At 45.0% G+C, this 72089-nt stretch overlaps 3 protein-coding genes across 3 annotated transcripts; 2 read left to right on the top strand and 1 right to left on the bottom strand.

The window, feature by feature from the left end:
• Positions 1–1226: 1226 nt before the first annotated feature.
• Positions 1227–6700, top strand: LOC149434965 (uncharacterized). The gene is made up of 3 exons (XM_089663171.1): positions 1227–1289; positions 4070–4211; positions 5754–6700. Exons 1-3 carry the CDS (start codon positions 1227–1229, stop codon positions 6578–6580), a joined length of 1032 nt encoding a protein of 343 aa, XP_089519297.1. The 3' UTR covers positions 6581–6700.
• A 30442-nt stretch (positions 6701–37142) lies between these two features.
• LOC149434964 (uncharacterized) lies at positions 37143–58130 on the bottom strand. The gene is made up of 4 exons (XM_089663170.1): positions 58104–58130; positions 53552–53758; positions 53295–53436; positions 37143–37264 (listed from the first exon to the last, which is right to left on the bottom strand). Exons 1-4 carry the CDS (start codon positions 58128–58130, stop codon positions 37143–37145), a joined length of 498 nt encoding a protein of 165 aa, XP_089519296.1.
• Positions 58131–59363: 1233 nt separating this feature from the next.
• Positions 59364–70749, top strand: LOC149434963 (uncharacterized). Its single transcript, XM_089663169.1, has 3 exons — positions 59364–59528; positions 65177–65318; positions 68145–70749. The coding sequence occupies exons 1-3, from the start codon at positions 59364–59366 to the stop codon at positions 69137–69139; spliced, it is 1302 nt and encodes a 433-aa protein (XP_089519295.1). The 3' UTR covers positions 69140–70749.
• The last annotated feature ends 1340 nt before the right edge of the window (positions 70750–72089 follow it).

Here is a 72089-nt window from a genome sequence, read left to right as displayed (position 1 = left end):
ACAGTGTCTATATATGCTCGGTCTAAGTTCATTGCCAATCTGTATGCAATTGCACTGTGTGTTGACAGATTGCATGCAGATTGTAAAGTAGCAGATCTGCCAGACGGAGATCTGTGTGTGTGGTGGCCCAGCAGACCAGTCTGCCGACAAACTGTTGGATGGTGGCAAGCTACCGTTTGTTGTGTGACTGGTGTGGGGGTGTGTGGACAGTGGAATCGTCATTCACACCGGGGTTCTAGCTTGTAGGATAGCTGGAGGAATGCTAGAAGTGTGTGCCAATTGCTAGACTGCTCCCCAACCCTTAGATTGCACCAGATTGTATATAAGATTTGTATCTGCCTGTGTGTGGTCAGCCAGCTGGATTGGAGTGGAGTCTCCCTCTAGTAGTGGCCAGATGCAGTGCGGGCTGTGAATGCGTATCATGGCCAGTCTTATATGCTCAAAGTAAGACCCCCTCATTCCCTCTTTACCTCAAGTCACGGCTGGACGTGCATGCCTCGGTTAGCTAGGCGCCGTGGGCATGTGTGTGCGGTGTGGATCCATGACAGCCCCGCAGTAAAGGCATAGGTTGCCTTGCCGTCTGCGTAATCTTTCCTCTGGAGATAAGGCAGGTTAGAGAAGGCCAATTAGCATGGGTTCTACTTCAGGAGTGCTGATAGGCGGAGAAATAGGGACAGAATCCACTGGTCTTGGATCCCTTGGCAAAACCCTTGGCAAAGGGTCTGGGTACGTTCAGAATGTCTCTCCTGTAGCCGTTGATCCAATTAGGTAGCGAGTTGAATTAGATTCTCCAAGGAGGAGGGAGCCTCCACCCTAGCTAATTCGTCCTTAAGGGACTCAGACAGACCTAGATGGAACTGGTATTTTAGGGCTGCGTCACTCCACCCGGTATTGGCGGACCATTTGCGGAATTCCACAGTGTAGTCCTCCACATGCCGTCGACCTTGTTGTAGAGCATGAAGGGTGGATTCAGCAGTAGAGGTCCTCTGGGGGTCATCATAAAGAGCTGCCATGGCTTCAAAGAATGTGATCACTGAGTTTAGCGCTGTTTCTTTTTGTTCCAGTAAGCTGTGTGCCCATGATTGAGGTTCGTCAGATATGAGAGAAATGATGAACCCCACTTTAACTGTCTCAAGTGAGAAGGTCCTGGGTTGCAGTGCAAAATACAACTCACAAGCATTCTTGAAGGCTCGGAATTTACGTCGGTCCCCAGGAAGCGTTCCGGAATGGTAACCCTGAGTAGTACCACAGCGGGTGTAACAGTGGAAAGCGAACTAGCTGGTGCCACTGTAGGGATAGGACTAGTCAATGGATTCTGGTCTGCAGAAGTCGCAGCAGTAGTGAGCGAATGAAGACGTCCCTCCAGCTGAAAATATTCCTCCTGCAGATCCTTGACCACTTGCATAAGTGCCATCATCTGTTGGCACAGGGCCTCTAATGCGGAAGCACCTCTCTCGGCCTCAGACATAATGGCTGATTGATACTATCACGTACCTGGTGAGAGACGCCAATGGAGAGAGGGCTTCCCTTGCAGCTAAGTTCCAGACTCCCCTGAGAGTGGGACAGCAGGAATCAGGACCAAAGTGGCACAGGTCACCTGTAGGAGTGCTTATTGGTGGTCCACCCAGGAGCACAGCTGATGCACTGAGATGAGGTCTGCAGACAGGTGGTGCCTGTGTGAGGTATGGAAGCCCTTCCAGGGAACAGGATTACTGGATAGCCGGTTCAAAGCCAAGGTCTGGTACTGGATGGAGATCAGAACAGACATAGTCAGATGGGATAGCCGAGGACATATACAGAGGAGCAAGAGAGAATATCTGTTAGCCAAGCCGAGGTCATGCACAGAGGAGCAAGAGAGAATATCCGTTAGCCAGCCGAGGTCAGGTCAGGGTTTAAGCAGAGAAGACAGGTCCAGGAGCAAGCCGAGTCGGTAACAGGAAATCACAGATCACAGTAGCACAGGAACAGGAAATCACAGTTCACAGTAGAACAGGAACAAGGTACTGGGGAGCCAAAGATCAACCAGCACTTGAGAGTAGTGCAGGGCTTCCTTATAAAGGCCGTTTGCCACCAAATTTGAGCCAATGTGAACTTCTGCGGCCATGCAAGGTACTGGCAGGGTTGCCAGGTCTCCTAACACCTCTGCCAAGGACAGAGCCCTGACATCTGTCCCCTCTACCCTCTGGCACCCGTTGAACTGTGCCCACAGATGGGCAAGCAGAGCCGGGGAAGCATAGTAGGTACAGGAGAGGTTCACACACACGGGGTTGCAGAAGTTGGCACCTGAAAGGAGAGCCCTGCAGCTTGCCCTCAGCAGGGATAAAGATTAAAAACAATACTTGCCCGGCCCCCAGAACTACATGTCCCGGGCGTCGGGTGATGCAAAGTGACCATCCCTGCATGATGAGCTGACATTGACCTCACAGCACTGCCTCAGAGCAAACTAGTCATAGGAAGGATCAGATTTATCATTCCTTGTCTGCAGATCTAAAACTCATCAAAACCAGTTCAGAGACCAAACAAACCCAACAGAGAAAAGGGGCCCCGGACCTCAAAATTGTAGTAAACACTAAACAGTCCAAACAAAATGTCTTCCCATGGGGGGAGTAGTTCTTCAATGTCCAGCAACCCTCCTATTCCCCCCTCACATCCACATCCTATTATTGTGTGACCAATACCATCCAAATCATTCTTACTTTCATTTCCCAAAGTTATCCGTCTACAAGGAGACCTGTATAGATCACATGATGGCACCAATGAGGATGGAGGAGGACCGGAGTCACATGACTGAGAAGATACTAAACCTCACCCTGGAGATCATCTACCTGCTGACCGGAGAGGTGAGGAGGATTCTGGGAGGTCACATGACATCACTCTCATCTCTATTATTAAAACACAGACCTGACCAGAGAGGTGAGGAGGATTCTGGGAAGTCACATGACATCACTCTCATCTCTATTAATAAAACACAGACCTGACCGGAGAGGTGAGGAGGATTCTGGGAGGTCACATGACATCACTCTTATCTCTATTATTAAAACACAGACCTGACCGGAGAGGTGAGGAGCATTCTGGGAGGTCACATGACATCACTCTCATCTCTATTAATAAACCACAGAGCTGACTGGACAGGTGAGGAGGATTCTGGGAGTCTAACATGATATTCCTATTGGTTCCTCAATGCAGAGATTTCCTCTTCTGAAGTCAGGTGATCATATGACCATCACAGTGCCTCCATGTGACTCCCTAAACCCTGAGAGACACAACATGCAGAAGATTCTAGAAGTCACCAAGAAGATGATGGAGCTGTTGACAGGAGTGGTGAGCAATGCTGGGAATTCTGGGACATTCTCCAATCACTGATCATTATCAGTATCATTAGGATCTGTACATTCTCTGCATTGTTACCATTGATGTCAGTTTTATTATATATTCAGAGTGGAAACCTGAGAGATCCTAAAGTTGAGGTTAAAGAAGAGATAAAAGAGGAGGAGGATGAGGATGGGGGGATGGAGGAGTCAGAGCTTCTAAGAGAACACAAAGATCTGTACCAGGACACCATGGTGGAGTCATCCAGCTACAGGAACCCACCAGAGAGATGTCCCCGTCCTCTGTATTCCCGGGATTCCACACAGGAAGGTCACACCATCCCTCACCATCATCAGGTAGATGAGGAGCAATCACTGACAGTATCATTAGGATCTGTACATTATCTGCATTGTTACCATTGATGGGTTTTGTATTTTGCATTTAGAGTGGAATCCTCGGGGATGATAATATTGATGTTAAAGAAGAGTATAAAGAGGAGGATGAGGAGTATGGAGTGATGGAGGAGTTTTCAGAAGGACACAAGGATATGATGGAGCCACCTAATACCAGGAACCCACCAGAGAGATGTCCCCGTCCTCTGTATTCCCGGGATTCCACACAGGAAGGTCACACCATCCCTCACCATTACAAGGTTGGTGGGATGGAGCATCTAGAACATGGACTTGTAAAGATGATGTGTGGATGTTTATGTGAGCTTATATTTATATATTATGTGAAATTTCTAATTTTCTTGGTTTAGGGTGAAGATCTGATAGATATAAAAGTTGAGATTAAAGCAGAAGAAGAAGAGGCGTATGTGAGGGATGATCAGCAGTCTATGGAGGAGGATGGAATAACGGGGACATTTATAGAGGAGGACACTCCTACAGAGATCAGCACAGGTGGGTCATGAACACTAAATACACTATATACTCTTTGTTGTACATTACATACTCCTGACCCCTGCACTATATACTCTATGTTGTACATTACATGCTCCTGACCCCTGCACTATATACTCTGTTGTACATTACATACTCCTGACCCCTGCACTATATACTCTATGTTGTACATTACATACTCCTGACCCCTGCACTATATACTCTATGTTGTACATTACATGCTCCTGACCCCTGCACTATATACTCTGTTGTACATTACATACTCCTGACCCCTGCACTATATACTCTATGTTGTACATTACATACTCCTGACCCCTGCACTATATACTCTATGTTGTACATTACATACTCCTGACCCCTGCACTATATACTCTATGTTGTACATTACATACTCCTGACCCCTGCACTATATACTCTGTTGTACATTACATACTCCTGACCCCTGCACTATATACTCTGTTATACATTACATACTCCTGACCCCTGCACTATATACTCTATGTTGTACATTACATACTCCTGACCCCTGCACTATATACTCTATGTTGTACATTCCATACTCCTGACCCCTGCACTATATACTCTATGTTGTACATTACATACTCCTGACCCCTGCACTATATACTCTGTTATACATTACATACTCCTGACCCCTGCACTGTATACTCTGTTGTACATTACATACTCCTGACTCCTGCATTATATACTCTATGTTGTACATTACATACTCCTGACCCCTGCACTATATACTCTATGTTGTACATTACATACTCCTGACCCCTGCACTATATACTCTATGTTGTACATTACATACTCCTGACCCCTGCACTATATACTCTATGTTGTACATTACATACTCCTGACCCATGCACTATATACTCTATGGTGTACATTCCACAGTCCTGACTTCTGCTCTCCCCCCTCCCCCACTGCTATATATACACATAATATGGATTCTCTTTTGTTACACCCATTTCCTCCCAGCTGGACATTTTATATCGGATGATGTGATTGGAGCACAGACTTTTACATGCTGATAATAATGTGATAACATCCTCCAACTTTGGACCCTTAAACAGAAAGTGATAATGAGGGAGGAGTCAATACCCCAATGATGGTGGTCTTCAGGATCAGTCCAGTCTTCATCTTGGTTGTTCTACCCCCATCCTCACTCCCTGACCTCTGGTGGGGCTCAGCCCCGCTGTTCTTCATGACTAAATCATGGACTAAATAAGGAAGTGCAGTACTTCTTGTGTTGGGAAGATGGTGATGAGTGATAGAGGGGGTGGGGACCCTCGTCCTATAATCCCCTCATCACTGTCCCTCCTATAAAAGACAGTTCTGGTTGTTTCCTCACTCTCTGACTAAGGTCCATGAATAAAGAAATGACCTGGTAGGAGATCAGAGGAGCCATTTCCTAGTTCTCTTGAGGGTGGAATTGGTAAGCTCCTCAGAGACCAAGCTGCCTGATGTGGGCGGAGTCCTGGTTTGGGGGAACCAATCAGCTCCTGTCTAGTAATCCTCTTTGTCTTTGTATTTTAGTCCATGGCCGGGAGATGAGGAAAACCTCTGAGGATTGTCTCACTTTGTCTCCAGACTGGAAAGTAGAAGATGAGGACATCATACAGTATAGTCCAGGAGAAAACCCGGCTCCCTCCAATGTCCATCCGGCACCACCCAGTGTAGATGGACCATCGGATTCCTCGTATCCTGAGGAACCTCAGACTGTGCGGGACCGGGCTGGCCTTCCAACAGGGAAGAGCTTCTCCTGTACTGAGTGCGGGAAATGTTTCCAATCTAAATCTGATCTTAATGTGCATAAAAGATCTCACACGGGGGAAAAGCCATATTCCTGTCCTGAGTGTGGGAAATGTTTTTCACGGAAGTCCAATCTTCACACACATCAGAGATCTCACACGGGGGAAAAGTCATATTCCTGTCCGGAGTGTTGGAAATGTTTTTCAGTGAAGTCCAATCTTTACACACATCAAAGATCTCACACGGGCGAGAAGCCGTATTCCTGTCCTGAGTGCGGGAAATGTTTTTCAGAGAAGTCTGGTCTTCATAAACATCAGAGATCTCACACGGGGGAGAAGCCATATTCCTGTCTTGAGTGCGGACAATGTTTTTCAGAGAAGTCCAGTCTTCATAAACATCAGAGATCTCACACGGGGGAGAAGCCGTATTCTTGTCCTGAGTGCGGGAAATGTTTTTCACAGAAGTCCAGTCTTCCTAAACATCAGAGATCTCACACGGGGGAGAAGCCGTATTCCTGTCCTGAGTGTGGAAAATGTTTTTCAGATAAGTCCAATCTTCACAGACATGAGAGATTACACATGGGGGAGAAGCCATTTTCCTGTCCTGAGTGAGGGAAATGTTCCTCACTGAAGTCCTGTCTTCCTGTACATCAGGGGTCCCACAAAACCCTGGAGGTATATTAGTGCCTTGAGTGCGGGAAATGTCTTCTAGATGAATGTTGCTGGACATCCCAGCTCTCATGTGGGGAAGAAGCACACCCTGATATACACCTCAGATATACTCCATGGCTGATCTTCATCATGGAAGAAACAGTTCATAAGGAGATCAGAGGTCCCCAAAGACATGGATGAAGTGTGGGACCGGGTTGGCTATTGATGGCAGGAGAAGAATAAAAATGGAGTCCTGACCTAGAGCACTGGGCTGACTTTTCATTGGGGTGCAGCCTACAGTGAAGGAAATGTGTATTTGCTCCCCTGCTGATGTTGAATGTTCGCCCCTCACACAGAAACGATCGGTCTAACAATGGAATGTTCGCCCCTCACACAGAAATGATCGGTCTAACAATGGAATGTTCGGTGTAACACTGAGAGACAGAATACAACAACAAATTCAGCAGAAATGCGTCTAACAAATGATGACTGATCTGCATGTTCATGAGGGAAAGAAGGATTTGATCCCCTATCATTCAGCAGGATTTCTGGCTACCAGGTGTCTTTCATACAGGTAACAAGCTGAGATTAGAAGCAGTCTCTTAAAGGGAGTGCTGCTAATCTCATTGTGTTACCTGTATAAAAGACACCTGTCCACAGGAGCAATCAAACCATCAGATTCCAAACTCTTCACCATGGCAAGGACCAAAGAGCTGTCCAAGGATGTCAGGGACAAGATGGTAGACCTACACAAGGCTGGACTGGGCTACCAAACTATGGCCAAGCAGCTTGGTGAGAAGGTGACAACAGTTGGTGCAATCATTCACAAATGGAAGAAACACAAAACAAGTGTCAGTCTCCCTAGGTCTGGTGCACCATGCAAGATCTCACCTCGTGGAGTGTCAATGATCATGAGAACAGTGAGGAATCATCCCAGAACTACACGTGAGGATCTTGTCAATGATCTCCAGGCAGCTGGGACCACAGTCACCAAGAAAACAATTGGTAACACACTACGCCGACAAGGACTGAAATCCTGCAGTGCCCGCAAGGTCCCTCTGCTCAAGAAAGCACATGTCCAGGCCCGTCTGAAGTCTGCCACTGAACATCTGAATGATGCAGAGGAGGACTGGTGGGAAGTGTTGTGGTCAGATGAGACCAAAATCGAGCTCTTTGGCATTAACACAACTCGCCGTGTTTGGAGGAGGAGGAATGCTGCCTATGACCCCAAGAACACCATCCCAACTGTGAAACATGGTGGTGGAAACATTCTGCTTTGGGGGTATTTTTCTGCTAAGAGGACAGGACAACTGCACCACATCAAAGGGACGATGGACGGGGCAATGTACCATCAAATCTTGGGTGAGAACCTTCTTCCCTCATTCAAGGCATTGAAAATGGGTGTTCCAGCATGACAATGACCAAAAACACACGGCCAAGGCAACAAAGGAGCGGCTCAAGAAGAAGCACATTAAGGTCCTGGAGTGGCCTAGTCAGTCTCCAGACCTTAATCCCATTGAAAAATCCGTGGAGGGAGCTGAAAGTTTGAGTTGCCAAACGTCAGCCACCAAACCTTAATGACTTGGAGAGGATCTGCCAAGAGGAGTGGGCCAAAATCCCTTCTGAGATGTGTGCGAACCTGGGGGCCAACTCCAGGATACATCTGACCTGATTGCCAACAAGGGATTGGCCACCAAGTACTAAGTCATGTTTTGTGAAGGGGATCAAATCCTTCTTTCCCTCATGAACATGCAGATCAGTCATCATTTGTTAGACGCATTTCTGCTGAATTTGTTGTTGTATTCTGTCTCTCAGTGTTACACCGAACATTCCATTGTTAGACCGATCATTTCTGTGTGAGGGGCGAACATTCCATTGTTAGACCGATCATTTCTGTGTGAGGGGCGAACATTCAACATCAGCCGGGGAGCAAATACACATTTCCTTCACTGTATATGCTAGAGATGGTCTGCACATAAATGGAAGGGGGTCTGCTGTGCTGGGGGAGGGGTTTATGGGAAGGCTGGAGGAGTATATAAACTAGGATGGAGGGGGGAGGGAGAATTCAGTTTTAACAGGGTAGACCGATCAGACAGGGGTCAGTACTTGTTGGTGTTACAACCAGTGGAATTGGTACCATTTGTATGAAAATAAAAAATACACAAAATCCGTGTGAACAAGGTGTCAGTGAATGAAGGAGGTGTCGGTGAATGTACAAAGGTGTAAGTGAATGGACAAGGTGTCGGTGAATGAACAAGGTGTCAATGAATGGACAAGGTGTCAGTGAATGAAAGTGTTTGTTCCCCAATGCCAGAAGTGTGCCCAGCACAATAGGTGAGTTGGAAGGTTTGGTGCATGAAGAGAACTAGGATTGAATTGGTATTGCTGAATCTTGGCTTCATTCCTCACATGACTAGGCCATTCATATTCCTGGCTAGGTTCTCTTTCGGAGAGACGGGGGAAATAGGAAAGGTGGTGGAGTCTTTCTCTATGTGAGAAGTGATCTCAGAGCGAGTGTGAAAGAGGATCTAGTTGATGGAGAGTGTGATGAGGCTGAAGGATTATGGGTGGAACTGCACATGGGGGGCGGTACTACAAAGGTCATCATTGGAGTTTGTTATAGGCCTCCCAGTGTTAATGAGGAGGTGGAGACTCAGCTCCTCGCACAGATGGAAAGGGCTGGGACAGTGATAATAATGGGGGATGGTAACGACCCGGAAAGTGACTGGAGTAATGGTACTGCGGGTGTAAACACAAAACAACCCCTCCTGCCCTCTATGGCCCAGAACAAGGGTGGATAGATGGACCCGGAACTTGAAGAACTTCCCCACCAAGGCATCAAAGGTTGTGCGGCTCTAAACAAGGCTGGGGAAGCCCCACCAATACTGTAAAGCGAAACAAAAAGCGCACCAACCTTGCGCATTACCTCAGTAAAATGTGATTTTATTGGATGTGAAAATATCCTCACAAACAGAGAAGTATAAGAAGCGTGTAAAGTCCTTAGTGAGACTTGACCAATCAGAGACCAGCCGAGTCTAAACACAAGGGAAGGTTCTCAGACTCAGGCTGACGCGTTTCGAAGGCAGTCCCTTCTTCATCAGAGCTGACTTGGCAATGAGAGCCCTCTTCAATATATACCCTGGGACAGAGGTTGGACCCTCCCACTTGGGTTGGGCAGTCCCGGGAAAGGAGGCGGGACAAAGGTGACATCACAACATGCTCACACAAGCAACAATACATTACACATCAAGAGGTATAGTAAGAGACATTAGAAACATTCACCGGCATTAAAAGCTGTAAGAAACGCAGGGCAGTGTAATATATACATGAGGAGGTCATATAGTCTGTGTATATATATATATCCCCATATAATAAATAATGACATATTGGGAATGCTGCATTGGGGTTCATGGGGATAATATTGTTGGATCAGCAGAATGTATAAAAAGTAAAAATGAATGAATTGAATCCATAATTCCTTTGGATAAAGCCTGCTGGTCCTCAATTGTTGGCTTCTTTCCATGGAGATAAATGTGAACACAAAGTAGGTATACACATACATTTCAATGGCAGCCAGAATGTCCTTGCTTTGTGTGGGCTGTCAGTGGGGTCATTGGGCAGATCTTTGTCTTTAGATGTATGGAGTATTCATGAGTAGTGTTACTATACTGGCAGCAGAGGGAGATCAAGTGCTGCCATTGCCAAATATAGCTTCTGGAGGTGAATTGGAATGCACGCCAAAAGGTGCGTGGCTGTGGGGGCGCATGTGCAATGAGGCGGTGGCACGCTGGAGTAGTCATGGAGATGGGCCTCCAATGGGCTGTCGCACATGCGCAGTGAGGCGACGGCACACTGGAGTAGTCATGGAGATGGGCCTCCGACGGGCTATCGCACATGCGCAGTGAGGAGGAAGCGCACTGGAGTAGTCATGGAGATGGGCCTCCGACGGGCTATCGCACATGCGCAGTGAGGCGACGGCACGCTGGAGTAGTCATGGAGATGGGCCTCCGACGGGCTATCACACATGCGCAGTGAGGCGGCGGCACGCTGGAGTACTCATGGAGATGGGCCTCCGACAGGCTATCGCACATGCGCAGTGAGGCGGCGGCACGCTGGAGTACTCATGGAGATGGGCCTCCGACGGGCTATCGCACATGCGCAGTGAGGCGACGGCACGCTGGAGTAGTCATGGAGATGGGCCTCCGACGGGCTATCGCACATGCGCAGTGAGGCGACGGCACGCTGGAGTAGTCATGGAGATGGGCCTCCGACGGGCTATCGCACATGCAAGCCAAAGTCAGCTTATCATTTACCTAGTGGAGCGCACTCCGGACATCCCGGAAGGATGGCTGTGAGATGTGTTCCAGCCGTGGCTGTAAAGTTGGACATCTCCCTACAACTTGGGACAATTAGCCTGCATGTGACCCCGCTGTCCCCATCTACAGCATCAAGTCTGGGGTGTTCTTCCATAAATGTCTCCACCTGTTTTCCAAACCAAGAGATCCTCCCCTAAATCTTGAGGTGTTGGTGGGATTGACCTGAACCTTTACATAGTTAACAGGGTAGATCCTTGATGAATTTGCATCTTGCATCACGCCTGTCCCAGACTTGTGTTCTACTCCTAGCGCTCTGGGTCACACTCCTTAGAAACAGACTATTAAATTCTCACAGGTCATTCCCTTGGAGAATGTCAACAGAAAGTCCTGCCATTACCCCAACTGAAGTAATTCCCTGTAGAATTCACCTCACAGGGATCAATGATGGTCAGGAAAGCACCTGTATCACAGAATCCAATGACTTTTTGTACATCTATGCAGACCTCCTGTAACAGCTGCTGCCTTATCTTGGGGTAAGTGGCTGGACTCCATAAACTCCTAGAAGGGCACCAGTTGTTGTTGGAAGCATCAATTCACTTTAAGATGGTGAAAGGCTCTTTCCTTCTGGCACCAGCACTACACTGGGATCAGGGCAGGTGTTTTGATTCCGGGGAGGGTGAAGTTCCTTGGGCATCTAGCCTGGAGATGCCTGGGTTGTCCACATCTGTAGCATGGGTGGTCCAAGGGTGACCAGAGGGCTGGGGTTGGAGTGGCATTTCTTCAGAAGCTTGGTACATATCCACATAGTGCACCAGCTTGGGAGAGGTGGACCTCAGAGTCTTTTTCTAACAGGGCAGCTGGCCTGGCAGTGACCGGTTTGTCCGCAGCCAAAGCAGAGTCTCTCTGTAGAGATAATGTTAGTGGATCAAATTATCCTCCCAGCACTTCAAGTGTGTCCCTAAGCCAACCGCTTCCATACCCCAAAGTGATGTCCTGCTGGAAAGAGCTTTAATAACCATGTGGACCTCAGATGAAAAGCCATCACATGGATACTTTTGTAGTTTTGCTGCTGAACTGGGACATGTACCTTGCAGAGGCATGTTGAGGCCTCTTGCTGGTACATGTTTGGAAGGGGCAGGGGTTGTAACAAAGGGCAGAAGTATTTTTTTGTGTTGTTTGTTGAAGCACAGACAGCATTGTGTCCTGTAGCTGGATAAAGCCAGATGGGCCGGCAGCAGGTTTGGATGCTTAAGGCTTGGCTGAACTCAAAGGACAATATAATAACCCTATGCTGGCAGAAAGGGTCAGACGTTTCTGAGTTTACTTCTGTGATGGACACACAGGACTGAGGGCTGCATGTCTTCCTAGAAAGAGGTTACCTGGTGCACAGAATTGCTGAGACAGATAGCTTCCTGGACACTGGGACTCTGCTCTACTCTCTGATCTTCTGGCAACTTCTGTCTGTGTGGTCTGGATACTGCAGGCAGGACACATAGCCTTCTGAGGACCCGTGATGTGCATATGAAGAACCTCTGCCCACTAGACCTCCTGTTCCCTGCCAAGCTGCCTGGACTTCTGTTGACTGGTGAGTCCCTGAACCTATGTTGTGTCTATTGCTGCTCATCCCTCATAGTGCCTGGACTCTGGACTAAGTGGATGCTGGATCTGATTGCTGCAGTTTGCCAGTCTGTACCCTTGATGTCCCATACCATGCTGCCCTGGTCTCTGCCCTGTGCTTGAAACACCCCACTTGTCTGTCCAGTTCCCTATACTGTGCTGACTTAGCCCCTTGTCTGTCCAAATCCCTGCCCTGTGCTGGACTCAACCACTTGTCTGTCCAGTTCCCTATACTGTGCTGACTTAGCCCCTTGTCTGCCCAGATCCCTGCCCTGTGCTGGACTCAACCACTTGTCTGCCCAGATCCCTGCCCTGTGCTGGACTCAACCACTTGTCTGCCCAGATTCCTGCCCTGTGCTGGACTCAACCACTTGTCTACCCAGATCTCTGCCCTGTGCTGGACTCAACCACTTGTCTGCCCAGATCCCTGCCCTGTGCTGGACTCAACCACTTGTCTGCCCAGATCCCTGCCCTGTGCTGGACTCAACCACTTGTCTGCCCAGATCCCTGCCCTGTGCTGGACTCAACCACTTGTCTGCCCAGATCCCTGCCCTGTGCTGGACTCAACCACTTGTCTGCCCGGATCCCTGCCCTGTGCTGGACTCAACCACTTGTCTGCCCAGATCCCTGCTGTATCAGCTGGATTTGACCCTTGCTATATCCTACCCTGGTCCGCGTAGATCCCTGCCTAGTGTGCTGGACTTAACCACTGCTATGCTGTATTCACCCTGTGGGCTGGGTACATTCCCCTTGCCATACTGTCTGGTGGCCTGGTGTACTGGTTCTCCATTTTGCTTGGCCATCCTACATGGACTATCTATGTGGTATTACATTGCTACCTGGTGGACTATTTTGTTGTGCTGTGTCTTGTTATCCGTACTGTGTCCTCACATTCCCCAATACACTCCCGTATGTCAGGTTTTGTGTTTTCTGCTCTGTGTGCTCTCTCTCTGCACTTCTAGTTTATCACTAGTGATGGGCTGAACACCCCCCGGTTCAGTTCATGGTAGAACATTCGAACAGACCAAATGTTTGCAGCCAACATCGAACCTATGGGACTCAAACTTGAAAATTCAAAAGTGCCCATTTTGAAGGATTATATGCTAGGTGTTAGCAGTAAAATTGGTATGGGGACTCGGGTACTGCCCTGATGGACATGAATCAGTGGAAAAAAATTCTAATAGTACAGTTTTTAAAGGGGCAGTCATTTCTCATTGCTTAAAGTAAAAAAAAAATATTAATTTAAATATCATGCCTGGGAGTCCCTTGAACTACCTGCAAAGTTGCACATCTGTACAATGTATAGAACCTGCTGCAGCAGGACTGACACCGTAACCCTTCAGAGTTATTCTTGATGAGTGCAGGATTGGACCCGGCTCTAAAAATTCTAATTATATGTAATGCACATATCATACAGGTATAGAAAAATGTAGCCTTCAGTGTTGATGGTGCCTGAACACTGTGTCCCCTCACAGTTACTATTGCTGGGTGCAGTTATTGGCCCTGCAGTTGAGAACTGTTAAAAATTATCCAGGATTGATTCATGTTGATAAATGTCAGTTGGTCAGCGGAGTCTGTGGACAGACGCACTCTTATCCATCACAAAACCTCCATCAGCACTGAATGTCCATTCAGAAAGCACGCTGGATGCAGGACAGGCCAGTACCTCGATGGCATATTGAGCAAGTTCTGGCCAGTGATCCATCCTCAAGACCCAGTAACCCAGTGGATGCTCAGTTGGAAAGGTCTCCAAGTCTGTTCTTGCCCCTAGATAATAACAGTAGGGAGCCATTCTGAGCAGATATCATCTGAGGGATCATGTGAATCTGCTAAAGTTAAAGGCTTCCTGAAAGACCTGAAACAGATGACGTTTGTGAAACTTTTGCATTTCCTATTCGATTTTTCTAGCAAGCTGAAACCTTTGTCAGAGAGTCTTCAGAACAAGGAACATATGATCTGTCAGGTAAAAAACAAACTAGAACAAGCAGTTAAAACTCTTCAGAATCTTTCTGATGGGAAAGGAAAAAATGAACTTGAATTTCTTAGTAAGTTTACAGAAGATGGAAAACGACATGGACTGCAGCTGACCAACCTTCAAGCTGGTGACAGAATTTCAGTCTATAGGCCAATCTGTATTGGCCAAAGTAGAAAGAGATTTCATTTTGAGGCTTTCCTCGTTCTCCTCAGATATTGTACAATCTGTCCATATATTGAACAGCGTGTCTTGGCCAGACAAAGCTCACATCCCCAACTTTGGATGGACTGAGTTGCACAGAATTGCAAAACATGTTTTTGATAATCAGTTTGAAGACAAAATTGAGCTGTTAGAAGCAGAGTGGGCTGACCTCAAACTCTCCATTCAAAATGGACTCTTTTAATGAGACTCTGAAAAGACTGAATCAGCAGAAAGATTCAGCAACATACTCCCTCTGTTCAATTTCTGTGCCGTACTTCCCCAACAACCGCCTCATGTGAACGTGGCTATAGCTACCAAATCAGAATAAAGACGGTCTATCGCTCATCACTGACACGGGAGACTTTGGATGATCTTCTGATGATTGCTGTTAATGGACCACCACTAAAAGATTACAATCCACACACAGCCATTGGAGTGGTATTTTGTATCAGAAAGGGGACGTTACACAAGTCTTGGTCCTGCTGTACAATGAAAACCATAGCAAATCTTGATGTGAAAACAGGCTTCCTACTGCTTTTTGGCATCCAAAAAAATCATTTTTTGGTGTTTTATTTTCTTAATTGAATAGAATGCAATCCGCACACAGCCATTGAAGTGGTATTTTGTATCAGAAAAAGGGTATTACACAAGTCTTGGTCCTGCTGTACAACAAAAACCATAGCACATCTTGATGTGAAACTGGCTTCCTACTGCTTTTTGGCATCCTAAAAAAATCATTTTGTGGTGTGTTTTTTCTTCATGAAATAGATTGCAATCCACACACAGCCATTAAAGTGGTATTTTGCATCAGAAAAAGGGTATTACACAAGTCTTGGTCCTGCTGTACAACAAAAACCATAGCACATCTTGATGTGAAACTGGCTTCCTACTGCTTTTTGGCATCCAAAAAATTATTTTTTGTTTTATTTTCTTAATTGAATAGAATGCAATCCACACACAGCCATTGAAGTGGTATTTTGCATCAGAAAAAGAGTATTACACAAGTCTTGGTCCTGCTGTACAACACAAACCATGGCTGCTCTATGTTACAATGGTTACTATTGTTATGCCATGTTTTTTGGCATCTAAATAAGCACTTCTTTGTTTTTTCTTAATGCACTACCTCTCTAAGCTCTCTTTTAATAAGATGCTGGAGATAAAAAATGCAAAATGTTTACTATTGTTATTTATGTTTTTTGGCCATCAAAAGAGGCACTTTTTTCTTTTTTCTTAATGCCGCACTTCTCTAAGGTCTCTGCTGGAGATAAGAAATACAACATGTTTACAGTAATTATTATTCCATGTTTTTGGCATCAAAATAAGCACTTTATCTTATGCTATACTTCTGTAAACTAAACTTACATCCTTTAAAAGAGACTTTACTGCAGTTACTAAAGATGCAGGAGATAAACAAAAGAAATACAAAATGTTCACTGCAGGTTTAAAGCTGTAAAACTTGATGTTTTGATTGCACCCGATTGCTATTAAGCTATTGCTGTGATGTTTAAATTGACATAATAAAGTTATAATTGCAGTTTTTTTTATATTTTGGACTCTTTATTCTAAAGAAAAATGTAATTTCATAAGCTTTAAGGGGGTGTGGTTGGGGGCAGGGCTAGGGACAGCATTGGGGGATGGGCTGGGGGTGGGGTTGGAGGTGGACCTGGGCAAGGTTGGGTGGGGCAGCTGGTGGAGAGTAAGGATTGTGCCTGGCTAGTAGGTCTAGACTCAAAATGGTTTATCCGGATGTATACAGTATATATATGACAAGGTAGACTACTTCATGTAACATTACATCTTCATCTCAGATTGTAAGCGGATTGGATTGGCCTGTGTATGGGATTCCAGATCAAGTCATGGCAAGGTACACGTTGAGCGTTGAATATCTGGTTGTAGAGAGATCACGGGGGGATTTGTATATCTGTTGTCACATGTTGCTGAGTTACTGATTTCTTACACGACATTTCCAGACAGTTGGATGTAATTCATTAATATTTGGAAGTAATTGCTGGCTTGTATTTCTCCCCATTATTGTGGATTAGATCATTGTACTGTTATCTTGTATTGTTTATTATTTATCATCACCTATTATATTTCATCCCCATTTTGTACTGATTTATATTATTAATAAATATATATTTTTGCACATTATTGCGTTTTATTTCATCTTCCAATTATCACAAATCCAGAACTGGGATGTCGGTTACTTTGTGAGAATTAGTAGGGAATCTCCTTCATTCCAGATCCCGCCTGTTTCCATGAATTGTATACGGATTATTTCCTCACAGATAAAGTTCTGACAATTTGTACCGTTCTGGTGTTTTTGATCCTCAGAAATGAGATCTGCCGTCATCAGACATGATGGATTTTCAGACATCTATCCCATAGTTTGTAGACTCTATAACTCTCCTACACACTGAATCATAGACACTGATTGGGGTTATTGTACCCAAGAAATGGCGCAGAATACACCTTTGTCTACATTTAGAAGGAAAGACGATTTATTTGTAAAAACAAGAAACAAGCAAAAATGGTAAAAAGTGGTGTTTAATACCACCAAAATAAATATCTATTTGTGTGAAAAAATTACAAAAATATAATTTGGGTACAATGTTGCATGACTGTGTAATTGTCATTCAAAGTGTGAGAGCGCTGATAGATACCAGTCGGCCTGGGCAGGAAGGGGGGGAAGTGTCCGGTATACAGGAGGTAGAAATATTTATTTTTAAAACAAACCTCTAAGTGTTTGTGAAATCTCCCACCACAAAATGTACTCAGCCAATCACAGGTCAGGACTCCATTTTTATTCTTCTCCTGCCATCAATGGTCAACCCAGTCCCACACTTCATCCATGTCTTTGGTGACCTCTGATCTCCTTATGAACTGTTTCTTCCAAGATGAAGATCAGCCATGCAGTATATCTGAGGTGTATATCAGGGTGTGCTTCTTCCCCACGAGAGCTGGGATGTCCAGCAACATTCATCTAGAAGACATTTCCCGCACTCAAGGCACTAATACACCTCCAGGGTTGTGTGGGATCCCTGATGTACAGGAAGAAAGGACTTCAGTGAGGAACATTTCCCTCACTCAGGACAGGAAACTTGCTTCTCTCCCATGTGAGATCTTTGATGTTTATGAAGACTGGACTTCTGTGAAAAACATTTCCCGCACTCAGGACAGCAATACGGCTTCTCCCCTGTGTGAGATCGCAGGTGTGTGTAAAGATTGGAAGTCTTTGTAAAACATTTCCCACACTCAGGACAGGAATAAGGCTTCTCTCCTGTGTGAGATCTCTGATGTGTGTAAAGATGGGACTTCACTGAAAAACATTTCCCGCACTCAGGACAAGAATACGGCTTCTCTCCTGTGTGAGATCTCTGATGTCTGTAAAGATTAGACTTATGTGAAAAACATTTTCCACACTCAGGACAGGAATATGGCTTCTCCCCCGTGTGAGATCTCTGATGTGTGTAAAGACTGGGCTTCTCTGAAAAACATTTCCCACACACATGACAGGAATGTGGCTTCTCCCCCGTGTGAGATCTCTGATGTGTGTAAAGACTGGACTTCTGTGAAAAACTTTTCCCACACTCAGGACAGGAATACGGCTTATCTCCCGTGTGAGATCTCTGATGTGTGTAAAGACTGGACTTCTGTGAAAAACTTTTCCCACACTCAGGACAGGAATGCAGCTTTTCTCCTGTGTGAGATCTCTGATGTGTGTAAAGATGGGACTTCCTTGAAAAACATTTCCCGCACTCAGGACAGGAATACGGCTTCTTCCCCGTGTGAGTTCTCTGATGTGTGTAAAAACTGGACTTCTGTGAAAAACATTTCCCGCACTCAGGACAGGAATACGGCTTCTCTCCCGTGTGAGATCTCTGATGTGTGTAAAGAAGGGACTTCCTTGAAAAACATTTCCCACACTCAGGACAGGAATACGGCTTCTCCCCCGTGTGAGATCTCTGATGTCTGTAAAGATGGGACTTCCTTGAAAAACATTTCCCGCACTCAGGACAGGAATACGGCTTCTCCCCCGTGTGAGATCTTTTATGCACATTAAGTTTGGATTTAGAACAGAAACCCTTCCCACACTCAGTACAGGAGAACCTCTTCTCTGTTGGAAGGCCGGCCCGGTCCCGCACAGTTTGAGGTTCCCCAGGATACGAGGAATCCGATGGTCCATCTACACTGGGTGGTGCTGGATGGACATTGGAGGGAGCCGGGTTTTCTCCTGGACTATACTGTGTGATGTCCTCATCTTCTACTTTCCAGTCTGGAGACAAAGTGAGACAATCCTCGGAGGTTTTCCTCATCTCCCGGCCATGGACTAAAATACAAAGACAAAGAGGATTACTAGACAGGAGCTGATTGGTTCCCCCAAACCAGGACTCCGCCCACATCAGGCAGCTTGGTCTCTGAGGAGCTTACAATTCCACCCTCAAGGGAACTAGGAAATGGCTCCTCTGATCTCCTACCAGGTCATTTCTTTATTCATGGACCTTAGTCAGAGAGTGAGGAAACAACCAGAACTGTCTTTTATAGGAGGGACAGTGATGAGGGGATTATAGGACGAGGGTCCCCACCCCCTCTATCACTCATCATGACAGAGGCATGCCTGTGTTAGCAACATCACGGGAACATAAGCCCAGCAATCGTCTTTGCAGTCATGGATTTTCTCCTGTTGCCCCTTTACTACACTTTCCAGTTTGGAACATTTTTCTTGGTAGGCTATAGCGGCCTCCATGTTTGGGTCAGATTTTTCTGTGCTGGTCAGAGCTCAGGCTCAGAGACCAGTATTTATAGCAGAAGACCAACCAACAGGATAGGTATACAGGCAGGTCACCATGACAGATGACGTAGGCTCACCTGAGGTGCGGGGTCTAAGCACTAACCATTATCACCAGAGCTCCAGATGGTGGGGATGGGTTTTGCTGCATGTTAGTACCAGGTCACAGTAGTAGTAGTCAATAAACAAGCCAAGGGTCAGTAACAAGTGGTTCCAGGTCAGTAGTGAAGGTACAGAAGGTAGCAGGAGAGACAAGGGCAAGATATTGGATGGAGGAGGCACAATAATCTGCCAACCAGGAAGTGCAGAGAAATGGCTTAAATCAGGAAGTTCATGGGAGGAGCAAAGAGTTCAAGGTTCAGCAGAAAACAAAGCAATGGATTAAGCAAAGTGCCGTCCATTATATCAGGTAGCTCAGTGAGAAGAGTTACTACCACACACAGTAGAGGTCCTGGGTTCAAGTCTAGGCTCTGACAGGTGTCTACGTTGAGCAGAGGCAATGAATTAATATTTAGCTTCCAGCTGAACCCCAGAACCTCCATAAATCCAGTCTAGATACATAAATTGTGTCTGCAGCACAGAGAAGGAAGATTATCCGAGAGAAATCCAGGAATACAGGACGGGGAACACAGCTCAGGAAAGTGACCAGGGGATTACAGGCTGATATCACCCAGTCCCCGCCCTACTCTGGACCAATCAGTGAGCAGTATGGGTGGAGGAATGGATTTAGTGTTCATGACCCACCTGTGCTGATCTCTGTAGGAGTGTCCTCCTCTATAAATGTCCCCGTTATTCCATCCTCCTCCATAGACTGCTGATCATCCCTCACATACGCCTCTTCTTCTTCTGATTTCACCTCAACTTTTATATCTATCAGATCTTCACTCTAAATCAAGAGAATGAGAAATTTCACCAAATATATATAAATATAAGATTACATGAAAAATCCCCACATCATCTTTACAAGTCCATATTCTAGATGCTCAGTCCAACCAACCATGTAACAGTGAGGGATGGTAGAATCATCCTGTGGGGAATCCCAGGAATACAGAGGACGGGGACATCTCTCTGGTGGGTTCCTGGTATTAGGTGGCTCCATCATATCCTTGTGTCCTTTTGAAAACTCCTCCATCACTCCATACTCCTCATCCTCCTCTTTATACTCTTCTTTAACATCAATATTATCATCCCCGAGGATTCCACTCTGAAAGATATAATACAAATGACATCAATGGTAACAATGCAGATAATGTACAGATCCTAATGATACTATCAGTGATTGTTCCTCATCTACCTGATGATGGTGAGGGATGGTGTGACCTTCCTGTGTGGAATCCCGGGAATACAGAGGACGGGGACATCTCTCTGGTGGGTTCCCATGACTGGATCCATCTGTAGGAAACACACACACTGACTGAATCCATTGTTTCTATGTGTTTATCAGATGATGGGGGATCTAGGTGGATCCTCCGTACTGCTCTCTCCTTTACAATAAAGTCTCCTCTTACCCGGTGATGTGAGGGGCGGCTGATTGTCCATCATGACGTCCTTGTAGAGATCCTTGTGTCCTTCTAAATACTCCCACTCCTCCATGGAGAAATAGACAGTGACACCCTGACACCTTATAGGAACCTGACACACACAATGATACAGTCACCATCCAGACACATCCCTTGTCTGTTACTGGAGAATGTCCCAGAATTCCCGGCACCGCTCACCTCTCCTGTCAGCAGCTCCATCATCTTCTTGGTGACTTCTAGAATCTTCTGCATGTTGTGTCTCTCAGGGTTTAGGGAGTCACATGGAGGCACTGTGATGGTCATATGATCACCTGACTTCAGAAGAGGAAATCTCTGTATTGAGGAACCAATAGGAATATCATGTTAGGCTCCCAGAATCCTCCTCACCTCTCCGGTCAGGTCTGTGTGATGTCATGTGACCTCCCAGAATCCTCCTCACCTCTCCAGTCAGGTCTGTGTTTTATTAATAGAGATGAGAGTGTTGTCATGTGACCTCCCAGAATCCTCCTCACCTCTCTGGTCAGGTCTGTGTTTTATTAATAGAGATGAGTGATGTCATGTGACCTCCCAGAATCCTCCTCACCTCTCCGGTCAGCAGGTAGATGATCTCCAGGGTGAGGTTTAGTATCTTCTCAGTCATGTGACTCCGGTCCTCCTCCATCCTCATTGGTGCCATCATGTGATCTATACAGGTCTCCTTGTAGACGGATAACTTTGGGAAATGAAAGTAAGAATGATTTGGATGGTATTGGTCACACAATAATAGGATGTGGATGTGAGGGGGGAATAGGAGGGTTGCTGGACATTGAAGAACTACTCCCCCCATGGGAACACATTTAGTCAGGACTGTTTAGGGTTTACTAAATCTTCAAGGTCCCGGGACCCTCTTGACTTGCTGCATCAGAAATCCCCTTTTCTCTGTTGGGTTTGTTTGGTCTCTGAACTGGTTTTGATGAGTTTTAGATCTGCAGACAAGGAATGATAAATATGATCCTTCCTATGACCTGTTTCCTCTGAGGCAGTGCTGTGAGGTCAATGTCGGATCATCAAGATGTCCAGGAAGGGGAACTTGCTGATTTTTGGCTGGAGTTGCTTGATAATCAGGATAATTGGCAGAACTACGGCTGCAAGGCTCCAATCTCCGGCACCCTGCTGACAGGAGTGATGTCACTGTCACTCTCTTCAGTAAGAGAAGGGATTGGGTAGCAGGAGGATGCTACTAGTGGAGTAGAGAGCTGTGGGGGAGGAGTCTGTTCTCATCTCTTCTATGTGTGGGTAGGAGGAGGACAGCAGGGGGAAGGGTTTGATCTCTTAGTTGCCAAGTATTCTGAAATTTCCAGGACATTGTACAGAGGGGCAGTGGATTTTTGAGGTTCTGAATTCTAGTACCGGGCACTGCCAGATTCTGTGGTATGGGAAGGTATTGGACTGTCTGCCCATTAAGCATTAATGCTATGAAAACAGACCTCCCCAAGGACCAAGTGTCCTTCTTTGTTCTATTTTGTGTCTTGCAATATAATTCTTGACCAGTGAGATGGAGAGGTGAAGACTTCCTACACATGCTGGCAGGAGATCTTTAAGGAGGTCAGGAAAGTAAGTGAAGGTGGAGTGGGAGGACCATCAGAGACCAAGAGTTCCTATGAGTCTTCTCTTACCTCAGAGCCTTGCAGCCTGAATACCCCCTCAGAGGCCCCCACAGTCCTTCAGCCCCACTAACCTCTCAGAGTTGTTCAGCCCTATTACTTCCTAACAGGCTCCCAAAGTTCTTCAGCTACTCCTCCACCTCAGAGGTCCCAGAGTCCTTCAGATGCAGGAAACCCTCAGAGGATCCAGAGTTCTTTAGTCCCACTACCTCCTCAGAGACCCCTCAGCTCCTCTTCTTCCCTCAGTATTATCCTCCCCGACACCAATGATGGAACATATTCTTCATGGCCGGCTGGGGAATGTTTCCTTCCTCCTGAGCAGCAATGTAAGGGGCTCTATGCTCCATACTCCTGACCCCGGCACTCCATCATTGTGTTGGCTGCATAGTGTAATGATTGCCCATTGGCTGCCTGTGTAGTGTCATCATTGCCCTTTGTAGGCCATGTATGGTCAGGATGGTCCTTGTCTTGTCTATTTATTGTCAGTGCTGTTTGTTTAGAGGACCATATTACTAGAATTTATCTCCACAATGAGGAGAATGTTCCGGCCCCGGAAGTGGGGAATGTTCTGCCCCTGAAGGGGTTCATCTGGGTTCCCACACTATATATATGTGTATCATCATCTGCTGGAGATAAAAGACGTCACAGTGACTATGGAGGAAGAGGACGGACATGACTATGGAGGAAGAGGACGGACGTGACTATGGAGGAAGAGGACGGACGTGACTATGGAGGAAGAGAACGGATGTGACTATGGGGGAAGAGGACGGACGTGACTATGGGGGAAGAGGACGGACGTGACTATGGAGGAAGAGGACAGACATGACTATGGAGGAAGAGGACAGACATGACTATGGAGGAAGAGGACAGACATGACTATGGAGGAAGAGAACGGACGTGACTATGGAGGAAGAGGACGGATGTGACTATGGAGGAAGAGGACAGATGTGACTATGGAGGAAGAGGACGGATGTGACTATGGAGGAAGAGGACGGACATGATGGGGGTTACTGGGTGTAAATAGAAAATAATGTCTTATTACCTCCTCTGCTACCACTTCTGGTAACGTCTCTTCTCTACTTCAAAACCACTTGGAACTTCCTGCCTGACATCACTTCCTGTCTGTACCTGACATCACTTCCTGTCTGTCTTCCATAGAGACTTCCTGTCTGGGTAGAAGTGAGATCACCACCTTGAGGAGCTCAGAGGAACTGCAGCCCCGAGAAACATCTGTAAGGCTCTGTTCACATCTTTGCAGTTTGCTTTTCGCAGGTCATTTTGCATTTTTTATGTGTTTTTGATATGTTTGTAAGGGAGAATTTCACCAGCACACTGAGGATCACCAATATGGGTCCAAACGTTTTAATAAATGATCACATAGTTACAGCAAGGCAGCGTTTTGGAGTCTCACAGGACCCCTTCATCAGGCATGTGACGGAGGAGTCCTGCGAGTCTCCAAAATATTGCCTTGCTGTAACTATGTGATCGTTCATTAAAACTTTTGGCCCCATATTGGTGATCCTCGGTGTGCTGGTGACATTCTCCCTCGCTGATTCTGTTTGGTTCCAACCGAACCATTTTTAATGCAGGAACATGTGCGTTTGGATTGTACACTTGCATGTTGATACGTTTGTGATACCTTTGTGGTGCATTTTGTGTTTTGTTCAGTTTTTTTTTTCCAAAGTCGAATTTTTTTATTTGCTGGGCAGAATAAAAATGCACAACCATGCATTTCAGCAAATTCTCCATTGAACTCTGTTGTAGCAAAAATGCTTCATTTTGCTTTTTAAAAAGTCCCTGACCCTTTCCAAAAACACAGCAGCTCAAAAAAGCTTAGATGTGAATGTGTCCCATAGGAAACCATATTTAATGGACTGGAGTGCGTTTCTGAAAACAAAAAGTACTAAAAAATGCATTGGTGTGAACAGCCTGAATAATCACTCCTGTAAAATATCTGCCTTACACGGCTACCAGGGAAACTCAAATATAACACAAGATAAGGAAGAAAATATAATTCTAGCTCTTATGTAGCCAATGATTTAACAAAGATATTTTATTACATATAGAAAATACATTAAAACAGATTCCCTCTGAAATCAATCTTTTTGGGAAAGAAAATGTAAAATTATTCTTTAAAGCAGGGCTTGAAAAAGCCGCTCGCCCGCTCGCCAAATACGAAGGGAAATCCTTGTGTGGCGAGCACAGATGGAGCTCCAAGCCTCATTGTGAAGCCGAGTTCCGGTTTCCGACTTCTTCTTCAGCACCGCCATTACACTGGCAGCGCCACTGAGGGGACAGGTGCAGGAGATGTCTGCTCTCCTCCACTGAGAGGAGACACCTGCTCTCCACCACCACAGGGGACTTGAGGAGAGGTCCGCTCTCCCCCGCCATGGGGGACACGAGGAGAGGCCCGCTCTGCACTGCCTTGGGGGACACGAGGCCCACTCTCCACCACATTTGGGGACACGAGGCCCACTCTCCACCACGTTTGGGGACATGAGGCCCACTCTCCACCGCCTTAAGAGACACGAGGCCCGCTCTCCACCACCTTGGGGGACACAAGGCCCGCTCTACACCACCTTGGGGAACACGAGGCCCACTCTACACTGCCTTGGGGGACACGAGGCCCGCTCTCCACCGCCTTGGGGGACACAAGGCCCGCTCTACACCACCTTGGGGAACACGAGGCCCACTCTACACTGCCTTGGGGGACACAAGGCCTGCTCTACACCGACTTGGGGGACATGAGGCCCACTCTACACCACCTTGGGGGACATGAGGCCTGCTCTACACCGCCTTGGGGGACACGAGGAGAGGCCCGCTCTACACTGCCTTGGGGGACACGTGAAGGAGAGACCCGCCAACACTGCACATCACTACACCCACCAGCTTAAGGTAAATTACTTTAAATAAATTTACATCTTTTATAAGAGACTTTAGTTACTAAAGCTGCAAGAGATAAACAAAAAAATACAAAATGTTCACTGCAGGTTTAAAGCTGTAAAACTTGATATTTTGATTGCACCCGATTGCCATTAAGCTATTGCTGTGATATTTAAATTGACATAATAAAGCTATGTTATAATTGCAGTTTTTTATATTTTGGACTCTTTATTCTAAAGAAAAATGTAATTTAAGCTTTAAGGGGGTGTGGTTGGGGGCAGGGCTAGGAGCAGGGTTTGGGGACAGGCCAGAGGTGGGGTTGGAGGCAGACCTGGACAAGGTTGGGTGGGGCAACTGGTGGAGAGTAAGGTTTTTTCCTGGCTAGTAGGTCTAGACTCAAAATTTTAAGCCCTGCTTTAAAGTATAAAAATATATATCAATCCTCTCATAATGAAAATGTTAAACATAAAGTACAGGGATAGAACAATCCTCAGAAGGGAACATGTAGGATGACAGGAAAGGCTCCTGACTGGTGAGATCCTCCAAACATAATGATGACATCCATGAACTGGAGCGAGCTCGTTGGGGTGATAAAGCCAATCTGGAAACACTGTGTAGACGTTCTCCAAGAACTCAGCACACTCCAGGTGTGGAGAAAGTCTCCAGGTGGGTTTAGCCTGTCATTTATCATAGATACAAACACACTGTAACCAGGATGGATCACTCTGCCATTTGCTCTTTTTTTTAGTCTGCTGGCATAGCTCTGTCCAAATTCGATAGATCTGTACCTATGATCCGCGGTGCTTTATTTCTCCTCCTGAGACCGACACTTCCTATCCTCCATCCTACAGCCATCATACTACACTGCAGTGTGGATGGGAAGAATACTCTCCATGGTGCAATGATAGAAACTGACCAGAATTCCTGGACACCATAACACCAATCATATGAATGTGGAACTCTTTGGTGTAATCCTCTTTGGACATACTGCAAAATGTTCTGCAATGCCTTCTCTTCTCACCTTGGAACTCCTATCTGAAGATATCCACCTGTAAACTTGTACACAAAGGGCATTTACTCTGTCAAAGATCTGCTGAACAACACTTACATAAGAACGTTTCAGGATCCCAGCCTCACTTATTTTCAGGACCAGAAAGACTTCTACAAATTCCTCAGAATTAGACATATGCTACCTCACCTGCACTGGTGTGAGAACACTCAGCCCATGGGCCTCATAACACTCTTCAACAGCTCTACACCTTCCAGCTCCCATCTCTCTACCTTCTACCACCTACTCCAAAAACAAACTCATACAACCAAACTCCCAACCATGGGATTCTGGAACTCTAATTCTCTATCTTTTGAAAAAAACAACAACAATATTTTCTTATTTCTGTTATAAAAAATATCCAATTAAGTCAAATTTCATCATAAATTTAGGCCAACATGTATTTTGCTAGAAGTCTTTGTTAAAAAAAAAATCCAAATAACTGCATATTAATTGGTTTGTGTGAAAGTTATAGCGTCTACAAACTATGGGAGAGATAATGGAATTTACACAGCTTTTACTTTCTGACTGCTCATCACATTTCTTGAGGTGCTAAAATACCAGGACAGTACAAACACCCCCAAATGACCCCTTTTCAGAAAGAAGACACCCTAAGCTATCTGCTGAGAGGCATGTTGAGTCCATGAAAGATTTTTTTTTTTTCTTTTTTTTTTCTCTTACACAAAATTGTCACTTAAGTGATATATTTGTCACACAAGCCATGGGTATATGTGGAATTACACCCCAAAATACATTCTGCTACTTCTACCAAGTATGGAGGTACCACATGTCAGACTTTTTGGGAGCCTAGCCACATACAGGAGTCTGAAATCCAATGACCACTTTGAAAGCCTGAAAGTGCATAACTTCCTCATTTCACTTCCTCACTACCTATCACAGTTTCGGAGGCCCTGAAATACCAGGATAGCGCCAACCCTGACCCCATATCTGGCACGCTTGCTGGGGAAAAATTGTTTGAATGCAAGGTGGCCATAAAAATTAATGAGGGATTCATCATCGCAGATTTTTTGCTGGGGAGTATAGACATCTGCACATTTTTGGTTGAGGTGATTTATGAAGGGCCTAATTTTGTGGAGTCAGTAAAATTCAGGGTCACCCCGAGGAGATGTCGTTGAAGTGCATAAAATGCAATATCTTCTCATATCTATGCCTGGCCATGGCAGCAGAGAACACGGCATATGATGAATCGGGTCTGTGGACCAATACAACCGCAATTCATTTTTCTTAGTAATGCCCATGTTGAGGTTTAGGTCCAAAAAAACCTTAAATTGGGAAACCGTAATAGGTTTCCATGCAAATAGTCTGGCAAGGTTTGAATTTGGGTTGGTGGCGATAAACTGTTGTGCATATAAATTGCTTTGATCCACAATTAATGCATACAGATCTTCTGTGAAAAACAGCTCCAAAAAATCAAGGGGAGGAGTTAAATTTGCTGTTTCCACCTGAATTCCGGGTTGGGTGGTGAATGGGGGAAGTACGGGTGCTGCAGAATGTGTGGGCTGCCAATCGGGATTTGCAAGCACATCCGGAAGGACACTAGGAGCTCTATGGGCCTGTGTGCGAATTCTTGGTGGATGCAGGACAATACTTGTGTTCACCACTGCACCAGCTTCTGCTGCACTTATGGGACTCACCATGTCACCAAGTGATACTGCAGTGCTGGTATGTGAAAGACCAGGATGTACTAGGCTGCAGGTGATCGCCAGTTCACCAAAAGGTAGTGTGGCACTAGTACTGGCACCCTGCTGCATATGAGAGTAATTATGCAATTGTACCACCTCAGCAACCTGGGAATGGGGTCGGGTATGCCTGACCTTGGCAGGGACCTCTTCTCCATCGTCTGAGCTATCTGTCAGGGTGCCGCTGCTGTCTACAGGTTCATATTCTGATGTGGATTGTGTCAGGGAGGCTTCCCCTTCACTCTCACCTGACATGCTCAGAATTCTGTGGCCTCTTCACTAGTGTAGCTTTTGTTGGACATTTTGGCCACTAAATTTATAGGTACCTAGCGTGACTCACGGGGAAATAGAGCACCTGGATGTCAGGGACTGCTTGAACCGCTACAAAAAAATGTATTTGCAAGTGCAAGCAGAGATCAGGCCTGATTCTGCAAACACTACGGTTTTGTGTGCAATGTATGAAGTGACAGTTACTGACACTGCACTTGCTGGGGGAGAATGGGGGTTAAGCGTAGGGGATAAACGCAGGTTCTGGCAGGTGCCGGGACTGATCCCGCAAACGCTGCATTTTTGGGGACGCTATACTAATGTGAACGCTGGTATAGTGCTGATCTGATCAAAGATATTGATCCATTCAGACACTATACTAGCAATGGAGGTTTATTGTGTATGAGCGTCTTCCTGGCAATCAAGGGGTTAAATGTGATGACTGATGTAGTGACGGGCAATCTGACGCCATCTGGGAGGGACGCTAACTGACACTAACGCTATGTGAAGTCGCTGGTGACACTAATACAGTGATCAGCAAAAAATCTGTACACTGTACTAATGACACTGGTGACAGGGCAGCAAAGGGGTTAACTGGGGGGTGATCAAGGGGTTAAATTTGTCCTAAATGTGATTTTACTGTGTGTGTGCAGTGCGTGGATCTGCTTTCTTCTCTCTCTGGGAAGGAATGTGCTCAGAGAGAGAAGATTTCATCATTTCCTGTACCTGTGTAATGTAAACACAGGTACAGGAAGATCTCTGATAGGGCCGGGATCGATCATCAGATCCAGGATGATCATCACTGGCCTGAAACTGATGATTGATCGGTCAGGAACTGAATCACGGCAACGGCAGGTTGGTGTGTGCACATGTGCCCCCCTGGCAACTGTGGGAGCGCAAATCACATACATATATATACATATACACGATTTTGTGCAGGGAGTCCGCCCTGTGGCAGTATTTCTATTATAGGGCGGACGTAAAGCAGTTAAGGAAAGCGCGGCGCTGTATTTCTATTTATTGACATTTTTGCACATTTATATGAGTATGTTCAGGTTTGGGCAGCGTTGTTTTAGTTGAATTAACTGTTAAGTTGGTTTATTGATTGTTGATCACCTTTTTTAGCTGTGTTTATAAATATGGACACAGGAAGATCTCTGATTCTGTACAGGTGATCAGCAGGTCCAGGTGATCAGCAGGTCCAGGCCAGAAATCATTGACCTGGACCTGATAATCGGCTTGTGCTGTACTGAATGACAGCACAGTCAGGGCGGTGGGCTCACACGTGTACATGTACTGTATGTGATCTGGAGAAGCGGGACTGCCCTGCCGCAGTATAAGTGTGGTGGTCGGTCCTGAACTGGGTAAAGTCAGATTGTTTGCCGATGATCTTTTACTTACTTTGGTCCAACCCAACACCTCCCTGCCAGTCCTGTTCTCTGTACTCCATCCTTTCCAATGCAGCGCTCGCCTCTGTAAAACAGAATGATAGTTTCCTTGGCCCACCTCCTACCTGGATTATTTGGGCATTCATCTCCCTCGCTCGTACAACACACTCCATGAGGCCAACTACATCCCCACTTTCAAATACTTGAGAGTCCTACTTCTGTCCTGGACTCATCTTCACCTCTCCTGGATAGGGAGGATCAGTGACATCCTAAGAGCATCAGAAAAAAAGGCAGATGGAGGGACATTGGGAGGAGGAGCTGTGAGGTCAGTGTGATGTCATAGGTTTCTCTGACTCTGGATGGAGGGACATTGGGGGGAGGAGCTGTGAGGTCAGTGTGATGTCATAGGATTCTCTGACTTTGGATGGAGGGACAATGGGAGGAGGAGCTGTGAGGTCAGTGTGATGTCATAGGATTCTCTGACTCTGGATGGAGGGACATTGGGAGGAGGAGTTTTGAGGTCAGTGTGATGTCATAGGACATATAGACTATGGATGGAGGGACATTTGGATGGGGAGATTTGAGGGGTCCTCTATATGCGGCTTCCATGCAAACCAAATCCTAGTTCCTGGGTGCGTCCTACCTCTCCTAAACTGAAGAGTGAACTTTGACCTTTATAATCCACAAATCTGTCCGGAATCTGCGGAAGTAAGCTGTCATGTGATCAGGTGACGTGTGGAGGAACGGAGTGTACATAGCAGACAATTGTCTCCAGAGCCCCTAATGGTGGGGATGGATTTGGCGGCGTGCTGGTGCCAAGTTTCCTCCCCCCAGGGTCACTGCAGGTGTGGAGAAAAGCTGTGTAAGAGGATATGGAGGAGAGATGAGGAGGAGATCCAGGAATCAGGAGAAAGGTCAGGGCAAGCAACAGACGAGCGCATCCAAGAGACCAAGCCGGGGTCACTACACAGAAAATCAATCCAAGGAAACAACAGGCAGGACGAGGAATAGCAAGAAGGAGCTGAGAGACAAATGAGAATATTGCTCAGCCAATGGGAGATGATCTCAGCATGACTTCCATCATGAAGGAGATGAGGGGGAGGGGAGGGGAGGAAGTCACTGAAGATGACCATAGATCCATGGAAATTCAGCTGGTTCAGCAGGGATCGCTCACATTTCCATCCATGTGTGGCCACTGCCAGGTAAAAGCCACTCCCCCAGCGGCTGCAGCCAATAGCTTCAGTGTTGATCTGTGTATTCTGAGAGCGGAGGAGTCCCCCCATTGTCAGAATACAAGAGTGCAGCAGGGAGGATTCCCCTATTCACCTCCAATGTGTGGATGGGGGGATCGCTTCTATTTCCTTCCATGACCTTTTTGTCCACTCACCCAGACCCAGTGGTCGGAAAGGTGGTGGGGTTGGTTTGCTTCTATCCCCACTCAGCACCTTTCAAGTCCTCCCTAACCCTCCCTCTCTATCCTTCTCTTCTTTCCAGACTCACTGCATCCGGCTGTTTTCTCCCATCTCCCTGAGGATTGCAGTGATCTATCGGCCTCCTGGACCCGTGTCCCGCTTTCTTGATGATTTCTCCGCCTGGACACCCTACTTTCTCTCCTCTGAACTACCCGCTATCATTCTCAGAGATTTTACCATCCCTATTAATGTCAACAACCCGGCTACACCCCAACTCTTCAACATAACCTCATCTTTTGCATTAGCAGAATGTATACCGTCCTCCACTCACTCTGACGGACGCCGTCCTCCACTCACTCTGATGGAAATACATTACACCTTGTTTTCTCCCATCTTTGCACTCCCTACAACCTCACAAACACCCCCTTTCCTCTCTCTGATCACAATCTCATCACCTTCACAGTCTCCTCGTCTTCAAACACCTATCCCTCCAAGCAGCCAACAATTACCCGCAGAAACCTTCACAACTTGAACCCGGCTCCTTTCCACTCTGCAACTGACCAACTCTATGACAGAATCTCTCCCCTGTCCTGCCCTGACCTGGCCACTGCTGTCTACAACAGTTCACTGTCATCCACAACAGACTCACTTGTTCCTCTAACAACACGAAGCATCAGGCCCCAACCATTACATCCGTGGCAGAGTGATGACACCAGAAATCTTAGGAGACATAGTTGTGCGTTGGAGCGATTGTGGCGTAAAACCAAATCCCAGCAAGCATTCACCCGATATAAATCTTCTTTCTTCACATACAATTCCTCCCTCCATGCTGCCAAACAAGACGACTTTGTCACTCTCATTAATACCTTGTCATCCAGTCCTTGTCGTCTCTTCTCTACTTTTAACTCTCTACTTTCTCCACCTCCACCCAGTACGTCACTCACTGCTCATGAGATTGCAAATCATTTCAAAAACAAGATTGACGCAATTCGTAGGGACATCGCCACTGCACAGACATCCATCCCACTTAGCATACCTTATACTAAACCTCCCTCAACACTTTCCTCTTCTGACCTCGCTACTACCGAAGAGGTCACTAAGGTTTTCTCAGAAGCCCGTCTCACTACCTGCCCCCTGGATCCTGTCCCCTCACAACTACTACGGTCACCCCCTTCTTCCATCCTATGCTCCCTCACTCACATCTTCAATCTTTCCCTCTCTACAGGTGCCTTCCCCTCCCCTCTAAAGCATGTGCATATAACTCCCATACTTAACAAGCCCTCCCTGGACCCACCAACCTGAACAACTTAAGACCCATCTCCCTGCTGCCATTTACCTCTAAACTCCTAGAACGCTTAGTCTACAATCGCCTGAGCTCCCACCTCACTGACAACAACCTTCTCGACCCTTTACAGTCTGGCTTTCGCTCTCTACACTCCACTGAAACTGCCTTACTAAACCTCACTAATGATCTACTAACTGCTAAAACCAATGGCCACTACTCCGTACTCATCCCAACCAATGGTCACTACTCCGTACTCATCCCAACCAATGACCACTACTCCGTACTCATCCCAACCAATGGCCACTACTCCATACTAATCCCAACCAATGACCACTACTCCGTACTCATCCCAACCAATGGCCACTACTCCGTACTCATCCCAACCAATGGTCACTACTCCATACTTATCTCAACCAATGACCACTACTGCATTCTCATCCCAACCGATGGCCACTACTCCATACTCACCCCAACCAATGGTCACTACTCCGCACTCACCCAACCAATGGTCACTACTCCGTACTCATCCCAACCAATGACCACTACTCCGTACTCTTCCCAACCAATGACCACTACTCCGTTCTCATCCCAACCAATGGCCACTACTCCGTACTCATCACAATCAATGGCCACTACTCCATACTCATCCCAACGAATGACCACTACTCCGTACTCTTACTACTTAACCTCTCTGCGGCTTTTGATACTGTTTACCATCCCCTCCTCCTCAAAAAACTCCACTCTCTTGGCCTCCGAGACTCTGCTCTCTCCTGGTTCTCCTCCTACCTATCACAGCGCTTCTTCAGCATTACCTATAATGCTGCCACCTCCCCCTCACTTCCTATTTCTGTAGAGGTCCCTCAAGGCTCTGTCCTTAGACCCCTTCTCTTCTCCATCTACACCTCCTCCCTTGGTCACTTGATAAACTCCCATGGCTTTAAGTACCATCTCTGTGCTGATGACACACAAATCTATCTCTCTACCCCTCACCTCACCCCTTCAGTCTCCTCCTCACCTCACCCCTTCAGTCTCCTCCTCACCTCACCCTTCAGTCTCCTCTCGCATTACTAACCTACTAAGTGATATATCGGCATGGATGTCACTCCACTTCCACAAACTCAATCTTTCCAAAACTGAGCTCTTAGTATTCCCCCCAGCCTGTGCCCCCTCCCTTGACTTCTCCATCAAGATCAATAGCACAACCATGAGTCCCTCCCCTCATGCCAGGGTGCTAGGTGTAATCCTAGACTCCCATCTGTCCTTTCAGCCACAGATCCAATCACTGTCCAAATCTTGTAGACTTCACCTCCGCAACACCTCCAAGATACGCCCGTTCCTAACCTTGGAAACCACTAAGCAACTTATTCCCTCCCTGGTTATATCTCGCCTTGACTGTTGTAACTCCCTCCTCATTGGCCGACCTTATTGCAGGCTATCCCCTCTTCAGTCTATCATGAATGCTGCTGCCAGACTCATCCACCTTACTAACCGTTCTGTATCTGCCACCCCTCTCTGCCAATCCCTCCACTGGCCTCCATTCAGTGTCCTCCACCCCTCTCTGCCAATCCCTCCACTGGCCTCCACTCAGTGTCCTCCACCCTCTCTGCCAATTTCTCCACTGGCCTCCACTCAGTGTCCTCCATCCCTCTCTGCAAATCCTTCCACTGACCTCCACTCAGTGTCCTCCATCCCTCTCTGCCAATCCCTCCACTGGCTTCCCATTGCCCAACGGATAAAATTAAAAACATTAACAATAACATATGAAGCCATTTATAATTCTGCCCCAAATTACATCACCGATCTTATCTCTTTATCACCCAAACCGTCCTCTCCTCTCCTTGCAAGACCTTCTGCTCTCTAGCTCCCTTGTCTCCTCCTCCCATGCTCATCTCCAGGACTTCTCCCATCCTCTGGAACTCTCTACCCCAATTTATCAGACTATCGCCTACTCTGCTCACTTTTAGGTGATCTCTAAAAATCTATCGCTTCAGGGAAGCCTATCCTGCCCTCAGCTAATAATGGAATCTTCTACTCCTCCAACCAGTCCATCCCCCACAGTTACTACCTTTTGTACCACTAGCCCCTCCCTCCTAGATTGTAAGCTCCCAGGATCAGGGCCCTCCTATCCCTCTTGTATTGAACTGTATTGTTGCTGTATTGTCTCCCTTTATATTGTAAAGTGCTGAGCAAACTGTTGGCGCTATATAAGTCATGCATAATAATAATAATATTTTTTTCTCTCATCCCGCTGGCTGAACGATAAAACTGAACCATGTAGGCCAGCTTTGGGAGCAAATATATTATCATCAACTCCTCCCCCTGAAGGGGTTCATCTGGGTCCCCACACTATATATGTGTGTATCATCATCTGCTGGAGATAAAAGACATCACAGTGACTGTGGAGGAAGAGGACAGACATGACTATGGAGCAAGAGGACGGACGTGACTATGGAGGAAGAGGACGGACGTGACTATGGAGGAAGAGGATGGACATGATGGGGGGTTACTGGGTGTAAATAGGAAATACTATCTTATTACCTCCTCTGCTGCTACTTCCACCGATGTCTCTTTTTCTTTGTGCCACACGGAACTTTGTCTTTATTTCAGGTCACTTCCTGCCTGTACCTGACATCACTTCCTGTCTGTACCTGACATCACTGCCTGTCTGTACCTGACATCACTGCCTGTCTGTACCTGACATCACTTCCTGTCTGTCTTCCATAGAGACTTCCTGTCTGGGTAGAAGTGAGATCCCCACCTTGTGGAGCTCAGAGGAACTGCAGCCCCGAGAAGCATCTGGTAGTGTAGATCTCATTTGCTGCCATAAGTTTTTGAAGATTGAAGAAAAAAAACAAAAGAAATGTTTCTTTTTTTTTATATTTCAAAACCTTTTGAGAAAAAATGAGATCTGCAAAATACTCCCCATGCCTGTTTTTAAATTCCTTGGGGTGTCTACTTTCAAGAAAGGGGTCATTTGGGGGGGGTTTGTTGCTATCGTGGCATGTCAGGGCGTCCGAAACTGTGATAGGTAGTGAGGAAGTGAAATGAGGAAGTTACGCACCTTCAGGCTTTCAAAGCGGTCATTGGATTTCAGGCTCCTGTATGTGGCTAGGCTCCCAAAAAGTCTCACACATGTGGTACCCCCATACTTGGTAGAAGTAGCAGAATGTATTTTGGGGTGTAATTCCACATATATCCATGGCTTGTGTGACAAATATATCATTTAAATGACAACTTTGTGTAAAAAACGTTTTTGTAATTTTCCAGAAACTTGTGGAAATAAAAAAAATCTTCCATGAACTCAATATGCCTCTCAGCAGATAGTTTAGGGTGTCTACTTTCTGAAAAGGGGTCATTTGGGGGTGTTTGTACTATTCTGGTATTTTAGCACCTCAAGAAATGTGATGGGCAGTCAGAAAGTAAAAGCTGTAAATTCCATTATCTCTCCCATAGTTTGTAGACGCTATAACTTCCACACAAAGCAATCAATATACAATTATTGGGAATATTTTTAACCAAAGATATGGAGCAGAATATTTTAGTATTTTTTAATATTTTTGACAGAAATGAGAAAATGTTTTTTTTTTCAAAACTTTTTTTTTCAAAATGTTTTTTGTTTATAGCACCAAAAATAAATATTGCACAGGTGATCAAATACCACGGAAAGAAAGCTCAAAAGGACGTAAATTTCATTTATGTACCGTATTGCTTGACCGCGCAATTGTCCATTAAACTAGTGCAGTGCTGTATACCAAAAAATGGCGTAAATTGCAGTATCTCTCCCATAGTTTGTAGACGCTATAACTTCACACAAAGCAATCAATATACACTTAGTGGGATTTTTCACTAAAAACATGGAGAATACATTTTGGGCTAAATTTATGACTAACTTTGAGTTTACTATATATTTTTTATAGCTGAAAGTAAACAATTTTGTTTTTCTTCAAAATTTTAAGTATTTTTTTGTTTATAGCGCGAAAAATAAAAAGCGCACAGGTGATCAAATACCACCAAAAGAAAGCTCTATTTGTGTGAAAAAAGGATGTGGGTGCAGCATTGCATGACCGCGCAATTATCAGTGGAATTAGTGCAGCACCGAATATCAAAAAGAGGCGTGGTCAGGAAGGGGGTAAATACTTTGGAGGGCAAGGGGTTAATCATGTCCAGCAAAAAAAATATTAAAATTTCGTCATAAATTTCGTCCAGAATGTATTCTGCTCCGTGTCTTTGCTAAAAATAAAATCCCAATCCGTGTAAATGAATCGTTTTCTGTGAAAGTTGCAGCGTCTACAAATGGCGGGATAGATACTGGAATTGTATTCTTTACTAGTGTGATAGATATTTTGGGCCTACAATAATTTTTACCATCATTGTGAACTTGTTTTTTTTTTTAAAGAAATATTTATTGGGTTTTATGTCAATAAAAAAAAAGAAAACATCAAGTCATTTGGGTGTTACAAACAGGGAGAACAGATGACATTAATGACTGGATAGACATTGCAGATGATGTACATAGAGCATTGCTGGGTTCTGTCCTCCAATGTGTGTTGCAGTGAGGAGACCGGGGATCACATCAACATCTATACATCCTACAATACATCCTACAAATGTACAAAGGGACATAAAAGAAAGACAAAGGAATAGGAATACAGAAGAGGGCTTAAGAAGGGGGAGGGGGGAGAAGGGAGGGAGGGGTTGGAAGGAAGGGGGGAGGGGGGAGAGGAAGGGAGAAGAGGGGAGGGGGAGAAGGGAGGGCGGAAAGAAAAGAAGGGAGCTAGAAAGGAAATAAAAAGGAATCCCGATCTCTGCCATGTGGGATTATAGAGGGATAAATAGAGACATGTATAGCCAATCCCTGCTCCTCATCCCTCCACACCCGCCCCATATACAGTCCAGGCGTGGCAGTCCCGGGAGTGCAGCTGTAGCTGTGTGAAGCCTGAATGTCCCAGTAGGAGGAGTTCTGCCCGCAGTGTGAGCTGCACTCCTGGAGGACCCTGTTCCAGTCTATGCTGCACCACCCCCAGCTTCATGATTGGCCTTCCTCTGCCTCATTGTCTGATATCAATTGTCCGTGTATTGCTACATGTTGGGGATTTCTGCTACAAATCTGAACTAGGAATAGAGAAAGGGAGAAAGGATGGCGCTCTACTTCCTGCTCTCTGTGCTTTCCATCCCCCATCAACCAATCACAATGTGTCCACAATCACCATGGAAATGATCAGATCAATAAAACGTTTGTCATAGACAGACCATCATGTGCCGATCATATACACAGACATTTGTATCACAGGAAACATACAAGAAGAAACATGTATGGAGAAAGACACGGGAAAGTCCCAATATGTGCATTCACCAATCACTCCTTCATTCCCGGTATACACACAATTCCATTGCTTCCATGTGTACACCATCAGTCACTCTTCTAGAATTGGGACATTTTATTACCACCCACCTCTTCAGTGATCCCCACCATGCAAGTATTATCCTCACCTCCAACTGTGGGCCTAATGAGTGCTTGGAACATTTGTCCACAAAGTATCAATAATAGACCTCCAAGTGTTTGTGAAATCTCCCACCACAAATGTACTCAGCCAATCACAGGGCAGGACTCCATTTTTATTCTTCTCCTGATATCAATGGCTGACCCGGTCCCACACTTCAGCCATGTCTTTGGGGACCTCTGATCTCCTTATGAACGGTTTCTTCCATGATGAAGATCAGCCATGGAGTATATCTGAGGTGTATATCAGGGTGTGCTTCTTCCCCACATGAGAGCTGGGATGTCCAGCAACATTCATCTAGAAGACATTTCCCGCACTCAAGGCACTAATACACCTCCAGGGTTGTGTGGGACCCCTGATGTACAGAAACATAGGACTTCAGTGAGGAACATTTCCCTCACTCAGGACAGGAATACGGCTTTTGCCCAGTGTGAGATCTCTGATGTCTGTAAAGACTGGACTTCACTGAAAAACATTTCCCACACTCAGGGCAGGAATACGGCTTCTCCCCTGTGTGAGATCTCTGATGTGTGTATAGATGGGACTTATCTAAAAAACATTTCCCGCACTCAGGACAGGAATACGGCTTGTCCCCCGTGTGAGATCTCTGATGTTTGGAAAGACTGGACTTATCTGAAAAACATTTCCCGCACTCAGGACAGAAATACGGCTTCTCTCCTGTGTGACATCTCTTATGACTATAAAGATGGGACTTCTGTGAAAAACATTTCCCGCACTCAGGACAGGAATATGGCTTTTCCCCCGTGTGAAATCTCTGATGTGTGTGCAGACTGGACTTCAATGAATAACATTTCCCACACTCAGGACAGGAATACGGCTTTTCCCCCGTGTGAGATCTCTGATGTCTGTAAAGATGGGACTTCTCTGAAAAACATTTCCCGCACTCAGGACAAGAATACAGTTTCTCCCCCGTGTGAGATCTCTGATGGATGTAAAGAATGCGCTTCAGTGAAAAACATTTCCCACACTCGGGACAGGAATACGGCTTCTCCCCCGTGTGAGATCTCTGATGTTTGTGCAGACTGGACTTCTCTGAAAAACATTTCCCACATTCAGGACAGGAATATGGCTTCTCCCCCGTGTGAGATTTCTGATGCCTGTACAAATTAGACTTGTCTGAAAAACATTTCCCACACTCAGCACAGGAATACGGCTTCTCTCCCGTGTGAGATCTTTTATGCACATTAAGACCGGATTTAGAACAGAATCCCTTCCCGCACTCAGTACAGGAGAACCTCTTCCCTGTTGGAAGGCCGGCCCGGTCCCGCACAGTCTGAGGTTCCTCAGGATACGAGGAATCCGATGGTCCATCTACACTGGGTGGTGCCGGATGGACATTGGAGGGAGCCGGGTTTTCTCCTGGACTATACTGTGTGATGTCCTCATCTTCTACTTTCCAGTCTGGAGACAAAGTGAGACAATCCTCAGAGGTTTTCCTCATCTCCCGGCCATGGACTAAAATACAAAGACAAAGAGGATTACTAGACAGGAGCTGATTGGTTCCCCCAAACCAGGACTCTGCCCACATCAGGCAGCTTGGTCTCTGAGGAGCTTACAATTCCACCCTCAAGGGAACTAGGAAATGGCTCCTCTGATCTCCTACCAGGTCATTTCTTTATTCATGGACCTTAGTCAGAGAGTGAGGAAACAACCAGAACTGTCTTTTATAGGAGGGACAGTGATGAGGGGATTATAGGACGAGGGTCCCCACCCCCTCTATCACTCATCGCCATCTTCCCAACACAAGAAGTACTGCACTTCCTTATTTAGTCCATGATTTAGTCATGAAGAACAGCGGGGCTGAGCCCCACCAGAGGTCAGAGAGTGAGGATGGGGGGAGAACAACCAAGATGAAGACTGGACTGATCCTGAAGACCACCATCATTGGGGTATTGACTCCTCCCTCATTATCACTTTCTGTTTAAGGGTCCAAAGTTGGAGGATGTTATCACATTATTATCACCATGTAAAAGTCTGTGCTCCAATCACATCATCCGATATAAAATGTCCAGCTGGGAGGAAATGGGGGGAACAAAAGAGAATCCATATTATGTGTATATATAGCAGTGGGGGGAGGGGGGAGAGCAGAAGTCAGGACTATTGAATGTACAACATAGAGTATATAGTGCAGGGGTCAGGAGTATGTAATGTACAACATAGAGTATATACTTCAGGGGTCAGGACTATGTAATGTACAACAGAGTATATAGCGCAGGGGTCAAGAGTATGGAAAGTACAACAGAGTATATAGTGTAGGGGTCAGGAGTATGTAATATACAACATAGAGTATATAGTGCAGGGGTCAGGAGTATGTAATGTACAACATAGAGTATATAGTGCAGGGGTCAGGAGTATGGAATGTACAACATAGAGTATATAGTGCAGGGGTCAGGAGTATGTAATGTACAACATAGAGTATATACTTCAGGGGTCAGGAGTATGTAATGTACAACAGAGTATATAGCGCAGGGGTCCGGAGTATGAAATGTACAACAGAGTATATAGTGCAGGGGTCAGGAGTATGTAATGTACAACATAGAGTATATAGTGCAGGTCACATGACAGTTGTATACAATGGCTTAATTTTCTTCCCAAAAGAAGAACAAAAATTTTGGAAAAAAAACCCCACGTTTTTCTTTGTTTCTGTTATAAAAGTTTGCAAATAAATAATTGTTCTTCATAAATTTAGGCTGAGGTGTATTCTGCTACATGTCTTTGGTGAAAATAACCCAAATTAGGATTTATGATTTAGTCTGAAGGGAAGTTATAGAGTTCACAAACTATGGGAGATATCTGAAAATTGATTGATCCTGAAGTACTGACGGCCAAACTAATTTCTAGAGGTCTAAGATTGTCAGGACAGTACAGATATCCCCCAAATGTCAGGACGGTACAGATATCCCCCAAATGTCAGGACGGTACAGATATCCCCCAAATGTCAGGACGGTACAGATATCCCCCAAATGTCAGGACGGTACAGATATCCCCCAAATGTCAGGACGGTACAGATATCCCCCAAATGTCAGGACGGGAAAGATATCCCCCAAATGTCAGGACAGGACAGATATCCCCCAAATGTCAGGACAGGACAGATATCCCCCAAATGTCAGAACAGTACAGATATCCCCCAAATGTCAGAACTAGAGATGAGCGAATTATTCAAAAATTCGATTCGGCTGATTCGCCGAATTTGCGGGAGAAATTCGATTTGATGCAAATTTATTCGCCGCGAATTTAACTTATTAAAAGGGTTTCTAGGCTTCAGAGAGCCTTTATATTAGTGCAGAACACTGTACCTTTAATTTAAATGCCCTTGGAGTCTGCTGGGGAAGAGAAATAATACTGTCAGTCAGTATGACATGCAGATGAGTGCCGTCGATCTTAGAATCACCGCACACTTCACTCATTTGGGCAGTCACGGGGCACGACGAAGAAGAAGAATGAAAAGAAGAATGAAAAGAAGAAGAAGAAGAATGAAAAGAAGAAGAATGAAAAGAAGAAGAATGAGAAGAAGAAGAATGAGAAGAAGAAGAATGAGAAGAAGAATGAAAAGAAGAATTAAAAGAAGAATGAAAAGAAGAAGAAGAATGAAAAGAAGAATGAAAAGAAGAAGAAGAAGGAAAAGAAGAATGAAAAGAAGAAGAAGAAGAAGGAAAAGAAGAAGAATGAAAAGAAGAATGAAAAGAAGAAGAATAAAAAGAAGAATGAAAAGAAGAAGAAGAATGAAAAGAAGAAGAAGAAGAATGAAAAGAAGAATGAAAAGAAGAAGAATGAAAAGAAGAAGAAGAAGAATGAAAAGAAGAATGAGAAGAAGAATGAAAAGAAGAAGAAGAAGAATGAAAAGAAGAATGAAAAGAAGAAGATGAATGAGAAGAAGAAGAAGAAGAGGAATGAGAAGAAGAAGAAGAAGAATGAGAAGAAGAAGAAGAAGAATGAGAAGAAGAAGAAGAAGAAGAAGAATGAGAAGAAGAAGAAGAAGAATGAGAAGAATGAAAAGAAGAAGGAAAAGAAGAAGGAAAAGAAGAAGAAGAAAAAGAAGAAGAATGAAAAGAAGAAGAAGGAAAAGAAGAAGAAGAATGAAAAGAAGAAGAATGAAAAGAAGAAGAAGAAGAAGAAGAATGAAAAGAAGAAGAAGAAGAAGAATGAAAAGAAGAAGAAGAAGAAGAATGAAAAGAAGAAGAAGAAGAAGAAGAATGAAAAGAAGAAGAAGAAGAAGAAGAATGAAAAGAAGAAGAAGAAGAAGAAGAAGAAGAAGAAGAAGAATGAAAAGAAGAAGAAGAAGAATGAAAAGAAGAAGAAGAAGAAGAAGAATGAAAAGAAGAAGAAGAAGAAGAAGAAGAATGAAAAGAAAAAGAAGAATGAAAAGAAGAAAAAGAAGAATGAAAAGAAGAAAAAGAAGAATGAAAAGAAGAATGAAAAGAAGAAGGAAAAGAAGAATGAAAAGAAGAAGAATGAAAAGAAGAAGAATGAAAAGAAGAAGAAGAAGAAGAAGAAGAATGAAAAGAAGAAGAAGAAGAATGAAAAGAAGAAAAAGAAGAATGAAAAGAAGAAGAAGAAGAAGAATGAAAAGAAGAAAAAGAAGAATGAAAAGAAGAAGAAGAATGAAAAGAAGAAGAAGAAGAAGAATGAAAAGAAGAATAAGAAGAATGAAAAGAAGAATGAAAAGAAGAAGAAGAAGAATGAAAAGAAGAAGAAGAATGAAAAGAAGAATGAGAAGAAGAATGAAAAGAAGAATGAAAAGAAGAATGAGAAGAATGAAAAGAAGAATGAAAAGAAGAAGAAGAATGAAAAGACGAAAAGGAGAAGAAGAAGAAGAAGAATGAAAAGAAAAAGAAGAAGAATGAAAAGAAGAAAAAGAAGAATGAAAAGAAGAAAAAGAAGAATGAAAAGAAGAAAAAAAAGAATGAAAAGAAGAAAAAAGAATGAAAAGAAGAAGAATGAAAAGAAGAAGAAGAATAAGAAGAATGAAAAGAAGAAGAAGAAGAAGAAGAAAGAAAAGAAGAAAAAGAAGAATGAAAAGAAGAAGAAGAAGAAGAATGAAAAGAAGAAAAAGAAGAATGAAAAGAAGAAGAAGAATGAAAAGAAGAAGAAGAAGAAGAAGAATGAAAAGAAGAATAAGAAGAATGAAAAGAAGAATGAAAAGAAGAAGAAGAAGAAGAATGAAAAGAAGAAGAAGAAGAAGAATGAAAAGAAGAAGAAGAATGAAAAGAAGAATGAGAAGAAGAATGAAAAGAAGAATGAAAAGAAGAATGAAAAGAAGAAGAAGAAGAATGAAAAGAAGAAGAAGAAGAATGAAAAGAAGAAGAAGAAGAATGAAAAGAAGAATGAAAAGAAGAAGAATGAAAAGAAGAAGAAGAAGAATGAAAAGAAGAGTGAACAGAAGGATGAAAAGAAGAAGAAGAAGAATGAAAAGAAGAAGAAGAAGAAGAAGAAGAATGAAAAGAAGAAGAAGAAGAAGAAGAATGAAAAGAAGAAGAATGAAAAGAAGAAGAATTCCAGTACAGCAAAAAGTGTATCTGCAGAGAGCTCCGCTATTTCTGACAGTTCTCTGACAGTTCCTTCACATTTACAGCGGTTGAAACATTGTATCTATTTATTTCCGAATAAAAACATCTGTATCCTAAATGGAAACAAATAGATACAATGTTTCAACCGTTGTAAATGAACTGTCAGAACTGTCAGAAATAGCGGAGCTCTCTGCAGTGACACTTTTGCCGGCTGATCGGGAAAAATTCGATTCGTGCACCCGAAGTTTGCTAAAATTCGGATTCGATGCGAATCGAATTTTTCCTGATATTCGAAACGAATTCCACTTTGCCAGGTTCGATTCGCTCATCTCTAGTCAGAACAGTACAGATATCCCTCAAATGTCAGGACGGTGCAGATATCCCTCAAATGTCAGGACAGTACATATATCCCCCAAATGTCAAGACAGTACAAATATCCCCCAAATGTCAGGATGGTGCAGATATCCCCCCAAATGTCAGGACGGTGCAGATATCCCCCAAATGTCAGGATGGTGCAGATATCCCCCAAATGTCAGGCTGGTGCGGATATCCCCAAATGTCAGGACGGTGCAGATATCCCCCAAATGTCAGGAGGGTACAAATATCCCCCAAATGTCAGGAGGGTACAGATATCCCCCAAATATGTCAGGATGGTAAAGATATCCCCCAAATGTCAGGACGGTACAGATATCCCCCAAATGTCAGGACGGTACAGATATCCCCCAAATGTCAGGACGGTACAGATATCCCCCAAATGTCAGAACGGTACAGATATCCCCCAAATGTCAGAACGGTACAGATATCACCCAAATGTCAGGAGAGTACAGATATCCCCCAAATGTCAGGATGGTACAGATATCCCCCAAATGTCAGGACGGTACAGATATCCCCCAAATGTCAGGACGGTACAGATATCCCCCAAATGTCAGGACAGTACAGATATCCCCCAAATGTCAGGACGGTACAGATAACCCCAAATGTCAGGACGGTACAGATATCCCCCAAATGTCAGGACGGTACAGATATCCTCCAAATGTCAGAACAGTACAGATATCCCCCAAATGTCAGGACGGTACAGATATCCCCCAATTTTTACTTTGGGTACAATGTTGTATGATCGCGCAGTTGTCATGCAAAGTGTGAGAGCGCTGAAACCTGAAAAATGCCCTGGGCAGGAAGGGGGAAAAGTGCCCGGTATGGAAGGGGTTAGTGGGGTACCCCAAGGTTCAGTGTTGGGACCCCGACTTAATAATATATTTTTTTAAACAATATAGGGTCTGATATTAAAAATCCCAAGGGGGATATGATCTCCATGTATAATACATAAGGGGGGATATGATCTCCCTGTATAATACATAAGGGGGGATATGATCTCCATGTATAATACATAAGGGGGATATGATCTCCATGTATAATACATAAGGGGGGATATGATCTCCCTGTATAATACATAAGGGGGGATATGATCTCCATGTATAATACATAAGGGAGGGGATATGATCTCCATGTATAATACATAAGGGGGGATATGATCTCCATGTATAATACATAAGGGGGGGATATGATCTCCATGTATAATACATAAGGTGGGGGTTATGATCTCCATGTATAATACATAAGGGGGGATATGATCTCCATGTATAATACATAAGGGGGGATATGATCTCCATGTATAATACATAAGGGGGATATGATCTCCATGTATAATACATAAGGGGGGGATATGATCTCCATGTATAATACATAAGGGGGGGATATGATCTCCATGTATAATACATAAGGGGGGATATGATCTCCATGTATAATACATAAGGGGGATATGATCACCATGTATAATACATAAGGGAGGATATGATCTCCATGTATAATACATAAGGGGGGATATGATCTCCATGTATAATACATAAGGGGGGGATATGATCTCCATGTATAATACATAAGGGAGGATATGATCTCCATGTATAATACATAAGGGGGATATGATCTCCATGTATAATACATAAGGGGGGATATTATCTCCATGTATAATACATAAGGGGGATATGATCTCCATGTATAATACATAAGGGGGGGATATGATCTCCATGTATAATACATAAGGGGGATATGATCACCATGTATAATACATAAGGGGGGATATAATCTCCATGTATAATACATAAGGGGGATATGATCACCATGTATAATACATAAGGGGGGGATATGATCTCCATGTATAATACATAAGGGGGGATATGATCTCCATGTAGAATACATAAGGGGGGATATGATCTCCATGTATAATACATAAGGGGGGATATGATCTCCATGTATAATACATAAGGGGGGATATGATCTCCATGTATAATACATAAGGGGGATATGATCTCCATGTATAATACATAAGGGGGGATATGATCTCCCTGTATAATACATAAGGGGGGATATGATCTCCATGTATAATACATAAGGGGGATATGATCTCCATGTATAATACATAAGGGGGGATATGATCTCCCTGTATAATACATAAGGGGGGATATGATCTCCATGTATAATACATAAGGGAGGGGATATGATCTCCATGTATAATACATAAGGGGGGATATGATCTCCATGTATAATACATAAGGGGGGGATATGATCTCCATGTATAATACATAAGGTGGGGGTTATGATCTCCATGTATAATACATAAGGGGGGATATGATCTCCATGTATAATACATAAGGGGGGATATGATCTCCATGTATAATACATAAGGGGGATATGATCTCCATGTATAATACATAAGGGGGGGATATGATCTCCATGTATAATACATAAGGGGGGGATATGATCTCCATGTATAATACATAAGGGGGGATATGATCTCCATGTATAATACATAAGGGGGATATGATCACCATGTATAATACATAAGGGAGGATATGATCTCCATGTATAATACATAAGGGGGGATATGATCTCCATGTATAATACATAAGGGGGGGATATGATCTCCATGTATAATACATAAGGGAGGATATGATCTCCATGTATAATACATAAGGGGGATATGATCTCCATGTATAATACATAAGGGGGGATATTATCTCCATGTATAATACATAAGGGGGATATGATCTCCATGTATAATACATAAGGGGGGGATATGATCTCCATGTATAATACATAAGGGGGATATGATCACCATGTATAATACATAAGGGGGGATATAATCTCCATGTATAATACATAAGGGGGATATGATCACCATGTATAATACATAAGGGGGGGATATGATCTCCATGTATAATACATAAGGGGGGATATGATCTCCATGTAGAATACATAAGGGGGGATATGATCTCCATGTATAATACATAAGGGGGGATATGATCTCCATGTATAATACATAAGGGGGGATATGATCTCCATGTATAATACATAAGGGGGATATGATCACCATGTATAATACATAAGGGGGGGGAAATGATCTCCATGTATAATACATAAGGGGGATATGATCACCATGTATAATACATAAGGAGGGGAAATGATCTCCATGTATAATACATAAGGGGGGATATGATCTCCATGTATAATACATAAGGGGGGAAATGATCTCCATGTATAATACATAAGGGGGGATATGATCACCATGTATAATACATAAGGGGGGGGATATGATCTCCATGTATAATACATAAGGGGGGGATATGATCTCCATGTATAATACATAAGGGGGGGATATGATCTCCATGTATAATACATAAGGGGGATATGATCTCCATGTATAATACATAAGGGGGGGATATGATCTCCATGTATAATACATAAGGGGGGGATATGATCTCCATGTATAATACATAAGGGGGGATGTGATCTCCATGTATAATACAGTTGTGACCAAAATTATTCAACCCCCACTGAAATTGAGTGTTTTGGCCAGTTTGACATTGCTTTTGATCATTCAGTCATCTTGCTTACATTTACATTAAAGAGGCACTTGTAGGTCAGACAAATATAACATAACAGTTATAATGAAATAACCACAAATGTCTTTTCTGTGCTCACAGCATTATCAGTTTTATTCAACCCCCAAGTGACATTCAATCTTAGTACTTAGTACAGCATCCTTTTACAGTTATAACAGCTTTTAAACGTGAAGCATAGCTTGACACAAGTGTCTTGCAGCGATCTACGGGTATCTTCGCCCATTCTTCATGGGCAAAGGCCTCCAGTTCAGTCACATTCTTAGGCTTGCGCACTGCAACTGCTTTCTTTAAGTCCCACCAGAGGTTCTCAATCGGATTTAAGTCTGGTGACTGCGATGGCCACTCCAAAATGTTCCAGCCTTTCCTCTGCAACCATGCTCTAGTGGACTTGGAGGTATGCTTGGGATCATTGTCCTGTTGAAAGGTCCAACGTCTCCCAAGCCTCAGGTGTGTGACGGACTGCATCACGTTTCCATCCAATATCTCCTGGTACTGAAGAGAATTCATGGTACCTTGCACACGCTGAAGCTTCCCTGTACCTGCAGAAGCAAAACAGCCCCAAAGCATGATTGACCCTCCACCATGCTTCACAGTAGGCAAGGTGTTCTTTTCATCATAGGCCTTGTTCTTCCTCCTCCAAACATAGCGTTGATCCATGGGCCCAAACAGTTCTAATTTTGTTTCATCAGTCCACAGAACACTATCCCACAACTTTTGTGGTTTGTCCACATGGCTTTTGGCATACTGCAGTCGACTCTTCTTATTCTTTGGAGACAGCAAGGGGGTACGCCTGGGAGTTCTGGCACGGAGGCCTTCATTACGCAGTGTGCGTCTTATTGTCTGGGCTGAAACTTCTGTACCCACATCTGACAAATCTTTTCTCAGTTCCTCAGCAGTCACACGGGGACTTCTCTCCACTCTACGCTTCAGGTAGCGCACAGCAGTCGAAGTCAGCATCTTCTTTCTGCCACGACCAGGTAGCGTTTCAACAGTGCCCTTTGCCTTGAATTTGCGAATGATGCTTCCTAAGGTGTCTCTTGGTATGTTTAACATCTTTGCAATCTTCTTATAGCCATTGCCCTTCCTGTGAAGAGAAATCACCTCTTCTCTTGTCTTCCTGGACCATTCTCTTGCCTTCACCATGTTTGTAACCACACCAGTAAATGTCTAGAAGGAGCTGAGTATCACAGTCATTTTAAAGCTGCCTAATTGGTGCTTATTATGCTTGATTGCTGCTCGGTGACATCCACAGGTGTTTTCAATACCTGATGGAAAGCACCTGTATGAACCTCTGTTCTTCAGAGTGGTAGTCTTTAAGGGGTTGAATAATTGTGGCAATGAAGAAACCACATAAGAACCATTTACTACTGTATTACATAAACAATTGATGTCATTTTAGTTGCATTTGGGTAGTTACAACGTCCTTGTAGGATTTGATTCTGAATACAATTCCAAATGTACACTATAGTCCCTAAACCCCTTTACAGCATTGGGGGTTGAATAATTTTGGTCACAACTGTACATAAGGGGGATGTGATCTCCATGTATAATACATAAGGGGGGGATATGATCTCCATGTATAATACATAAGGGGGATATGATCTCCATGTATAATACATAAGGGGGATTTGATCTCCATGTATAATACATAAGGGGGGGATATGATCTCCATGTATAATACATAAGGGGGGGATATGATCTCCATGTATAATACATAAGGGGGGGATATGATCTCCATGTATAATACATAAGGGGGGATATGATCTCCATGTATAATACATAAGGGGGGATATGATCTCCATGTATAATACATAAGGGGGATATGATCACCATGTATAATACATAAGGGGGATATGATCACCATGTATAATACATAAGGGGGGATATGATCACCATGTATAATACATTAGGAGGGATATGATCACCATGTATAATACATAAGGGGGGATATGATCACCATGTATAATACATAAGGGGGGATATGATCTCCATGTATAATACATAAGGGGGGATATGATCTCCATGTATAATACATAAGGGGGATATGATCACCATGTATAATACATAAGGGGGGATATGATCACCATGTATAATACATAAGGGGGGATATGATCACCATGTATAATACATAAGGGGGGATATGATCTCCATGTATAATACATAAGGGGGATATGATCTCCATGTATAATACATAAGGGGGATATGATCACCATGTATAATACATAAGGGGGGGATATGATCTCCATGTATAATACATAAAGGAGGATATGATCTCCATGTATAATACATAAGGGGGGGATATGATCTCCATGTATAATACATAAGGGGGGATATGATCTCCATGTATAATACAAAAGGGGAGGATATGATCTCCATGTATAATACATAAGGAGGGATATGATCTCCATGTATAATACATAAGGGGGGATATGATCTCCATGTATAATACATAAGGGGGATATGATCTCCATGTATAATACATAAGGGGGGGATATGATCTCCATGTATAATACATAAGGGGGGATATGATCTCCATGTATAATACATAAGGGGGATATGATCACCATGTATAATACATAAGGGGGGATATGATCACCTTGTATAATACATAAGGAGGGATATGATCACCTTGTATAATACATAAGGGGGGATATGATCACCATGTATAATACATAAGGGGAGGGATATGATCACCATGTATAATACATAAGGGGGGATATGATCACCATGTATAATACATAAGGGGGGATATGATCTCCATGTATAATACATAAGGGGGGGATATGATCTCCATGTATAATACATAAGGGGGGATATGATCTCCATGTATAATACATAAGGGGGGGATATGATCTCCATGTATAATACATAAGGGGGGGATATGATCTCCATGTATAATACATAAGGGGGGGATATGATCTCCATGTATAATACATAAGGGGGGATATGATCTCCATGTATAATACATAAGGGGGGATATGATCTCCATGTATAATACATAAGGGGGATATGATCTCCATGTATAATACATAAGGGGGATATGATCTCCATGTATAATACATAAGGGGGGATATGATCTCCATGTATAATACATAAGGGGGGGATATGATCTCCATGTATAATACATAAGGGGGATTTGATCTCCATGTATAATACATAAGGGGGATATGATCTCCATGTATAATACATAAGGGGGGATATGATCTCCATGTATAATACATAAGGGGGGGATATGATCTCCATGTATAATACATAAGGGGGGATATGATCTCCATGTATAATACATAAGGGGGAATATGATCTCCATGTATAATACATAAGGGGGGATATGATCACCATGTATAATACATAAGGGGGAATATGATCTCCATGTATAATACATAAGGGGGGATATGATCACCATGTATAATACATAAGAGGGGATATGATCTCCATGTATAATACATAAGGGGGGATATGATCTCCATCTATAATACATAAGGGGGATATGATCACCATGTATAATACATAAGGGGGGGGATATGATCTCCATGTATAATACATAAGGGGGATATGATCTCCATGTATAATACATAAGGGGGGATATGATATCCATGTATAATACATAAGGGGGGATATGATCACCATGTATATTACATAAGGGGGCATATGATCTCCATGTATAATACATAAGGGGGGATATGATCTCCATGTATAATACATAAGGGGGGATATGATCTCCATGTATAATACATAAGGGGGATGTGATCACCATGTATAATACATAAGGGGGTGATATGATCTCCATGTGTAATACATCACCTGAGCTCCGACCTCACTGACAACAACCTTCTTGACCCTTTACAGTCTGGATTTCACTCTCTACACTCCACTAATGATCTACTAATTGCTAAAACCAATGGCCACTTCTCTGTACTCATCCCAACCAATGGCCACTATTCCATACTCCTATTACTTGACCTCTCTGCAGCTTTTAATATGGTTGACCATCCACTCCTCCTCAAAAAACTCCACTCTCTTGGCCTTCGAGACTCCACTCTCTCCTGGTTCTCCTCCTACCTATTGCAGCGCTCCTTCAGTGTTACCAATAACTCTGCCTCCTCCTCTTCACTCCCTCTCTCTGTAGGGGTCCCTCAAAGTTCCGTCCTTGGGCCCCTGCTCTTCTCCATCTACACCTCCTCCCTTGGTCACTTGATAAACTCCCACGGCTTTAAGTACCATCTCTATGCTGACGACACACAAATCTCTCTTTCTACTGCTCACCTCACCCCTTCAGTCTCCTCCTCACCTCACCCCTTCAGTCTCCTCCTCACCTCACCCCTTCAGTCTCCTCCTCACCTCACCCCTTCAGTCTCCTCCCGTATTACTAACCTACTAAGTGACATATCGGCATGGATGTCACTCCACTTCCTCAAACTCAATCTTTCCAAAACTGAGCTCTTAGTATTCCCCCCAGCCCGTGCCCCCTCCCCTGACTTCTCCATCAAGATCAATAACACAATCATCAGTCCCTCCCCTCATGCCAGGGTACTAGGTTTAATCCTAGACTCCCATCTGTCCTTTCAGCCACAAATCCAATCGCTGTCCAAATCTTGTAGACTTCACCTCCGCAACATCTCCAAGATATGCCCGTTCCTAACCTCGGAAACCACTAAGCAACTTATTCACTCCCTTGTTATATCTCGCCTTTACTATTGTAACTCCCTCCTCATTGGCCGACTTCATCGCAGGCTATCCCCTCTTCAGTCTATCATGAATGCTGCTGCCAGACTCATCCACCTTACTAACCGTTCTGTATCTGCCACCCCTCTCTGCCAATCCCTCCACTGGCCTCCATTCAGTGTCCTCCACCCCTCTCTGCCAATCCCTCCACTGTCCTCCATTCAGTGTCCTCCACCCCTCTCTGCCAATCCCTCCACTGTCCTCCATTCAGTGTCCTCCACCCCTCTCTGCCAATCCCTCCACTGTCCTCCATTCAGTGTCCTCCACCCCTCTCTGCCAATCCCTCCACTGACCTCCATTCAGTGTCCTCCACCCCTCTCTGCCAATCCCTCCACTGGCCTCCATTCAGTGTCCTCCACCCCTCCCTGCTAATCCCTCCACTGGCTTCCCATTGCCCAATGGATAAAATTCAAAACATTAACAATAACGTATAAAGCTATTTATAACTCTGCCCCAAATTACATCACCAATCTTTTCTCCAAATATCACCCAAACCGTACTTTCCGCTCCTCGCAAGACCCCCTGCTCTCTAGCTCCCTTGTCTCCTCCTCCCATGCTCATCTCCAGGACTTCTCCAGAGCTTCCCCCATCCTGTGGAACTCTTTACCCCAATTTATCACACTATCACCTACTCTGCCCACTTTCGGCAATGTCAGAAAAACCTCTCTCTTCAGGGAAGCCTATCCTGCCCTCAGCTAATACTGGAATCTTCTACTCTTCCAACCAGTCCATCCCCCACAGTTACTACCTTTTGTACCACTAGCCCCTCCCTCCTAGATTGTAAGCTCCAAGGAGCAGGGCCCTCTTAACCCTCTTGTATTGAACTGTATTGTTGCTGTATTGTCTCCCATTATATTGTAAAGCGCTGAGCAAACTGTTGGCGCCATAAATCCCGTATAATAATAATAATAAATGACCCACCTGTGCTGATCTCTGTAGGAGTGTCCTCCTCTATAAATGTCCCCGTTATTCCATCCTCCTCCATAGACTGCTGATCATCCCTCACATACGCCTCTTCTTCTTCTGCTTTCACCTCAAATTCTATATCGATTGGATCTCCACTCTAAATCAAGGAAATGAGAGAGAATATCATCTGTAAAATATAAGGTCACAAAAAAAAAAAAAACTCCACACATTGTCTCTATGAGTCCATGTTCTAGATGCTCCATCCCACCAACCTTGTAATGGTGAGGGATGGTGTGACCTTCCTGTGTGGAATCCCTGGAATACAGAGGACGGGGACATCTCTCTGGTGGGTTCCTGGTATTAGGTGGCTCCATCATATCCTTGTGTCCTTCTGAAAACTCCTCCATCACTCCATACTCCTCATCCTCCACTTTATACTCTTCTTTAACATCAATATTATCATCCCCGAGGATTCCACTCTGAAAGATATAATAAAACATTCATTGTAACAAACATGCTGTGTATAAATCACAACTACCAATAATTGTCATCATCTACCTGATGATGGTGAGGGATGGTGTGACCTTCCTGTGTGGAATCCCGGGAATACAGAGGACGGGGACATCTCTCTGGTGGGTTCCCATGACTGGATCCATCTGTAGGAAACACACACACTGACTGAATCCATTGTTTCTATGTGTTTATCAGATGATGGGGGATCTAGGTGGATCCTCCGTACTGCTCTCTCCTTTACAATAAAGTCTCCTCTTACCCGGTGATGTGAGGGGCGGCTGATTGTCCATCATGACGTCCTTGTAGAGATCCTTGTGTCCTTCTAAATATTGATGTGTATCATCAACATGCGTGTATCATCTGCTGGAGATAAAAGACATCACAGTGACTATGGAGGAAGAGGATGGACATGACGGGGGGGTTACTGGGTGTAAATAGAACATAACATCTTATTACTTCCTCTGCTGCCAAATCCACCAATGTCTCTGATCTGCTTCACACCATATGGAACTTCATGTCTTTATTCCAGATGACTTCCTGTCTGTTCCTGACATCACTTCCTATTAGTACCTGACATCACTTCCTGACTGTACCTGACATCACTTCCTGTCTGTATTCCATAGAGAAGTCCTGTCTGGGTAGTAGAAATGAGATCCCCATCTTGTGGAGTTTAGAGGAACTGCAGCCCCGATAAACGTCCCCTAACCTCTTTGCCGAACAGCCACTGCATTAAAATGGTGACAGGGTGGCACGGCTGCGCAAAACCACGTTTTTAAACGTGTCCACACTCCCAAGGTTTTTCTCGGGCAGGGGGGGGCGTACGCACGCCCCCACGACTTGTGGCTGTCACCATTTGATCCCCGAGGGATCAATCATTCAGTTTCAGTCAGTGATGTCCGGCTGAAATCGGATGATCGGTCCCTGTCCTATCCTGTCCTTTGTTGACAGTTACACAGGACAGGATATGATGTCATTCTTCTCTGCCTGGGCACATTCCTTCCCAGAGAGAGAAGACATACAAATTGTAAGTAAAACAGCACATACCCACAGTTAGAACACACCTAGGTCACATTTAACCCCCTGATCGGCCCCCCAGTTAACCCCTTCACTGCCCTGTCACCAGTGTCATTGATTACAGTGAACAGATTTTTACTGATCACTGTATTAGTGTCACTGGTGACTTCAGATAGTGTTAGCGTCAGTTAGCGCCCCTCCCAGATAGCGTCAGATTGCCGCTAGTACACCAGTAATCACATTTGACCCCTTTATTGCCAGGAACACGCTCGCTTGCACTCTAAACCTCCATTGCTAGTATAGTGTCTGAGCGGATCAATATCTTTGATCAGATTAGCGCTATACCAGAGTTCACATTACTATAATATCCCCAAAAATGCAGCGTTAGCGGGATCAGCTCCAACACCTGCCAGCACCTGCCTTTATCCCCTACGCCCCCCTTCTCCCCCAGCAAGTGCAGTGTCAGTAGATAACTGTCACTTGATACATTACACACAAAACCGCAGTGTTGGCAGAATCAGGCCTGATCTCTGTTAGCACTTGTCGGTAAATTTATTGTAGCGGTTCAAGCAGTCCCTGACAGCCAGGCGCTCTTTTTCTGGTGAGTCGCACTAGGTACCTATAAATTAATGGCCAAAATGTCCAAGCAAAGGTACACTAGTGACGAGGCCTACAGGATTCTGAGCATGTCAGGTGAGAGCGAAAGGGAAGACTCCCTGACAGAATCAGGCTCAGAATACGAATCTGTAGACAGCAGCGGCACCCTGACAGATCACTCAGATGACGGAGAAGAGGTTCCTGCTAAGGTCAGGCATACCCAACCCCGTTCCCAGGTTGCTAAGGTGATACAAACGCATGATGACTCTCATATGCAGCAGAGTGCCAGTACTAGTGCCGCACTACCTTTTGGTGAACTGGCGAGCACCAGCGGCCTAATACATCCTGATCTTTCACATACCAGCACTGCAGTATCACTTGGTGACGTGGTGAGTCCCATAAGTGCAGTACAAGCTGGTGGGGTGGTGAGCACAAGTATTGTCCCGCAGCCACCAAAAATTTGCACACAGGACCGTAGAGCAGATAGTATTCTTCCGGGTGTGCTTGCAAATCCTGATTGGCAGCCCACAAATTCTGCAGCACCTGTACTTCCCCCATTCACTGCCCAACCCGGAATTCAGGTGGAAACAGCAAATTTAACTACTTCCCTTGATTTTTTGGAGCTGTTTTTCACGGAAGAGCTCTATGCATTGATTGTGGATCAAAGCATTTTATATGCACAAGAGTTTATCACCACCAACCCAAATTCAAACCTTGCCAGACTGTTCGCATGGAAACCTATTACAGTTTCTGAATTTAGGTTTTTTTTGGTCCTAAACCTCCACATGGGCATTAATAAGAAAAATTAATTGCACTTGTATTTGTCCGCAGACCCGATTCATCATATGCCGTGTTCTCTGCTGCCATGGCCAGGCATAGATATGAGAGTATAATGTGTTTTATGCATTTCAATGACAATACACTCTGTCATCCTCGGGGTAACCCTGAATTTGACCGGCTCCACAAAATTCAGCCCCTCACAAATCACCTTAACCAAAAATGTGCAGATGTCTATACTCCCCACCAAAAAAATGTGTGTTAATTAATTTTTTAGGCCACCTTGCATTCAAACTATTTCTCCCCAATAAGCTGGTCAGATATGGGGTCAAACCTGTATATCAGACCTTTGATTTGGGGGGGGTTGGTGCTATCCTGGTATTTCAGGGCCCCCGAAACTGATAGGTAGTGAGGAAGTGAAATGAGGAAGTTATGCACCTTCAGGCTTTCAAAGTGGTCATTGGATTTCGGGCTCCCTGTCATGGAGTGCCTGCTCCTTGTTCAAAACCCCCCCCCCCCAGTGCCTGTGTCTTTCCCGTGTCCCCTCACCCTCTCCTCATCCTGTTGCAGCCTTTGAAGATGGGCTGCACAGGATGAGGGGGGTCACCTCACCCCCCTGCCCCTCGTCACCTCCTCACATCCTCACGCAGCCTGTGAAGGCAGGCTGTGCAGGATGAGAGGGAACTGACCCCTGTGGCGGACCTCACACCTCTATGGCCATATAGACAGAGAGAAGTGACACCTCACTGAGGGATTCTGGTGCGGGGCCGCTAACCCGGCGCTGCGCACCCCTGGTGAGTGCAGTGCAGGGCACGATAGTTTCTCGTGACTGTACTCTCAGACAGACAAAGGCTCTCAAGAGCATGGCCCCTGTCAAGGGACGTGCCTCATTGCCCGGCAATGCGGCGTTGGGCTGGCCATTGCTGGGGCAACCTGGAAGCATCCGGCACAGCTTTTAAAAGGCCATCTTGAGACCAGGCTTGCTCTCTTCCTCCCGCTGCTGTCCCTGGGGCCACCACAGTCATGGGAGGTCCGGGTGGGGCCCGGGCCTCTGCAGGCATCCCCACTGCGTGCTCTGCATGAGCCCCCTTACCACAGGTCAGACCCCACGGCTAAGACTCCTGCTGCTGTCCCTGGAGCCACTGCGGTTGTGGGAGGTCCGGGTGGGGCCCGGGCCTCTGCAGGCATCCCTGCTGAGTGCTCTGCATGAGCCCCCTCCTCAAAGGTCAGACCCCATGGCCATGACTCCTGCTGCTGTTCCTGGCTGCTACGAGGGCCCCTGCTGCTGATTGCTGGGCACTGGAGAAGCTGGCCACTGTGAGGGCCGCTGTCTGTTGCTGAGGGTCCCTGGGAAGCCATCCTGTCTGCAGATCACTGGGCCCCTGGGAAGCTGTCCCATCTGCTGATCATTGGGCCCCTGGGAAGCCATCCCATCTGCTGATCGTTGGGCCCCTGGGAAGCCATCCTGTCTGCTGATCGTTGGGCCCCTGGGAAGCCATCCTGTCTGCTGATCGTTGGGCCCCTGGGAAGCTGCACTGCCTGCTGACCGCTTTGTCCCTGGAAGCTGCCTGCTGCTGAGCGTCTGCAAGTCGCCTATCCCTCTGGAAGCCTCCTGCTGTTGAGCACCTGCAAGACACCTATCGTAAGTGTCCCTAGAAGCCATGAACTGTCCCTGTTGTGCGCACAGACCACCCGTGTCTTGAACTGTCCCTGGTGTGCGCACCGACCCCCGTGTCCTGAACTGTCCCTGTTGTGCGCACAAACTACCCGTGTCCTGAACTGTCCCTGTTGTGCGCACCGACCACCCGTGTCATGAACTGTCCCTGTTGTGCGCACAGACACCCGGGTCATGAACTGCCCCTACTACACGCCTAGACTACCATTACTTGAACTGCCCCATGGCGTGCCCAGAGTATAGCTAACTGTGATGCCCCTGAGTGCTTGAGCCATCGCTACCCATTGAGTCCCCGTGAGCCTGATGTCCCTAGAAAGCTGGGTGGGAGCTGTGCTAGGCCAGACTCCACAGTTGGAGTCCCTTTGAGTCCCCGTGAGCCCGATGTCCCTAGAAAGCTGTGTGGGAACTGTGCTAGGCCAGACTCCACAGTTGGAGTCCCTTTGAGTCCCTATGAGCCCTATGTCCCTAGAAAGCTGAGTGAGAGCTGTGCTAGGCCAGACTCCACAGTTGGAGTCCCGTTGAGTCCCTGTGAGCCTGATGTCCCTAGAAAGCTGTATGGGAGCTGTGCTAGGCCAGACCCCACAACTAAAGTCCCATTGGGTCCCCGTGAGCCTGTTGTCCTTAGTACGCTGTGTTGAGGCCAGACGCCAAAGCCAAGCTCCCCTTGAGTCCCCGTGAGCCCACTTACCGTGGGTGTCCCTACAAGCCGCATGTCGCGGAGTGCCATGAACTGTCCTGATTGAGTGTCTTTCAGAGTTCAATAAAGCTTTGTGTGTTTCCCATCTTCTTCGTGGGTTCTGTCCTGCCTACGCTTCCGTTACACTCCCGTATGTAGCTAGGCTCCCAAAACGTCTCTCACATGTGGTATCCTCATACTCGGTAGAAGTAGCAGAATGTATTTGGGGTGTAATTCCACATTTACCCATGGCTTGTGTGAGCAATATGTCATTAAAGTGACAATTTTGTGTAAAAAAAAAACTTTTAGAAAAAATAAATCTTCCATGGACTCAACATGCCTCTCAGCAGATAGCTTAGGGTGTCTTCTTTCTGAAAAGGGGTCATTTGGGGGTGTATGTACTATCCTAGTATTTTAGCACCTCAAGAAATGTGATGGCAGTCAGAAAGTATAAGTTGTATAAATTCCATTATCTATCCCATAGTTTGTAGACGCTATAACTTTCACACAAACCAATTATTATGCAGTTATTGGGATTTTTTTTTACTAAAGACATATAGCAAAATACATGTTGGCCTAAATTTATGACAAAATTTGAGTTTATTGGATATTTTTATAACAGAAATGAGAAAATATTGTTTTTTTTCCAAAAGATAGAGAATTAAAGTTCCGATTTCCAGAATCCCATCGTTGGGAGTTTGGTTGTATGAGTTTGTTTTTGGAGTAGGTGGTAGAAGGTAGAGAGATGGGAGCTGGAAGGTGTAGAGCTGTTGAAGAGTGTTATGAGGCCCATGGGCTGAGTGTTCTCACACCAGTGCAGGTGAGGTAGCATATGTCTAATTCTGAGGAATTTGTAGAAGTCTTTCTGGTCCTGAAAATAAGTGAGGCTGGGATCCTGAAACGTTCTTATGTAAGTGTTGTTCAGCAGATCTTTGACAGAGTAAATGCCCTTTGTGTACAAGTTTACAGGTGGATATCTTCAGATAGGAGTTCCAAGGTGAGAAGAGAAGGCATTGCAGAACTTTTTGCAGTATGTCCAAAGAGGATTACACCAAAGAGTTCCACATTCATATGATTGGTGTTATGGTGTCCAGGAATTCTGGTCAGTTTCTATCATTGCACCATGGAGAGTATTCTTCCCATCCACACTGCAGTGTAGTATGATGGCTGTAGGATGGAGGATGGGAAGTGTCGGTCTCGGGAGGAGAAATAAAGCACAGCGGATCATAGGTACAGATCTATCGAATTTGGACACAGCTATGCCAGCAGACTAAAAAAGAAAGCAAATGGCAGAGTGATCCATCCCGGTTACAGTGTGTTTGTATCTATGATAAATGACAGGCTAAACCCACCTGGAGACTTTCTCCACACCTGGAGTGTGCTGAGTTCTTGGAGAACGTCTACACAGTGTTTCCAGATTGGCTTTATCACCCCAACGAGCTCGCTCCAGTTCATGGATGTCATCATTATGTTTGGAGGATCTCACCAGTCAGGAGCCTTTCCTGTCATCCTACATGTTCCCTTCTGAGGATTGTTCTATCCTTCCAAACAAATGTATGAAATCATGGATGAGTCCTCCTTCTATGTGATCTAGAAGATCTTCAATCACAATGTCTTTATGGATGAAGTGGATGGCCCAGTTTATATATTATTTATTGCTTTACAGCTTTATTCCCTCCAGGATTCATTCTTTATTTATAGAACCATTCAAGGAAGTGTTCTTACTTTGAGAGATCTCCACCACCATTCCTCTGTGACCATTACATCCTTGTCATTTATGTCTAACATCTTCATTATCAGTGGATTGATAGATATTCTTATACTTTAAAGAATATTTTTACATTTTCTTCACCAAAAAGATTTATTTCAGAGGGAATCTGTTTTAATTTGTTTTCTATATGTAATAAAATATCTTTGTTAAAGTGTTGGTTCCATAAGAACTAGAATGATTTGTTCTTCCTTATCTTGTGTTATATATGAATTTCCCTGGTAGCCGTGTAAGGCAGATATTTTACAGGAATGATTATTCAGGCTCCATTCACACCAATGCGTTTTTTAGTGCTTTTTGCTTTTCTCAGAAACGCAGAACAGTCCACTTAACATGGTTTCCTATGGGCCATGTTCACATCTAGGCTTTTTGGAGCTGCTGTGTTTTTGGAAAGGGCCCGGGACTTTTTAAAAAGCAAAATGCAGCATATTTGCTACAATAGAGTTCAATGGAGAATCTCTTGAATTGCATGGTTGTGCATTTTTGCATTTTTATTCTGCCCAGCAAAAAAAAAAAATTCCACTTTGAAAACTGAAAAAAACGCGAAATGCGCCACAAAGGTATCACAAACATATCAAAGTGCAAGTGTACAATCCAAACGCACACGTTTATGCATTAAAAATGGCGGTGTGTATAAGTGGGTGCAGTAGTGACCGTCGGCTGGAACCAAACAGAATCAGCGAGGGAGAATGTCACCAGCACACCGAGGATCACCAATACGGGGCCAAAAGTTTTACTGAACGATCACATAGTTACAGCAAGGCAATGTTTCGGAGACTCGCAGGACTCCTCCGTCACATGCCTGATGAAGGGGTCCTGCGAGACTCCAATACATTGCCTTGCAGTAACTATGTGATCGTTCATTAAAACTTTTGGCAACATATTGGTGATCCTCGGTGTGCTGGTGACATTCACCCTTACAAACATATCATAAAAAACTCATAAAAAACACAAAATGAACTGCAAAAAGCACTGCAAAAAGAACAAAAAGCAAACTACAAAGCTGTGAACAGAGCCTTACAGATGTTTCTCGGGGCTGCAGTTCCTCTGAGTTCCAGAAGGTGGTGATCTCACTTCTTCCCAGACAGGACTTCTCTATGGAAGACAGACAGGAAGTGATGTCAGGTAAAGACAGGAAGTGATGTCAGGCAGGAAGTTCCAGGTGGTTTTGAAGTATAAAATAGACGTTACCAGAAGTGGCAGCAGAGGAGGTAATAAGATGTTATTTCCTATTTACACCCAGTAACCCCCCGTCATGTCCGTCCTCTTCCTCCATAGTCATGTCCGTCCTCTTCCTTCTTAGTCATGTCTGTCCTCTTCCTCTATAGTCATGTCCGTCCTCTTCCTCCATAGTCCTGTCCATCCTTTTCCTCCATAGTCATGTCCGTCCTCTTCCCCCATGTCCGTCCTCTTCCTCTATAGTCATGTCCGTCCTCTTCCTCCATAGTCATGTCTGTCCTCTTCCTCCATGTCCATCCTCTTCCTCCATAGTAACATCCGTTCTCTATCTCCATAGTCAAGTCCGTCCTCTTCCTCCATAGTCACTTCCGTACTCTTCCTCCATAGTCACGTCCGTCCTCTTCCTCCATAGTCATGTCCATCCTCTTCCTCCATAGTCACTGTGACGTCTTTTATCTCCAGCAGATGATGATACACACATATATAGTGTGGGAACCCAGATGAACCCCTTCAGGGGCAGAACATCCCCCACTTCCGGGGCCGGAACATTCTCCTCATTGTGGAGATAAATTCTAGTAATATGGTCCTCTAAACAAACAGCACTGACAATAAATAGACAAGACAAGGACCATCCTGACCATACATGGCCTACAAAGGGCAATGATGACACTACACAGGCAGCCAATGGGCAATCATTACACTATGCAGCCAACACAATGATGGAGTGCCGGGGTCAGGAGTATGGAGCATAGAGCCCCTTACATTGCTGCTCAGGAGGAAGGAAACATTCCCCAGCCGGCCATGAAGAATATGCTCCATCATTGGTGTCAGAGGGAGGGAAATACTGAGGGGTCTGAGGGAAGTAGAGGAGCTGAGGGGTCTCTGAGGAGGTAGTGGGACTAAAGAACTCTGGATCCTCTGAGGGTTTCCTGCATCTGAAGGACTCTTGGACCTCTGAGGAGGAGGAGTAGCTGAAGAACTTTGGGAGTCTGTTAGGAAGTAATAGGGCTGAACAACTCTGAGAGGTTAGTGGGGCTGAAGGGTTGTGGGGCCTCTTAGGGGTATTCAGGCTGCAAGGCTCTGAGGTAAGAGGGGGCTTTAGGGCTCATAGGAACTTTTGGTCTCTGATGGTCCTCCCACCCCACCTTCTCTTACTTTTCTGACCTCCTTAAAGATCTCCTGCCAGCACGTGTAGGAAGTCTTCACCTCTCCATCTCACTGGTCAAGAATTGCAAGACACAAAATAGAACAAAGAAGGACACTTGGTCCTTGGGGAGGTCTGTATGCATAGCATTAATGCTTAATGGATGGACAGTCCAATACCTTCCCATACCACAGAATCTGGCAGTGCCCGGTGCTGGAATTCAGAGCCAGAAAAAGCCACTGCCACTGTACAATGTCCTGGAAATGTCAGAAAACTTGGCAACTAAGAGATCAAACCCTTCCCCCTGCTGTCCTCCTCCTACCCACACATAGAAGAGATGAGAACAGACTCCTCCCACACAGCTCTCTGCTCCACCAGCACCATCCTCCTGCTATCCAATCCAATCCCTTCTCTTACTGCAGAGAGTGACAGTGACATCACTCCTGTCAGTCAGCAGGCTGCTGGAGATTGGAGCCTTGCAGCCGGAGTTCTGCCAATTGTCCTGATTATCCAGCAACTCCGGCCAATAGTCAGTAAGTTCCCCTTCCTGGACCTCATGATGAGCCGACATTGACCTCACAGCACTGCCTCAGAGCAAACAAGTCATAGGAAGGATCGTATTTATCATTCCTTGTCTGCAGATCTAATACTCATCAAAACCAGTTCAGAGACCAAACAAACCCAACAGAGAAAAGGGAATCTGGCAGGACAAGAGGGTTCTGGGACCTTGAAAATTTTGTAAACCCTAAACAGTCCAGACTGAATGTGTTCCCATGGGGGGAGTAGTCCTTAAATGTCCATCAACCCTCCTATTCCCCCCTCACATCCACATCCTATTATTGTGTGACCAATACCATCCAAATCATTCTTACTTTCATTTCCCAAAGTTATCCGTCTACAAGGAGACCTGTATAGATCACATGATGGCACCAATGAGGATGGAGGAGGACCGGAGTCACATGACTGAGAAGATACTAAACCTCACCCTGGAGATCATCTACCTGCTGACCGGAGAGGTGAGGAGGATTCTGGGAGGTCACATGACATCACTCTCATCTCTATTAATAACACACAGACCTGACTGGAGAGGTGAGGAGGATTCTGGGAGGTCACATGACACCACTCTTATCTCTAATAATAAAACACAGACCTGACCGGAGAGGTGAGGAGGATTCTGGGAGGTCACATGACATCACTCTCATCTCTATTAATAAACACAAACCTGACCGGAGAGGTGAGGAGGATTCTGGGAGTCTAACATGATATACCTATTGGTTCCTCAATACAGAGATTTCCTCTTCTGAAGTCAGGTGATCATATGACCATCACAGTGCCTCCATGTGACTCCCTAAACCCTGAGAGACACAACATGCAGAAGATTCTAGAAGTCACCAAGAAAATGATGGAGCTGCTGACAGGAGAGGTGAGCGGTGCCGGGAATTCTGGGACATTCTCCAGTAACAGACAAGGGATGTGTCTGGATGGTGACTGTATCATTGTGTGTGTCAGGTTCCTATAAGGTGTCAGGGTGTCACTGTCTATTTCTCCATGGAGGAGTGGGAGTATTTAGAAGGACACAAGGATCTCTACAAGGACGTCATGATGGACAATCAGCCGCCCCTCACATCACCGGGTAAGAGGAGACTTTATTGTAAAGGAGAGAGCAGTACGGAGGATCCACCTAGATCCCCCATCATCTGATAAGCACATAGAAACAATGGATTCAGTCAGTGTGTGTGTTTCCTACAGATGGATCCAGTCATGGGAACCCACCAGAGAGATGTCCCCGTCCTCTGTATTCCCGGGATTCCACACAGGAAGGTCACACCATCCCTCACCATCATCAGGTAGATGAGGAACAATCACTGATAGTATCATTAGGATCTGTACATTATCTGCATTGTTACCATTGATGTCATTTTATTATATATTCAGAGTGGAAACCTGAGAGATCCTAAAGTTGAGGTTAAAGAAGAGATAAAAGAGGAGGAGGATGAGGATGGGGGGATGGAGGAGTCAGAGCTTCTAAAAGAACACAAATATCTGTACCAGGACACCATGGTGGAGTCATCCAGCTACAGGAACCCACCAGAGAGATGTCCCCGTCCTCTGTATTCCCGGGATTCCACACAGGAAGGTCACACCATTCCTCACCATCATCAGGTAGATGATGACAATTATTGGTAGTTGTGATTTATACACAGCATGTTTGTTACAATGAATGTTTTATTATATATTTCAGAGTGGAATCCTCGGGGATGATAATATTGATGTTAAAGAAGAGTATAAAGAGGAGGATGAGGAGTATGGAGTGATGGAGGAGTTTTCAGAAGGACACAAGGAGATGATGGAGCCACCTAATACCAGGAACCCACCAGAGAGATGTCCCCGTCCTCTGTATTCCCGGCATTCCACACAGGGAGGTCACACCATCCCTCACTATTACAAGGTTGGTGGGATGGGGAATCTAGAACATGGACTTGAGGAGAAAATATGTGGATTTTTCATGTAAGCTTATATATTTTTTGTAAAATTTCTCATTTCCTTGATTTAGAGTGGAGATCCAATCGATATAGAATTTGAGGTGAAAGCAGAAGAAGAAGAGGCGTATGTGAGGGATGATCAGCAGTCTATGGTGGAGGATGGAATAACGGGGACATTTATAGAGGAGGACACTCCTACAGAGATCAGCACAGGTGGGTCATGAACACTAAATCCATTCCTCCACCCATACTGCTCACTGATTGGTCCAGAGTAGGGCGGGGACTGGGTGATATCAGCCTGTAATCCCCTGGTCACTTTCCTGAGCTGTGTTCCCCGTCCTGTATTCCTGGATTTCTCTCGGATAATCTTCCTTCTCTGTGCTGCAGACACAATTTATGTATCTAGACTGGATTTATGGAGGTTCTGGGGATCAGCTGGCAGCAAAATGTTGATTTTCACTGTAAACATTACTAGACCTAGGCACCAGTGGTATGTGTCTAATGTCTTCTTCCCCATTCCCGGGTCTAGTAAGATCTCTGACAGAACAATCCTCCCAGGGTTCCTTGCTCTGTGGTCTGCTGGCTGTGCCAGGTGGAGGGATATGTCTGTAGTGTCTCAGACCCAAGTCACTGAGTGCAGTCTCAGGAGATGGGAGGCAGCGGTGTGGGATCTCTGCAACTTGTCTACAGTAAACATTAAAAGCTCTACTGATTGCTGAGTACCAATATTATGAGTCCTGACCCCTGCACTATATACTCTATGTTGCACATTCCATACTCCTGACCCCTGCACTATATACTCTATGTTGTACATTACATACTCCTGACCCCTGCACTATATACTCTATGTTGTACATTACATAGTCCTGACCCCTGCACTATATACTCTATGTTGTACATTACATACTCCTGACCCCTGCACTATATAATTTACAGTTGTGTTCAAAATACTAGCAGTCAGACATCACTAACCGGATCAATCACTGTTTTTGGTGGAAATGATATTTCTACATGGCAAATAATTTCCTAGCAGGTGTAGTGGAGTCATAAAAATCCAACAGACCCGACAGTCATGACATGCATGCTGCTGATTCTGTGTCATTGAATCACTCATTGAAAGGGGCGTGTTCAATATAATAGCCGTGTGGAGTTCTGTTAGTGAGGTCATTCATTCTTTGAAAAACAGGTGGCAATTATTGCCCTTATTTAAGGAAGGAAGGCAGCAAATGTTGGACATGCTGGTTACAGTGCATTTCTCTCTGAAATTCTGAGGAAAATGGGTTGTTCCAGACATTGTTCAGAAGAACAGCATACCTTGATTAAAAAGTTGATTGGAGAGAGGAAAACATATAAAGAAGTACAGAAAATGATCGGCTGCTCAGCTAAAATGATCGCAAATGCTTTAAAATGGCAACCAAAACCTGAAAGACGTGGAAGAAAATGAAAAACTACCATTGGAATGGATAGAAGAATAGCCAAAATGGGGCGGACTCAGCCAACAATCAGCCCCAGGAAGATGAAAGAAGGTGTGACGTTCCCTGTGAGGACTGTTACAATTAGAAGACGCCGATGTGAAGCCAAGCTATCTGCAAGAAGTCCCCGCAAAGTCCCACTGTTGGGAAAAAGACGTGTGCTGAAGAGGTTACAATCTGCCAAAGAGCACATTGACCGGCCTAAAGAGAAATGGCGCAACATTTTGTGGACTGATGAAAGTAAGATTGTTCTTTTTGGGTCTAGTGGGCGGAGACAGTTTGTCAGACGACCCCCAAACACTGAATCCAAGCCACAGTACACTGTGAAGACAGTGAAGCATGGTGGTGCAAGCATCATGATATGGGGATGTTTCTCATACTACGGTGTTGGGCCTATTTATCGCATACCCGGGATCATGGATCAGTTTGAATACATCAGAATACTTGAAGAGGTCATGCTGCCTTATGCTGAAGAGGAAATGCCCTTGAAATGGGTGTTCCAACAAGACAACGACCCCAAACACACCAGTAAACGTGCAACATCTTGGTTCCAGACCAACAAGATGGACGTTATGGAGTGGCCAGCCCAATCCCCGGATCTTAATCCAATAGAAAACTTGTGGGGTGACATCAAAAATGCCGTTTCTGAGGCCAAACCAAGAAATAGAGAAGAACTGTGGAATGTGGTCCAATCATCCTGGTCTGGAATACCTGATCACAGGGGCCAGAAGTTGGGTGACTCCATGCAACACAGATGTACAGCAGTTCTCAGAAACAGTGCGACTACAACCAAATATTCATGAAGTCATTCAAAGGAAAGCAAAATCTTCAAACATTTCTCAGTTTATATAGTGAATGTTTGAGTTTGTAAAGAAGAATACAAACACTGCAATTTTTTTTGAACCATCTAATATTCACTTTTCTTCCATTTTTTTAGAGGAACAACACAAATTTGATATATTTTTCTTCATGTTGTGATTTGGAATAGAATGTGTCGTGTTCCCAATGCATTTGTGTGGATGGAAATAAAAGTATTAGAAGGATTTTCAGCTTTATTCACTTTTTTCAACACACGGATATTATTTTGAACACAACTCTGTTATAAATTGCATACCTCTGCTATATATTCTCTTTTGTTCCCCCCATTTCCTCCCAGCTGGACATTTTATATCGGATGATGTGATTGGAGCACAGACTTTTACATGGTGATAATAATGTGATAACATCCTCCAACTTTGGACCCTTAAACAGAAAGTGATAATGAGGGAGGAGTCAATACCCCAATGATGGTGGTCTTCAGGATCAGTCCAGTCTTCATCTTGGTTGTTCTCCCCCCATCCTCACTCTCTGACCTCTGGTGGGGCTCAGCCCCGCTGTTCTTCATGACTAAATCATGGAGTAAATAAGGAAGTGCAGTACTTCTTGTGTTGGGAAGATGGTGATGAGTGATAGAGGGGGTGGGGACCCTCGTCCTATAATCCCCTCAGCTGCCTGATGTGGGCGGAGTCCTGGTTTGGGGGAACCAATCAGCTCCTGTGTAGTAATCCTCTTTGTCTTTGTATTTTAGTCCATGGCCGGGAGATGAGGAAAACCTCCGAGGATTGTCTCACTTTGTCTCCAGACTGGAAAGTAGAAGATGAGGACATCACACAGTATAGTCCAGGAGAAAACCCGGCTCCCTCCAATGTCCATCCGGCACCACCCAGTGTACATGGACCATCGGATTCCTCGTATCCTGAGGAACCTCAGACTGTGCGGGACCAGGCCGGCCTTCCAACAGGGAAGAGCTTCTCCTGTACTGAGTGCGGGAAGTGGTTCTATTATAAATCTCATCTTAATTTGCATAGAAGATCTCACACGGGGGAGAAGCCGTATTCCTGTGCTGAGTGCGGAAAATGTTTCCATTATAAATACAATCTTAAAGTTCATAAAAGATGTCACACAGGGGAGAAGCCATATTGCTGTTCTGAGTGCGAGAAATGCTTTTCACAGAAGTCACATCTTTACACACATCAGAGATCTCACACGGGGGAGAAGCCATATTCCTGTCCTGAGTGTGGGAAATGTTTTGGATTAAAATCACATCTTGTCACACATGAAAGGCTTCACACAGGGGAAATAAGTTATTCCTGTCATGTGTGTGGAAAATGTTTTACACAGAAGTCTAATCTTTACAAACATCAGAGATCTCACACAGGGGAGAAGCCGTATGCCTGTCCTGATTGCGGAAAATGTTTTTCAGTGAAGTCCCATCTTTACAGACATCAGAGATCTCACAAGGGGGAGAAGCCGTATGCCTGTCCTGAGTGCGGGAAATGTTTTTCACATACGTCCATTCTTTCTAAACATCAGAGATCTCACACAGGGGAGAAACCATATTCCTGTCCTGAGTGTGGGAAATTTTTTTCACAGAAGTACCATCTTTCTAGACATCAGAGATCTCACACGGGCGAGAAGCCATATTCCTGTTCTGAGTGTGGGAAATGTTTTTCAAGGAACTTCAATCTTTCCATTCATCAGAGATCTCACATGGGGAAGAAACAATTTTCCTGTCCTAAGTGAGGGAATTGTTTGTCACTGAAGTCCTGTTTTCATGTACATCAGGGGTCCCACACAACCCTGGAGGTATATTAGTGCCTTGAGTGCGGGAAATGTCTTCTATATGTTGCTTGACATCCCAGCTCTCATGTGGGGAAGAAGCACACCCTGATATACACCTCAGATATACTCCATGGCTGATCTTCATCATGGAAGAAACAGTTCATAAGGAGATCAGAGGTCACCAAAGACATGGATGAAGTGTGGGACCGGGTTGGCTATTGATATCAGGAGAAGAATATAAATGGAGTGTGAAATGTTCTGTAATGATGGAAAACATTCCCCCGGCTCAGCAAATCTCCTAATGACATCGGTGTTTTAGCCCCATTCACAGAGAAGGAATGGACAAGAGATAAAATCTCTCATACAGACAGAATGGTCATGTGACTTTATAAAGAGGAACGCCAGAAAATCACATCAATCAAATCTTCCGATGTGTTCTGTGCAATCTGCGTACACATGGGGGGAGGGGCAGACCCGGGGGCATCCAGTGAGAACACAGAGGGGGGCTGGCTTACCATGGTAGGTGGGAAGCGTCATAGACCCGAGCACCAGCATGTCCACCGGCTGCCATAAACAAGGGAGCTGGCCCAGCACAGAACTCCTGGGAAGACTTACCTGATGCCACTTTCCTGCTCCACTTTCCATCCAGCCAGTGATGGTCCTGCCGCCATTTGTTTTATTATTGGTGTATACTCTGATCAGCAGGAATCATTTCTCCTGAAGAAGTGAGCGCTGCACCACGAAACGCGTGGAGATGGTTGACGCTGCTGGATCCTCCTCATTGTGCTCAGAATTCTGTCCCACGGTGATTGTTGTCCAGGAATTGTCCATTGATGGACTTTGTGAGAGATTTCATGGCCTTGTACACCTGCTGGGAGGGTTTTATGATTTCTACGCTGATTGGGAAGAAAACATTGGAAGATCTTTATTGATGTTTTTCTGGAGTTCCTCTTTATAAAGTCCCATGAGTCCCATTGTGTCTGTATGAGAGATTTCATCTAGGGTAAGGACTGACCTACACCCCATCCATGCACACTTACCTCTCCGGATCTGCTAAGGAATGGACATGCACTTTCACCAGGTGAATGGTTCTACACATTCTATGAATAGACCCCCAAATGTCAGGAGACGTTTCTATAAAGACGGGAAGTATGGAGCAGAGAAATGAATAGACCTCCCAGCAATGTTATTACCAGGCTGCAGCTAGGGGGAGCTCTAATGTCATCCCAGCATAGTGATCCCATCTAGCCCACATTAACCCTCTCACTGCCAGAGCTGTTTCTGCATGATTTTGCACACATGGGAAAATGCAGATTTTGGTCCTGAAGATGAGATAAACCCCCAAACATCTATTCTGTGACATCAGAGGCCCTGGAGAATAAAATGGTGGTGATTGTTAAGGTGTTCCCCGTACACAGATTCCCCTTCATATCCGCCTTTATTTCCTCCTTTCCCCCATTTTCTATGTTGGGATCTTTTCTACAATACTTTGTTATAATAATGGAACACGTTGTGTATTGTATTGTACACCAATAATAATGACTCCGCCCCCACATTCCAGACAAGGGATCTTCCTGACCAATCGGATTTCTTCCTTTACTGTTTCCTGATTTTTATGCTTCAATCTTGTTAAATGTAAAATTATAATAAAACATTTATTGAACAAAAACTATTGTGTGTGTCGGTGCAATGACGGCAAACTTCAATATAGAACATTGCTCCTCGGTGACACCTCACACCCTTCAATAACGGCGCAGAGTGCGGGGGTCAGCAGTATATCATATACAGCCCACCATACAGAGTGCAGAGGGGGGCTGTAGTGTGCCCCCCTCCTGATCCATACCAGGCCACATGTCCACAACATGGGGGTCACCTTACCAGGGGGGTCACCTTACCAGGGGGGTCACCTTACCAGGAGGATTCCCCCAAGCATAGCTCCTTGTCACCTTGGCTGGTGGGTGTGGGGATCTGTGGGTGGGGGTCTTATTGGATTCTGGAAACCCCCTTTAATAACAAGGGGCCCCCATATACCGTCCCCCCATGTGAATGAGTATGGGGTATATAGTACCCGACAATAGCACCAGCCCAATGACAGCTCCCTAAACTGTCATCATCTACATAAGTGAAGGGACAGGGATGGTGGGACCTCATTACCCAAATGTGACCAGTGACCATATTTGGTCAGTGATGTCACTGCTATCCCCGCCCCCCTTCCTTACATGGCAGGGATTCCCAATGACATCACTGATTCCTGGGGGTGTGGCCGCTGTACCCATCCATGTCTTCCTCAGGCACCAGTGAGAGCGGGAAGCTGTTATATATAGAAGTGGTAGAAATGTCTCTTCTACATGTGATGATCGGCTCCTGCAAAACACGGGACCGGAACAGGAAAAGTTTGGTTTGTACTGTCGTCTCATCCCTACTCTCCGACCACTAAACCCAGAGATCATCCCAAGTGGTCATTGTATTTGTCCCTTACATTGGTGACCAATGGGAGAAGGACCCCTTATATCAGTGGTCAGTGTAGTGGTCTCTTACATTGGTGACCAATGGCAGAAGGACCCCTTATATCAGTGGTCAGTGTAGTGGTCCCTTGCATTGGGGACCAATGGGAGAAGGACCCCTTATATCAGTGGTCATTGTATTTGTCCCTTACATTGGTGACCAATGGGAGAAGAACCCCCTTATATGAGTGGTCAGCAGGGACAGACTGACAACTGATAGGGGATCATGGGGCCCCTGTGTCCTTGCCCAAACTCAAAAAAGCCTATGAAAAAGGTACCAGGGGCATCTTATGGGGCCCCCTACTGACCCCGGGCCCTCGGGCGGTGCCCGAGTTTCCAAATGGTTAATTCGCCCCTGGTGGTCAGTGTAGTGATCCTTTACATTGGTGACCAATGGGAGAAGGATC

This window comes from Staurois parvus, unplaced genomic scaffold (assembly GCF_062004578.1).
Source record: "Staurois parvus isolate SC_StPar_1 unplaced genomic scaffold, SC_StPar_1.0 ptg001636l, whole genome shotgun sequence".
NCBI classification, from domain to species: domain Eukaryota; kingdom Metazoa; phylum Chordata; class Amphibia; order Anura; family Ranidae; genus Staurois; species Staurois parvus.
This window is presented reverse-complemented; position numbering and strand designations above follow the sequence as displayed.

Coding starts and splice junctions, on each gene's coding strand:
- LOC149434965 (XM_089663171.1), top strand. CDS start 1,227: ATGGTAACCCTGAGTAGTACCACAGCGGGTGTAACAGTGGAAAGCGAA. Junction 1,290..4,069: donor GCGAACTAGCTGGTGCCACT/GTAGGGATAGGA, acceptor TTCTTGGTTTAG/GGTGAAGATCTGATAGATAT. Junction 4,212..5,753: donor TCCTACAGAGATCAGCACAG/GTGGGTCATGAA, acceptor TTTGTATTTTAG/TCCATGGCCGGGAGATGAGG.
- LOC149434964 (XM_089663170.1), bottom strand. CDS start 58,130: ATGGCTCAAGCACTCAGGGGCATCACA. Junction 53,759..58,103: donor AAGCACTCAGGGGCATCACA/GTTAGCTATACT, acceptor TATATCTTTCAG/AGTGGAATCCTCGGGGATGA. Junction 53,437..53,551: donor CCATCCCTCACCATTACAAG/GTTGGTGGGATG, acceptor TCCTTGATTTAG/AGTGGAGATCCAATCGATAT.
- LOC149434963 (XM_089663169.1), top strand. CDS start 59,364: ATGTCTAATTCTGAGGAATTTGTAGAAGTCTTTCTGGTCCTGAAAATA. Junction 59,529..65,176: donor CTTCAGATAGGAGTTCCAAG/GTGAGAAGAGAA, acceptor TCCTTGATTTAG/AGTGGAGATCCAATCGATAT. Junction 65,319..68,144: donor TCCTACAGAGATCAGCACAG/GTGGGTCATGAA, acceptor TTTGTATTTTAG/TCCATGGCCGGGAGATGAGG.